General features: G+C 40.8%; 4 protein-coding genes across 8 annotated transcripts; 2 read left to right on the top strand and 2 right to left on the bottom strand.

Moving 5' to 3' along the window:
- Positions 1–21,177: 21,177 nt before the first annotated feature.
- On the bottom strand, positions 21,178–26,027 carry mzt2b (mitotic spindle organizing protein 2B). Of its 4 annotated transcripts, none has more exons than XM_034095291.1 (5): positions 25,928–26,027; positions 25,570–25,761; positions 24,596–24,759; positions 23,100–23,237; positions 21,178–21,989 (listed from the first exon to the last, which is right to left on the bottom strand). In XM_034095291.1, exons 2-5 carry the CDS (start codon positions 25,734–25,736, stop codon positions 21,841–21,843), a joined length of 618 nt encoding a protein of 205 aa, XP_033951182.1. In that variant the 5' UTR covers positions 25,737–25,761; positions 25,928–26,027; the 3' UTR covers positions 21,178–21,840. The 4 variants fall into 4 exon arrangements, with proteins under 4 accessions (XP_033951182.1, XP_033951183.1, XP_033951184.1 ...); XM_034095292.1 differs by having other exon boundaries at positions 21,178–21,986; XM_034095293.1 differs by lacking the exon at positions 23,100–23,237.
- A 564-nt stretch (positions 26,028–26,591) lies between these two features.
- Positions 26,592–32,378, top strand: trim23 (tripartite motif containing 23). 2 transcript variants are annotated; one of them, XM_034095467.2, is made up of 11 exons: positions 26,592–26,733; positions 27,621–27,783; positions 28,055–28,176; positions 28,257–28,535; positions 28,624–28,806; positions 29,051–29,266; positions 29,669–29,803; positions 29,928–30,057; positions 30,157–30,267; positions 30,423–30,547; positions 31,159–32,378. In XM_034095467.2, the coding sequence occupies exons 1-11, from the start codon at positions 26,635–26,637 to the stop codon at positions 31,336–31,338; spliced, it is 1,743 nt and encodes a 580-aa protein (XP_033951358.1). In that variant the 5' UTR covers positions 26,592–26,634; the 3' UTR covers positions 31,339–32,378. The 2 variants fall into 2 exon arrangements, with proteins under 2 accessions (XP_033951358.1, XP_033951357.1); XM_034095466.2 differs by having other exon boundaries at positions 31,144–32,378.
- Positions 32,379–32,696: 318 nt separating this feature from the next.
- Positions 32,697–40,258, bottom strand: ppwd1 (peptidylprolyl isomerase domain and WD repeat containing 1). The gene is made up of 11 exons (XM_034095465.2): positions 40,104–40,258; positions 39,875–39,977; positions 39,287–39,390; positions 39,035–39,155; positions 38,481–38,928; positions 38,209–38,399; positions 34,440–34,629; positions 34,169–34,350; positions 33,998–34,079; positions 33,736–33,918; positions 32,697–32,921 (listed from the first exon to the last, which is right to left on the bottom strand). The coding sequence occupies exons 1-11, from the start codon at positions 40,234–40,236 to the stop codon at positions 32,778–32,780; spliced, it is 1,881 nt and encodes a 626-aa protein (XP_033951356.1). The 5' UTR covers positions 40,237–40,258; the 3' UTR covers positions 32,697–32,777.
- A 604-nt stretch (positions 40,259–40,862) lies between these two features.
- cwc27 (CWC27 spliceosome associated cyclophilin) lies at positions 40,863–67,331 on the top strand. Its single transcript, XM_034096591.2, has 14 exons — positions 40,863–41,083; positions 41,256–41,352; positions 41,491–41,603; positions 41,779–41,922; positions 42,072–42,170; positions 42,268–42,371; positions 42,608–42,677; positions 43,213–43,292; positions 43,374–43,410; positions 43,497–43,666; positions 52,866–52,969; positions 60,419–60,528; positions 60,645–60,751; positions 66,828–67,331. Exons 1-14 carry the CDS (start codon positions 41,042–41,044, stop codon positions 66,988–66,990), a joined length of 1,440 nt encoding a protein of 479 aa, XP_033952482.1. The 5' UTR covers positions 40,863–41,041; the 3' UTR covers positions 66,991–67,331.
- Positions 67,332–71,056: the final 3,725 nt, after the last annotated feature.

Genomic DNA, 71,056 nt, shown 5'->3' with positions numbered 1-71,056 from the left:
AGTCTATTTATTTAGTACATTTTTTACAAATTACCTCAACACTGACGGATAAACGTCAGACAGATAGATAGACTCGGTGACAACCTGAAAATAGAAATAAAAATGAAGAGCCTCAGGCAAACATTTTGAAAAGGTTATCATATATTCATGTTATCCACAAAAAACCGCTTTCAACGTGTCACTCTTCAACATGCCTGTTTATGTGAAAAAAAGTATAAAATTAACAGATACCTGCTGCCTTCAGATGGCTGTAAGGGGACTCACTCGTGTTAAGGAAATGCATCATAATATTAGGCCTACCAATTGTCTTAGATGACGGACAGAGCGTTATTTATTATTAGTAATCAGAATTATCATGTTGTAGATTAGGGTTTTTCACAAAAAAAATACAACTGCACATATAACTTTCTAATTCATGTTTGTAAATGCATGCTCTGAGGATACATATAGAACAGCATTTGCCATTCCAGGAATCCATTTCATTAAATAGGCTATCTTTTTTTTTGAAAAGCATCACAACCCAGCACACAGAATCCAGCGATTTAACATACAGACACATCCGACTGGAAAAAAAGGAACTTTACTGATTGACAATTTTCTCCAGATGGCCATTTAGCGGCTGCAGAGGAGAGGGGCTCGGGTCGGGGGGTGAGTGATGGCTTCCTCGCCCCGTCTCTTCTCCCCGCTCACCACTGATGGATTAAAGCTCTGGACAGGTTTCAGCCCTATTGATCTCACCTGCCATAGCTGCTCACATCAGTGAGGGGGGAGAAGATGTGATAGAGAGCAGGAGAGAAGGTGGAGGGGGGGTTAAAGGATGTTTTCACACTTGGTCAGTTTCAACTTTTTAGGTGAATTTGGGCTGATTATTCAGCACAATTTTGTCAGGGCTAACTGTCCCACTCTGAACCCTAAACTTTTTAAACAATACAAATCTGAGAATTAAATGGAAAAAGGATAGCTTGATGAGAATTAGCACTGTAAAGTGAGTGGTTTTAGGCTATTTACAAATTAAATGAGCCAACCTGTTTACACTAAATGAAACACATCTTGATTGTTAGTTGTTTTTTTAACAAGCCTGGGAGGACTAAATGTAGTACTGTGTTTTACTTTGAATAAAAACTGCCAATGCAGCCATGCTCATTTAGGCTAGTCTCATTTGGGTCAAAGCTAACATCACCATGCTAATATGCTAACAAAGAAAATGCTAAAATGCTAACATGGCATAGGTACATTGTTCACCAAGATTATTATTTATTTATTTGTTAACCTTTTATTGTCATTACATAGCACAGGTACTAGTAACGAAACGGTTTCTCTGCATTTGACCCATCCTAGTGTTAGGAGCAGTGGGCAGCCATTATTATGTAGCACTTGGTCTTGCCGGGACGTGAACTGGTGACCTTCCAGATGCCAAGCCAAGTCCCTATGGACTTCGCCACCACCGCATCTGCATATTAGTATGCTAACATTTCCTAATTAACAATTTACTTTAACGATGCTGGAAATATATTTTGTTGTGCAGGCATTTGGTCAATTATTGGACAAATTAAACTTCTAAACTGAATAATTGAGGTACAACTAAAAGTGAAATTGAATTAATTAATTAATAAATATCGGATACATTTAAAGGCAATTCACTCAGTCTTTGTTAAGATATTGCCGTCCCAACCAAATTTCAAGACTGACAAAAAGACACACTTTTCCTTCAGCCAAGCTGCTGGAAATATTAAAGACAAATAGAGATACCTTTAGAGCCGAGTTGAACTGAGCCATTTTTTCCATCCTCCTTTAACAAAAACTCATTTTTTCTTGCTTCACTTAAAGATAACTGAATTTAGTGAGCATGTGTGAAAAGGCCCTGGGCCGTGTTTGTTGCTGTAGATTCACTATCGAGGCTCATTTACGTGAGGTAGACTATCACCATCCTGCATGCCGGCTTATCTAACTAACTGATAAATAACACAGCCTGTCACTATGATAACAAGGTCAATTCAATAGGCTGACCAACTGCAATGTTTTCCCTAAAGCGTTAAACAGTCCCATCTGATGCCTGCACTGACCTCCATGCTAATGAACAAAACACAGAGACAGGGCTAGAGAAAGAGAGAGAAAATGAATATGAATGAAAGGCAAATCTATCAGAAACACGCCTCTTTTAAATAACCCCCTCCCTCAATCCCCTCCTCCACTCCTTTCCTCATGCTCCCATACCCCTCCACCCTGTTATATTTTATTCTCCAACGCGTGGTGAATTTAATAAATATATGCAAATGTGTGCTGTGGAACATGACGAGTGTAAATCAGGCGAGGATGTTCTTTGAGCGCTGCCGAGATTGAGGCTGAGAGCTGACCCCGGGTTAATCATTTTTCACTTCCCTATCGCATTCAATTCTGCTGCCTCTGTGCGTGTGTGTGTGTGTGCGCGTGTGTGTGCAAGCTTGTGTGTGTGTACATATACTACAATGTCTCATGCATGTGTGTGCCTCGGTGCTGTGCTGGTAGAGGCAATACACAATTCATTACAAACTGTGTACACATGATTAGGAAAATATGTGCTTTTAAAATGTATGCAAAACGTGATGCCGGTTCTTTAAAAAAAGTTAAATCTTAATTTTGGTATTTCACAAGTTTGCTTGAGATTTAATTGCACGTTTTAATTCAAATGACAGCAGGTCTGCCTTTGCTGTTATTTAAATTTGATTTTAGGATTTCAATGCAGCGATCACAAGCTGAGAAGATCTGACAGTGTTATGTATGTTTCGTCTGGGAATATATCCCACCATATACCAGGTAGTCAGATTTGGTACTGGTGCAACAACGTCAATTGTCATGATGTTCATTTTAAGATTTAGTTGTGTCTTTCTTTTCTCCCCTGCTTTTAGATGGTTGATTGTGAAGTCAACAACACAATGCTAACACGCTACTGGTGCTGTAAATGGACCAGGTGTGTAATGATGGACTGGTGCATAATTACTTGTCTTACAAGCCTGCAAAATGTTCACACACAGTTTGACAGTTTGACAGTGCAGCATGCCTTTTCCATGTTGAGATGTATACAACACCACTGTTTGTTCCAACTGTATAGACTAGCATTTTAAAAGTGGCTTGCAGATCTTATTTTTCATTTGTATTTGTATTAATCTAGCAAAGCAGGATCTATGCAGAGCTACAGCTGGAATGACATCACTTTGAACTCTCAGGGGACATATCTAACTCTGACAGATGCTCTGAAGGTCAGATATGGCGTTTTAACACGGGTGCAGAACAGTGTGCTTTAGCTGCAGTATGTCACTGTGTCCCATACGGATCAGAGTTTAACACCCGCCTAAGGAGAGGGCCCTCAACCAGGAAACAAATGAGCTAGTTAGACTCTTTAAACCTGGCTTTTCCTTTAAGCTGCATTAACTGATTTTTTCATTACGTATCAATATTAACGTTCATATGGAGTCATGACCGTCACCTGACAAATGGGAGTCCTTTTAGCTCTGCTTTGTACTCAACCAAGAGACATATCCTAGCTTCTGAATGCTCCACTTTGTTCACCAGCTATTTGCAAACTTTGTCTGCCTCCATTTGGTGCAGATAGGAAATGCACAGTGGGTTTTTTAATTAGCCACAACAACACTATTAATGCAGAGAGTGAACCAGAACAGTAAAGATGTGGGTCAGAAAATATAATAGAAATAGGCTAAAAGATGCTTCAATGCTCGATAGCCGATAAACGCTCAGAGGGTTCATCACTATAAGACACTTTTCTCATATGCAAGGACATTTGATTAGCCTAATCATTCCAATATTGGTTATATGGAGTATTTATTCTGACCTCACTCAAACTTTCACTTCTCTCCTGCTATTGTGTGCAATCACTTTGCAGACTTCAGAGAAAATACATATACATCTTAACATGCATGCAATGAAGTTATCAGCGGACTAGCAAAAGGCAACTCCTAACATCTCTATACTGCATCTGCTTCCATCACTCCACTGTATTATTAAGGACGTTTACCTTAATAAGCTAACTGAACCTCTTTGACATTATCCTTAGCCACTGCATTCAAATGTGTAATAAAAGAAAATATTGGAACTGTTTTGCGGATCATTGCATACAGATTTTCTATTAACTTCTCACATCTGGTGTATTCAAAACCTTGTGGTCTGAACTGAATCATGCAAACATGACCCACATGTTTGTTATAACAAAAACTCAGCGGTGGACAAAGATTTCAGGTTGTGTTTAGTGTCAACTGTTCCGTTGCTCCTGAGAGCAGAGGTCAGTCATTTGGGATTTCATGCTAATACATTCCTTTTTCTAACTGTCTGGCTCAGATGAAAACATCATCTAATATGCGACAAATTGACACCTCAATGTTCTCTGATCTTTGTCATGTTTTTTTAAAGATATGAAAGTCCATTCAAAGGCAGGCTTCTCAGATTTTTGTTTGCAACTGAAAAGCTCCCATCTCCTGTGTCAAGCTCAAACCCAAAGTCACATTTAAACCAACTTCTCCATTATCTTCTGCGTGTGAAACACAAACCTTAGTGATGCAAAAGCTACGTTTGCAGTTTGCATTCTTGCAATTGTCTCCTGATCTGCATTGTAGACTTGATTTGAAATCTTGCTTTAAAGAAAGTGCATGGTTTGCTGCTATATGCAATCATATAATATCTTCGAAATGTTATTTTACAAAATAGTATGCAGTCCGGAAAATGTTCAACTGTAAATCCGTATTCTGCATTGAATGCAGTTAAGTAGACAGGACAGTAAAGAACACTAAGCTGTTTCTATTCATCTTTTATGAAAGATTAGAGAGCTAAATCGACTGGCTGCTCATTTCATTTCACTTGTGTTGCATAAAGCTGAAAAACGATGACAACAGCATCATTGTGGCGCTTCACGAGTACGTACTGTCGAAATTAAAAATGTGCCTCACTCATACCACATATCACATGTGCAGCATTGTGTGGCTGTTTAAAATGGACATATTTAACATTGTGTAATACCATTACTGGCTGCTGTGCTGACATGCAGGAATGAGTCTGGGGCCTCATAACAACCGCAGCACATTTCAGTTACATATCAAAGAGGTCCCTCATTGGTGTTTGCAAACTCAACTACAACTTTCCCCAGCATCTCATCACACCAGTGTGCCACAACTCTTACTGAAAGAGAAGAGAGGATATCATGCATTTTTCTTACGGTAAGAATTCAAAGGAAAAGTCCAAAACCAACAATAAATTCATCCAAAGCCTGATATGTTCTCTACCTCCGTGCCCTATTGATTCATTGTTGACCAAACATTATTAAAAACACATCAGTGAGCCACACAGTTGCACAACAGGACATCTTCTTTCATTACTATGAGCATTTTATTTAGAGTTAATCCCACGCACACCATCCTGCTGACAAAAACACTCACTCAGGCACTTAATCCGTGGAAGAAGTCAAAATAAATGTTGGGTAACATCTTTCCTTAAGCCCCTTATTGTCATATGAAAGTATATAAACATAAAATCATAAATGATGTATAACCCTCCTTAACAATAAGGTAAGTAGATGTGTATGTATTAATGTATTTGTCAACTATAACTCCTCATGTAGTAACCTATAAGTGTAGGCTGCAATATAAACAAAAATATTTATGACAATAAAGTAGAACAATCTATGAATGAACAACGTGTGTGTATACTCAAATATTTACTGGGTTCTTCCTCGGCCCTTTCCACCAAGATTCAAGAAAATCTGGCCAATATTTTTCCCATAATCCTGCTGATAAGTATTATCATCCTTGGCAGAGGCAATAGTATTGGTACATAATATAAAGTATTTATTCATAGGAGAAACTGTAATTGCTGTTAAATATTGAAAATGAATAAATATTTTTTTTTAAAAAGTCTAAGTAGCTGCTTTCCAATACATTAGTGGATTCCTATTTAGAAAAGCATAAACGCATATTTCATTCACATTTTTTGCATCCTATAAAAACAAAGTATGTCATCTGAGCTCTCTGTGAATAAAGTAAACAGTGAGGCCTTGCTGCTTACACAAAGCACACACTATTTGTTTTCCGTGGCCTGAATGAAGCTCTAGTGCTTCTTCAGGTAAACATCTGCAGTGAAAAACACCCTTAGCCCTGGAGAGGACCGCGTGTCCACGTGGAGCGCTTCCTACAGAGCATTCCTCACATACAGCACAGCACATTCCTGTCCTCTCACCACGGGCTCTTTTCAAATGATTGTGCTTCTAATCAAACGTAATTTAACTCACTATCTCGGCCCCTCTTTTGCAGCCCCTCTCACCCGCTCTCCCTCACCCTCACCCCTTCCCCGGTAGCCTCTAGCCCAGGGCCTGTTGCCAAGGTAACCGGCATCTCATTTCTAAAGTGTCAGTTTGCATTATTGTCTTCACGCTTTCCAGCAAACCTCCGTCTCTCTGTCTGTTTGTCTGTCCCTCCCTCACAAATACACACAATACTTATACACACACTCCCAAACCCTTTCTTCTCCCTGTTATTGTACACCCTGTCTCCCTTTTCCTTCTGCACTTTTATCTTGTATTCATACATTCAATGCTATCCACTTGAATTTCCCATCTCTCGCTCCCGCACATAATGCAAAGCAAACACAAATAATATCATGCATAGAGTGTGTAACTATGTGACATACATTTCCTGCAGAGAACATGTGCCGTGATTTATATGTAGCCTGTTATATAAGCAATAATAATAACAGAAATGTAAGCAGATTTGTTTGCAGAGGTGAAAGCAACATTACCACATTTGTTCTTATAGTGTCGATTGATTTAATCTAGTAGTAAAGTAAACAAATAAATAACACAATCAGAAAAAGACAATTGCATTACTTTATAAACATACTAGAAAAAAAGGGTCCATTCTTTTTGCATTAACTAGGATTTGTTGTGGTTCCCTATGAAAAAACATGGTACTTCACCAGAGCTTTATCCTATTCTAATACATTGGAAATATAAGAACATAGCCATGATATATTTGAAACTTTTCTCTCGATTCGAGTGGCCAGATTTCTTTATATTTCATAACTTGAAAGGACAAGAGGCCTTTAAAATGGTGCAGAGATATTTGGTGCTTTTCAATTAAATTCAACCAATTCTTAATTATGTATAGAAGTCAACTGTATTTTCTTAATTAGTTATTGGATGTATTATTGCATCCATATTTAAGGACATGAATATGATTGATTTACAAGGTGTGTTGATCTACTCAAGGACAGTAATAGTTAACAAAAGTACAAATATGGTAAAAGTGTTTGTGTAGAAGGAAAAAGCCTTACATTTAAATGCAAGGGGAACAAAAGAAATTGCAATGAATGTCAATGCACACAACCATCACACCACAGAGCACTGAGTCAACAATACATGATATTCTTTTGAGCCTGAGTCTACAACATATTATCAATTATAAATATACAACAGTCTTCCTCAGTTAAGCATCAGTGTGAGGGTAGGGCCTGCTGAAGTGGGTACAACAATGATAAAATAACCTGCCACAATCAAACAAAAGCAGCAACAACAACAACACAGAGATATGTTAACTTCACATTGACTGCAGCCACAAACACAGATTCAAGCAGAGTTTCTGCAAATCACCACAACAACGATTGAGTGTGGTATTGTTGTTATTGTTGTATTTACCTGTCTGAATGTTATTCTGGTGCACCGCAAAGTCCTCCAGATCTGCTCCATCTTCAACTTCTGTGCTCTTGTATTCCAAATGCAAAAATAAAACCAGTCGACATTAGCAGAAAGGCCTCACGCACACACTTGATGAAAGTTGTGAACGCAGAAGCTAACGCATAGTAGCACCTAGCATCTAAACCAGCAGACCCAAGGTACACCTCTATGGTGCACCTGTTTGTGAGTGACGCAACGTAATGGGTGTGTTTGATTTACCCAACCTGCTAGCCGAGGGGGGGGGGGTCATTAAGTCCCTGATTTATTAGATGCAACCCCTTTTTTATTTGTAAAGGTAAACTATAGCTTACCATAACCAAAGGCCTTCATAGTCACATTGTCCTGTGACCAACCCAATGCACAGCTGTGTACAAATGATACAAAGTTTAATTAGTATCAATTAGATGTTTAATAAGCATCTTGATATGCCAGACCTGTCAGGTGGCTGAATCATCTTGGCAAAGGAGAATGCTCACTATCCGGATTCTAACTATTTGTGACCAAATTCTAAGATTTATTTTGTATTAAAACATATAGATCTTGCATCATGCAGAATCATTTAATGCAGGTTTTGGTTTTAAGTCACAGAATCTCCTCAATGGAAAACATTTGTATTGCAAACATATATATGTTTATACAATTTAAAAGTAATTGTACTCTCAATAGAGACTCTGTAAACCTTTCCTGATTTCAAATTTCAGGATGAAATTCAAGGACATTGCACTGAGCATCTTTATCATCTATTGAGGATCCCTAGAAGTGTCTACACTAAGAGAAATGGTGTTGACTAGTTGATGCATTAGAAAGAGAGAGACACATATAAATAGTCTTGAGTTTAAATCAGATGTTGTACACGTTTCATATTGGTTGCAGATAATACATTTTAAATAGTTTCAGAAACTGTCGTAAAGTTGTGTATATTTTCTCACAAAGACCAGTTAATTCCTCCCATTAAATCTAGTGTGATTTTATCTCCCATATGATGGAGATATTAATCCTGCATTATTCATGGGGGTAATTATTTGCTGTAGGCTTATTACAGTAAGATTGGACCTTAAGCCACACATACACTTCAGTGAATATCACTCACACACATTTGCTTTATTTTAAGGACCCATATTACTCGATGCGGTTTCAAAATATTATTTTGTTGTATGATGTACTGATTGTAAAGCCACTTGAGGCACATTTGTGACTGTGAGTGTGACACCACCTTGGCCAATAGAATCTCTAAACAATATATAAAACACCTTTCATTTTTGTATGTAGCACTTAAAAAAGAATTGGCTTATGTTAAGCTAATGTACTTGCAGGATGCTTGCTGTTCTAACTTTGTATTGATGGTTAATTGCGTTTTTTGGAAGTCTCTTTGGATAAAAGCGTCAGCTAAATAAAATATGATGTAATGTGATTTGTGACATTTGGCTATATATAAAGTGACTAACTCATCCGTTCTGCTGAACTCCTATTGGCACATCCAATTCAAAACATTAAGTTGTTTGTCCAGGCACATCAAACAGAGTGTTAACCAATCAATTCCAAAATAAATGGATTTTCCCAAAACTCCTTAAGCACTTTAATATATTTACAATGGTTAAGGCTTTCCATGAATGGATGACTTCTTTCAATGACCCTTTTTCTGTGGTGTTAATTTGAAGCAGATAAATGCAGTAAAAAGACTCAAGGTATAAAAATGCCAAAAATGCAATTTCATGAAAAAAAAAAAAAAAAAAAGCATTGCTGGAATGTTGTGTATATCACCCAACATAATGATCAAGCACCGTCATGGTGAGTGCTTGAACACAGTAAGGTGCTTTCACAAAATGAGCACTGGTTCATAACACAGATGTGTAAAGTGGAGTGTTTTTTAAGGTCTTAAGTGACGATACCTGCAATCTCATTCTCATGAGGAACTGAGAACACTGTGAAGTGTTGATAGTTGCCGCAGTCTGAAGAAGTGTGTGTGAATATGTGAGAAGGTGTCTGATGTCAAAGAAGAAGAAGAAACCTCGTTCCTCCACTCGTCTTGATGTTAGCTCTGAACATCAGCTGAAGTGAGGCAGAAGCGAAGGATGCAGGAACAGAGGAACGCAGTTTGTGTTGGTTGTGTGAACCATGCAGTCATAAGTGAGATGTTCGATGAATACCGCACCGTGACATGTCACATCCTTATAAATGCCTGGGGAAGTTCCATATATTTACACCTTTGAGTGATCTTTCTATTGTTGAGTATTCACCAGACAATTCTTGTATATGACTGAAGACATACATATTGTATTTAATGTAATGTAAAACAAATATAACAGCATATGCAAAACTTTAATTGTAAGTGAGTACACTAATTAAAGTTCTTAAGTACTTAAATGTGTTGCTGCTCTGTACTTCTCTGCTACATTTCAGGAAGACGGTGTCAATTTGCTCCACTTTCTTGTGTAATAGAGGCAGTTACTAGTACTGAATTTCAATTTAGGGTTAAAGGTGTAATCCAAATATTTAAGTTAAAAAAGTCAGTTTACTGTGCAACTTGACTTAAAGTAAATACAATTACCTAAACTATTGAAATCGATTTATATGTTAACACATAAGAATAAATAATCTTATAATATCATTTGGAATAATTTAACCATTTTAAGAGGTTGTGCTCTGATGTATATAGGCCTACTTAAAGTTTAATTTCCCAATAATATGTTTTGCATGACGTAACATTTTGAATGCAGGACTTTAAACGAGTATTTTGTGGTACTGCTACTTGTACTTACTGTAATTAAATAACTAATCTGCTACACACAGAAACAATGAATGTTAAGGTAAAGAAGCAGCATAAGAAAATGTGTATTAAATGTCCTGATGGTAACAGCACTGTCTTTCCTCTCTCTGGGCTCGTCTGTTTGCCCTGTTCCAGCCGTCCAGCCCACAAAGCAGAGCCGTCCGAGGCCTCGCAGGACCTGGAAAGTTAATATTTGAAGGAAGGATGGCCCATAAATATGAGCAAAGGGACTTTTAATTAAATAAGCACTTCTTAAATATTCTCCTGGGCCTGCTGCTTTTGTTTAAAAATGATTGATTGACTACTATCTCTCCAGACAGGACCATTAGTTTTGCCACTCCCCGCCATACTCCATCCCTCCCCATCTTCACTCTATTTTTCCAGCTCTGCCAACATCTCTCCTCCCTTTCTCTCTCAATTACCCTCTTTTTCCTCCCTCCTTTTTTCTCATTCATCCCACCTCCTGCCTCCCTTTTTTCCCCTACGTTCTCCATGCTTCTGCTGTCACCTCCCCTTCCTTTTCTCTTTCCATCAGTCCACGTCCCTGAGCCTCTCTCAGGAGGGCCATATTTCTCCAAACTCATGACAAGGTAATGAGGCCATGCTAAATCCTACCACGCCCTGGAGCAACATCAGAAGGTGGAGGGGCAGGTCGGCCCCTGCCTGGACCCGGCTGCCTCCACGTGTGTTTCAGCCACTCTCAGAGGCGTCTGTCACCGCCTGTACTCTAAATAAAACGTTCTGATCTGCAGAACTTCACAAAGCAAAGACAAACAAAAAGAAGAATTCAACCATGCTTCTCATCTCTTTCTATTTGTCTTTATCTCCTTCAGCTCTTTCGCTCCCTCCCTTCCCTCCTTCCTCTGGAGCTGTGCTGTAGCAGCAGTCTGCCATGCTCTGCTGACTTCTAGCTGGAAGATGGGGATCGGCGGGGGAGCTCAGTCTAGCTGTGGGCAGCTGAGCCGTGGACAACACACACACACAGGAACAGGTAGAAGCTGGATGTGAGGCCCAGGTATGAAAGGAATTGTGTGTGGGCATTTGCCATGCTGCGATGTTTGCTGTCCGACGATAACACATATTGATGCTGGTGGGAGGAAATACAGTTCATCAAAAAAGACTGTATTATTGTTCCATAATTATTTACTATCTTTAACAAAGAGTCCATCAAGATGTCATGCGTTCAGTCTTTTTGTCACCTTGAATTCAAATAGTTTGCTTTGGCCTTCTCTGCATAATAATAATAATACAACATCGTTATAATAAGTAAATAAGAAATACAATAATTAGCATTACAAGCAGACATCCATTGTGCTCAAATAGAAACTAGAAAAACATTGTTTGAGATGTTTTGCATTGCACATCATACAAGTACAATTCACTAAATTAGAGCAAGCAATTCAATGTGATGAAGAATTCAAAAGGCAGGAAGTTAGAAATCTACAGATCTGGCTTCACGTAGCAGCCTCCAAACTGGCTTGCGATCATTAGCAAGTATTGATCGTGTGCACCGAACAACATGTTTACCAAACACTTTAATGACACTCCTGAAAACTGAAATGCAAACAGAGAGATTGACATGGATTTGTTGGTGTGTGGGATGGAGTGACACTCCACAGAGAGGAGCAGAGAGGTGATGGTGTGATAATGGAGGCGGTGGAGAGAAAACACTCGCGGTAGGATACAGAGACGATGGTCGCCCTCCAAGTGTTGGACAGAGAAGCAGGTAAAGTAGGCTGCAGGTGGAAGAGAGAGAGAGAGAGAGAGAGAGAGAGAGAGAGAGAGAGAGAGAGAGAGAGAGAGAGAAAAGGGGGTAGGCAGGCATATTAAAAATGCAGCAGTGGGGAGCAGGCCGGGGATTCACAGTAATTAGATGACAAAACGGCGGCGGGCTGGAGATGAGAGAGAGGGGTCACACACAATGCCACTGCCGCCGGGTAATTTGTAAGTGTCAATCACCAGCCTGCCAGGGGAAAAGCAAGAGGGAGAGAGGGAGGGGGAGGAGGAGGGATAGAGATAGGGAGTGAGACAGAATACGAGGGCTGCAGGAGACAGCAGGGAAGGAGGTTTATAAAAAAAAATTAAAAAAGAGAAAGTCAGAGGAAGCGAAAATTGAAGATAGATAGAACAGCGTGAGAGCCGAGGAGACAAAGAGAAGAAGTGACATGCATTTTTTTTATATTTAAGATTTGAAGAAGAAGAAGAAGAAGAAGAAGAAGAAGAAGAAGAAGAAGAAGAAGAAGAAGAAGAAGAAGAAGAAGAAGAAGAAGAAGAAGAAGAAGAAGAAGAAGAAAAGAAGAAGAGGGAGAGTCTTGAAACCTGTCAGTTCTGTCATTACAGACTACGTTCAAACATGCGCTCGTTCAACAGCAGTATCACACCGTGCATATCAATCTCAGCTACACATTATTTTCAACAATGTCTGATTACTTTACACACTGATACTCCACACACACGGCCAGACCAAGTGTGCACATCTTAAAGGGTCAGTTCACCTAAATTACACAAACATAATTACATGTTTGCTAGATGGTGAAATACCTGGCAGGTAGATCTGGTTTGATTTGTTTCAGTATTCAAGATTTCTGAATCTGGCCCAAAACAATGGAGATCATTTGATACAATTTGTGATGTTCACATCATTGAAATTAACATTTAACAACAACAACAACAACAACAACAACAACAACAACAACAACAACATGTTTTTCAGTCCCACTTAGTTGTAACAATCCCCCCTTCAACAACCTTTATATAGGGACTATTTGTTTTGGTTGAAAGTAGTTCCAGGCCCAGGATTCTTTCTTTTGCTTTTTTGGAATATGTAATAACAATGTTGTAACTTTGACCAGCAACAACTCAATACCTTGCTGCTATACTGTATCGGAGTAGAAGCAAACAATCACAAAGATAGATTTTGAGAGAAATTGGGTACATTAAATGATCCTGTTTAATGTTTTAATGAATGAAGAGCCGGTGGAAGGAAAGGCCAGGAAATAGGAAAGAGTGACTTGCATTAAGAGTCCTGCAGCCCACCATTCAAAACGACACCACTGCAGTTACGTTGTTCATCCAGCAGTGTTCCGAGAGACCAGGAAGGCCCTCCCTTCATTAATAAACTGTCAAGTCTGAAATTAATTGCAAACTTCCAAATTCAGGTGCAACGGTGTGGACACGTTCAAATCACTGAGGCACACAAGGACCAGGATCAGCAGTGTATGTAAATATTCATCATGTTATAGGGTAATTGTATGGCTTTTGCCATGCGGTTTGACAGACAGGTGAATGTGCGTGTGTGTGTGTGCGTGCGTGCGTGTGTGTGTCTGTGTGTGTCTGAGAGAGAGCTCTTTCAGCCTTTTCAGAGCGGGCACAATGGCGGTATTTGTTGGCATTATGCCAGCGAACCAGTGTGTGAGGAGCCAACACAATGGGCAAGCAGCACAGCAGTCTGTTGGGGTGCACGGCCAACACATGCACGGGACACTGTACACACACATGTACGCACGCTGAGATAACCCAAGGTAAAAGCATGTGGCAGAAAATGTACATAATCTGCCTTTACACGTGCACAGTATTCACACTATTGTGTCAGCAAGTCAAGGCAATGACATGACATGACATAACACCACTGACATTTAATGGATTCCTCAAGGGTATTCTGCCCTGCATGACCACTGCTTTCTATAACTGCACTGCATACAGAAGAATACACACAGAGCAAGCTAACACACTGCATGCAAGGTCGAAATAAAGTACCAGAAAAACATGAACAAATCTTCCAGCGATAGTTCTCAGTCTACAACAATGAACACAAAAGAATATAACATAGAAAAGAGTTACGGCTCATAATTAATGTTTGTTCCGTGATACGCGCGAACACACGTGCTACCAAAAAAGGAAAGCCAGAAAACGTTTGCAACTCAACAGGTTTGAACGTTTTTTAGCTGTAAACTGAAGGTGTATTAATTAAACATGCATAATTAAAAAGGCAATTAAAATCTTTGCAGTTTAAATGGAAAGAAAGGAAAATGCATGAAATATAAGTGAGACAAAGATAGACTAGTAACCTCTGTCTCTGTCTTATTAAAGGGAATGTGCAGCACTGTAACACACATGCACGCAAAACACCTCCGGAAGTGTCTTAATTGGGAAATGATTAAACTCCTCTCTCCTTCTCTGTTTATTCTTTAATCGACAATTAGCAGCTTAAAGTCCACAGCACAGTAACTGTTACTTCTCCTTCATTTAGCTCTTACACACTACCCTTTGAATATACTTTATTAGGGATGTAGAGAAATAAACAGCCAGGATTTTTGGACATATTAAGGTCATGGTACCACCAGCACACCCCTCAACACTCTCACAACATTTTGACAAGGATTTAAAACGATGTGTGTAATGTGTCCTTGTTTTCAGTGTCCTGCGTGGTAGCTACGCCTACAACTAATGTGACAATGACTTATTTAATTTTTTAACGGTTAGTCTAGAAAATGACAGAACATGAAAAACAAGTTCCTGGAGTCTACAGTGAGGAGAAGGTATTCAGATCCTTTACTGTATACCATACTGTAAAAGTCCTGCAGCAAATATGTTACAAAAGCACAAGTATGTACATATAATCGGCTAAAATGACTTTAAATATCATTGGAAAGTCCTGAATGCAACCGAATGGCAACCAATATCTGGTGTACTATCATGTTATCAGATTATAATTGCCAGTGCATGTCTACATTTAATTTTAATGTATGCTGTTAGGGATTCAAATCTTAAAAAATGTATCATTATTAAAGGTGGGGTAGGTACGTTTGAGAAACCGGCTCGAGATCGCTAGAATTTGAAAATACACAACCGGAGAAAATCTGCCACTTCCTTACAGAGCCCCTCCTCCAACACACACATGACCAATGAGGGCACGAGATAAGTTTGTGCCCCGATGGAAGGCTGACAGGCAGGTAGGCCATCCAATTGGTTGTACTTTTTACAGTATTACGGCTTCTACAGATGACATTTTTTTATGGATTTTTTGTCAAAGCACTTAAGATATTCATTGCTATCGGGATGTTAAGAGCATTCCATGGAATATAACAAAAAGTGTATCTCGAGCCGGTTTCTGAAACTTACCTACCCCACCTTTAAATGAGCTCATATATGTTTTGTATGTACAATATTTATTTGTTAAGCAACTAGTAAGTACAGATGTCAGTTAATGTCGTGGAATGAAAAAATGAAAATGTTGTCTAAAGTTGACATATTTAGTTAGGCATTCATTTGCTCCACTCAAGGTACATACATAACATAACATGTACACTTACTGCAGTTTATAGCCCATGATGAAATGGAGCAGGGAGAAGAAACTCATATTTTACGTGACCCTTGTTCAAAATGTCCTCAGCGCTGTCAGGTACTCAACACATTTCTACAGTGACATAAAAACAAACAAAAACAATCAGAGTCAAGGACAAGGACCTCAAATTGAAATACAGTGCAGCATCAGAGTAAGTGTTCTTCGTTAAATTCCATCAAATTGTTTTGTTTTTTATCCAAACAAAAGTCTATGTTATGTAAATTGTCATTTCCATTATTTCAACTATTACTTGGCTAATGCATGTCACCAACTATTCAGGAAATAGTGCAAACTGTATGATTTACAATAGATCATTCTAACAGACCATTTTCATTTCATTTCATTTCAAACCTTTATTTAACCAGATTGGTCCCATTGAGATCATAGATCTCTTTTTCAAGGGAGACCGGCAGCATATAGGTTCCACATGAAACATAAAACAATAAAGGACATTATACATTATATTTACAGGATACATAGTTATAGACATTTACAAGTGCCCATTGTATCAGCAAGCATTTCATTTAGCCGAGCTCTAAAGACATGCAGAGGAATGAGATTGCTCAGTTTCAATTCTTGCTGAAGATTGTTCCAAGCAAGTGGAGCTGCGCACATAAAAGCTGTCTTACCTCAGACAGTCCTTGCTCTTGGCACATCTAACAAGACTACATCATGTGACCTCAGACAATAGCTGCTTGCAACTCTCTGTGTTATCAGAGAGCAGATATAATACGGGAGTTTACCCAACAAAGCTTTATGAATAAACGTGTACCAATGACTGAGCCTCCGTACAGAGAGTGATGGTAAACCTGCCTTGTTTATCTACCATATTGTTAGAAAGAAAAAAAAAATATATAATTAAACAAGATCTCATTTACTGTGTGGCCTCAGGGACAGGTTATAGTTCCAGTACCAACTGCTGCTAGCTCTCACATCACATCACCTGCACACACAACATGTCATTCCCTTCCAGGATTCTGTGCGAGAGACAAATATCTCAAAATGTGGTCAAATATTTTATAATATTTCAGTGAATAAACACCATTTTTAACAATGTCCTTAAAGAAGAAGACGGGCAAGCCGACCTGCTCTAAAGGCTCCTTTTGGGGCAGGAATGGCAAAGATGACAGCCTCTGAAGACATAGGGAACATACAGCCCTGAAAGTGAATGTAGAGTCTCTGAGTTAAACAGCTGTGTCACACCTTCTGTATTCACAACAGCCAGAGCAGGCTAACAGCTGAGAGGCACCTTTCCAAACACAACCTCAACTACAGTCATTTCAGAAAACAATTCATCTAAGACGCACCTAGCAGGCAGCTGTGCAGAGTGTCTCGCCTTTTGTGCATGAGTGTGTGTGTGTGCATGAGTGTGTGAGTGTGTGTGTGTGTGTGCATGAGTGTGTGTGTGTGTGTGTGTGTGTGTGTGTGTGTGTGTGTGTGTGTGTGTGTGTGTGTGTGTGTGTGTGTGTGTGTGTGTGTGTGTAACCTGACAGCCTGCCACACAATGGGGGTCCAAGTGAGTGTGAACTCTATTCCTTCCCACAGCTGCCATTAACAGACGGAATGAACAGCCTCTTGCTAATAAAGTGAATAAATAAATAACGCTTAAAAGGCCATGTTTACCTCCTCAGTCTCTGTCTATTAGTGATACTTAAAAAAAAGCTGGAAGATCTTTTGGGTTCAGATGTGTGTGTGTGAATTACTGTTCGTCAGTTCATACATGTACAAACTTCTGTTGTCACTCTGAGGGCTTCAAGTCAGATTGTGGAGGTGACCATTCAACTCAATGCCACAGGTTAATGCTGGTGTTTTTATTATGATGTGGCTTCTGGATGTGTGTCCACCACTGTACATGCAGCTGTGCAAGTCCTTAAAGGGACAGTACAACCAAATTACAAATACAACTCGTCACTAATATTAATCACTGAGAATCCTCAATCAACCATATAGTTGAATATGTTTGTGATGTGTTACAGTGAGGTCACTAAGGACACTGGGTTATCAAGTCTACATCGTTCAATAAAAACCTACCCAATTTTGAGGCTGATTCAAGTTACATTATGGCCACAAAAAAGCAAACACATGATTTCAGAATATTCTTCAATTGAAACAGAAATGTACTTTATGTCGTGGGAAATACAAAGCTAACACGTGTTCCAAAGTCATCTAAATGTAAGGTCCAACTCCTTACTTTTTAGAGCTTTTAAATCTCTCAACTGCATGTACAATGTCCTTGATTAAGCATCTCGAGACTCATTTCCGAGGATGATTCCTTATAAGATTGAAGTTAAAGTGGCGGTCTGCTAATTACAGGAAAAGAAGACGAAGCTAGTTGTTTTTGTATTCAGTGTTAGGTTGAGTTCATAAGCAGTTGATGGTTTCTAGAGGAATTTCAGACATTTAAATAAAATCTGCAGAAATTAAAATGAACACCTCAATTATGTAAAATTCAATTCATCAAAACCGTTTAAGGAACTTATATGCCAGCTTTTTTACTCCTGACCTCAGTGGTTCTTAATTCTTGCCATAGCCCTGCTTCCAACGGGTTTATTTGTCAAATTAAACTGCAATATAAAATAAAAATTGTGTTACTTTGAACACTTTTATTGATTCATTAATACTTCTTTAGTTATACGTTCCTCCAACTGAAATTGTGCTTGTAAATTCTTCAAATGCCATTGGCCAATGCTTTGAGAAACAAAAATGCAGCTTCATGAATTCACAGAACTCACAAAGAAGGACATCTTAAAACCCTGGCAAATAAAACCCAACATATCTGCTTGGTTTGAGGCGGCTAACATTTAAGTGTGGACAAATGTGTCTTTTTGTATATTTTGGCAAACTGACCCTTATGGAATGCTTTTGGAAGGAAATAATTTGGCGTGTGTGGTGTTCAAGGTGCTGATCCAGCTCCAAGGAGGAATGATGGAAGAGGAGGATCAGCGAGAAAGTGTTTAGCTGGTGGTTGAAAGACTATAGTGCGTAGCAGAGAGTGAATGGAGATAGAGACAGAGGATGGAGGGAGGTGGTGATGGGGAAAGGGGGGGGGGCAACAAGATGGAGAGAGACTGCCTGCACATACTGTCAAGGCAGTTAATATAAGGTGTGGAGATAAGGCCCACAGACAAACATTGACCAAATCAGGCATTTCAGCAGCGCAGCCCGAACTGTCAGTCAGCCTGAGAGACAGACCAACAATCAGCACTTTACCTCTGATAAGGGCTCTACTGAGCGCGTGCAGGAAATAGCCAATCTGCAGCCAGCCTGGCAAGGAGGGTGGTGGCGGGGAGCGGAGGGGGGAGGGCGGTGCGATGATGGAGAGTGAAAGGGTTAGAGGAGGGAGGGATTGTGGAGAGACAACAAGTGAGGGAAAGTGGCCTATAAATTTAGAGAGAAATGTGGACCAAGAGTTCACTGGAAGGGATAATACCCAGGAGGAAAGATGGAGAGAAAAGGAAGGAAAACAGGGTGATATGATATCCACACCCCCGAGAAAGAGAAAGAGAATCTGTAGGGAATACAGGTGATGGGGATATAAAAAGAGAGATGTGATATTGGCTCCTAAAATAGTGTCTTTCCCCATTTTTTTGTCACCTGGGAACAGCTTGCGCACCGAGAGTGTGAGAACTTGGTTTAGACCAACACCTTACATTAATGATTTGCCAACAGCTTTGACTAGCTCATTATTCAACGTGCTGTTCGCCTAGCCTCGCACACAATAGCATCATTTCATCGTCTCTATTGATTAATGGTGCATATAGTGTGTACATGCGCGTGCACAGATTCACCACATGAGTGTGTGTGGTGTGTCTGAGTGAAGGATAACACTCCCTTTTTAATGGAGGAGTCTGCACTAGCCATGAAATTCCCTCATAACAAAATAAACACATCCAAAACGCTGGAGTGGATGCCTTTGGAAAATGCACAGTCGTGGAAGGCCACGTTGGTTAGCTCAGATCCACACTGGCCCCTTCAGGAACGACCAGGAACTACAGTCTGCGAGTTTGTAAATAAATTCCCAGCCGTTTACCTTTGTCAAACACATTTGGGTTCCTCCAAGCAAAACAGGGGAGAGCACCAACAGCTGGCCAGTATTTATTTTCAGAAGTGCAGTCAGAGGGGTGTCTGGGCTTCCTTGATCATGAGCTAAGCTGCCATTACCATGACCACTGATAACAGTAGGAATCGTAAACAAGCTAATCACCGAGGGCCCTATTTGTATTCTCATTTGTGTTTGCATGCACTGATGTGCGGGGGGGGGGGGGAGGCCAACACCACGAAAAACAGGCGTGGGTGGCGGGGGGAGACTGGGATGGAGGGTGGGGTGTGAGGGAAAGGGTTAAGTTCCCTCCCTGGTTGCATGCTGCTTTCTCTTGCTCTGTCAAGCCCCATTAAACCTGCGACACCACAGCAATAAGGTGCCATCAATTACAGGCACGCTGCCATCAATGCAGAGCCAGGAACACATAAACCGGACAAACGGCCACATAAAAGACCCGCAGCTGAAGCCCTGCAGCCTGCCACCTCCACAGCATCCACCCTCTGCATCACCTGTGAGGGAAACTCTCCGTCTGTGTGGGAACGAAAGGATGCTTTGTTTCAAATACACACAAAATGCATTCATTTCAGACCCACTTTCATTCATAATAGCAAGGAGAGAGGTTGGAGAAAAGATGTGGGTGCAACTGTGGGACAAAAGTGATGCAGTGTGCTTCTACTGCCCCCATGTGACGGAGCAGAAAACTATTCAGAACCAGAGAGGCAGCACATTTCAAACTGAAAAATATTAAATATATCAACCCCTCTTCACATTCATGACCATCGCAGTTAGAGTAAGATCAATAGCGGAGAGCATTCTTGAAAGTAATTCTTACAAATGTGCCTCGTCTCAGAATAGCTGATTCCCTCAAGGCTCTGACTGTATGTTCAAGCATTCAGGAAGAGAAAGACAGAACAGCTGTACTCATTCAGAGTCAGGAAGACAGAAGAAAGGCTAGCCACGAGAGAAAGAAGCCGCCTTTCTGTGCCTCTAGCGTTGTTATCGATCGATGCGTGTATCAAGATTCTCTGTGCAAATCACCAACAAATTGAAAAGCAGGATTTCAGTATTTAAAAAACTGAAAAGCAACAAGAAATACAAGATTACAAAGGCAATGGAAGAAGGACAAAATCAACACAATCCTTGAAAATAAAACAACAATGGTCATAAATACTGGATTTTTCAATGTGAAGTGTACTTAAAAATGAGGATAAGAGTGCTTGGAAACCAACTTGAGATATTAGATGAATAAGAGTTCAAGTTTGATTGATGAGTAACTCATTCAAAGTATGCAAGAGATTGGTCATATCAGGGAAGAATATTGTTATTGGATTTATTAAAGTCATTTTATAAAAAAGTTGCACATTGAATACAGACATTTCCATTTTGTGTAGAAAAAGTGAAATATTTCTTAGTTTTCATACTCTGAAAAGTTAAACGCAACAAAAAGCTTTCCTCACTTACAGTAACATCTGCCAGAACAACAAGTGAAGAGACATCCGGACCATCTTACATGATGTTTGAAATGTAAAGGATTGCTTTACCCAAAATACAAAAAGAACATTAGTGATACCTACTTAATTCAATTAGCTCCTGAACTTGCCTTGGAACAATGATAATATTTTTTTGTTTTTGTCAGTATCAAAGTCATCCAGAGATAGTCTTCTTTATGTCCATTACTACACTCGAAATAGCAACTGCAAATAAATAATTCAGCGTACTTTTAACCGTGCCAATTAGCCAAAATGTTAACAACCATAGGCTGAAATACTGTGAATACGTTACATGTTGATACTGTTATCTGCACTAACAAAAATAAATTCAACTCTCATGTACTGATGAAAAGAAAAAAAGGATCCAATGTGTTTTTTGTAATCTGGGAGAAACAACCCTTTAAAAACACATCACTCAGTTTTACATAGAGATAAGTTAGATGTAAAGAAAACTACATATTTACAAACGGTGTCATGTTGACCTGGGGCTCATGTGGAGTTTATCTGAGAGGAGGAACTGCTGCTGCCGGAGCTCTTGGTCTTCGGCCCCCTGGTGGCGCTGGGCTGCCGCTGCACCCGCTGGCTGGAGGCCTCTCTGCTCCTCTCACTGTGGCCCGCTGCTGCCTTACTGCGCACTGCTGAGAAGAGGAGGAAACACAGCAAGTTAAAGGGCAGACCATAGGCTGGGGCAGACGGACGTTTAGCTGGGATGATTGTAGCTACACATGCTCCGAGAACATGACAAATGGAGAAGGGCGATGATGACATGGAAAAGATACACACACATTACACATACAGAAAATGACATTTTTTACAGACACAATTTCTTAACTTATTTTAAATGCAGTTTATAGCACTGCACATCAACACTGCACACTTGACTAAAGCTGGGAGAAGAGGCGATAGGCTTTTGGCAACAACAGCTGTGATCATTCAGGTTGTCTCAAGAGATGTAGGCAAGGCCATGTTACATTTAAATAGGGAGACCAAGAACATTATTTCCCTTACAAATAAGGTCAAATAAAAAATAAATAATAAAACACACCCTTGCTCAACTCTACCACAACCACACCTATACTTAAACATACTTAGTCAATTCATGAACCCCTGCTACGAACGTTATGTTAAGTCAAGAAGTCCTGGTATATTATCCCCTTCGAGAAAATGCTTTCATATGTGAATTAAAGCTGCAGGTAAAGTGTCAAGATAAGATAAGATGTCATTTTTTAATCCCAATTTCGGAATTTTTTTCGTTGAAGCATCAAGCGGTAAAACAATAATAATCATATTTAAATAGGAGATTGGGAAAGCATTGCTGGAGAAACTTTACATTCTAGCCACTAAAACTCCAATTAACAATATATTGTGCAGTGGAAATGTCCACATGAAATGACCCACTGTAAATTACTCTGCATGCATGTATACACACACACACACACACACACACACACACACACACACACACACACACACACACACACACACACACACACACACACACACACACACACACACACACACACACACACACACACACACACACACACACACACACACACACACACACACACACACACACACACACACACACACACACACACACACACACACACACACACACGAGGAGAGCAGAGCATGTTATGTTGATGCCGGTCCATGGAGTGAGGAAACATGCAGTACACTAATGACAGTAATATAGGCAGGCAAGCGGACAGATGGGGGTGTGGACAGAGTGCAGCAGAGGGGACCTTGAGAGTGAGGAGGGTTAGCGTCTTGGGGGCCGTAGACCACAATCTTAGTGCTGACCCTTGTGGCTCTGGGGCCAGACGCTGAGGGGGGGGCTGCAGGACGCTTAGGGCTCTTTCCAGAGACCAAAGAGTCCTCTTCTTCAGTGAACAACAGGCACAGGAAAAACAGAATTCAAAAGTGATAGAAAATAAACCAGAGAGTCCCGTGACTGACATGCACACAGTGAAGATTTATTTTTGAAGACTATCTACTTTATATCCTCGTTCTTCAGTTCACCTTTAAGTGACTGGAGAGGGAGTTTAGTGAGTGAGGGGATTAGGTGATGCAGAGTGCAGGAATGAGCCTCTACTACAGTGTGAACAGTACATGAGGCAGTGGTTCTCAAACTTGTTCTGTCATCCCCACTTTGAACAGGTGGGCCTTTTCAAGCCCCACCTGTCCCTCATCGCTACAACACAATGGCAGGCCAAGCTTAAAATGGTCAAATGTATCGTTCTATAACAGGGGTCTCCAGCCTTTTTTAGGATGAGAGCTACGTTCAAAAAATAAAACAAGTCGTGAGCTACTTTTACTCCTCTTTTTTTATGTGTGTTGCAGTGTATATAATTAGCACATTTTAACATTATTATATGCTTACCTTAACCTTTGTTTAACCTTTGTGTGCTGTTTGGGGCTGTGGGACCCGTTTCCAGTGTTTACTAAAATAAAATGTATTCAATTTCATTATTTTAATGTGCGTTATTTGGGGGTGGACCTCACATCCTCTAGGGGGGTCCGGGGGCATGCAGCCCCCGGAAGATATTTTTTTAAATGTCGAAGTGAAATGCATCAATCTGGTGCACTTTGAGCACAACATGATTTCATGGATACAGCTCTCAACACTCAGATGAAAGGGAACAAAGGTTATTGTATACTTTTCAATAATCCAAACATCTTGTTTATTCTTATCTTACCTAGTTAGTATTCTTTCTTTTTATTTATGCATATTTTCTCTCTCTCTCTCTCTCAATTTTGGTTGACTTGTGAAGCAGGAATTACAACTCCTAAATCACACTATATACTTAACTTAACAATAATTAACCTTATGAATAGTTTACACTCTCACAAAATGATAGTTGTGGTGTTTAATGTCACGCAATCAGTTCTTTGTTGGTGTGTTCCGTTAACTGTTTTGAACCCTCTTCATTATTATTCTTTATTTTCCTGCAGATATGCAGCTGAATTACGCTGCCATGGCTGACTGTGACACCTGAATAGAAAGTAACCAATGTTATTGCTATATATTATATTATATGCCTTAAATATGATATCAAATATGCTGTGAAAAAGGCCCCCGCTCCAGTGTGTATGTGCATGTACAGATCTTGCTCACCCTCATGTTGGTTGCAGCTCATTCAGTGGAGATAACTGACATCTGCACAACTTGTGTGATGAGCCCTTAAACTAGGCTTTCCATATAAATATAGTAGTGATTGTGTGTGTTGCAGACATTCACCTCTGGCTTCGGTTGGTGCCGTGGTGATGCTGGTGGTGTGGGGCACCGTTGAAGACTCCCCGATGCCGCAGCTCTCAGCGACCCTCTGACCTGCCAACATCGCCTTCAGAGTCTGGAAGACCGCTTGAGGAGCCACGTTCATCTTCAACAGGTCCACTATGATCCTGGGGTGGGGGAGGAAGATGTGAAGTCAGAGTTCCTGTTTATGAGTCCATATGCACTACAGTCACGTTTCTGCTGATTATATTCAGTGGCGGAAGAAGTATTCAGACGCTTTACTTGAGTAAAAGTACCAATTGATTATTGTCAAAATACATCATTACAAGTAAAAGTCCTGCATTCATATTCTAGCTTACAAAGTATTAAATGTACTTAAAGTGTAACAAGTCAAAGTAATCTTTGTGCAGTGCGTAAATAATTTATAATTATATTTATAAATGTGACATTTCTAGATAGTATTGTTGCATCAAAGTAGGATTGTATTGCTCATTGGTCACTTGCAACATTCCCTTGCATTATTTTATTTCTTTGTTTCTTTTTGCACCATTTTTTTATTGTTTTATGTCTAATATATATGTATGTTGCATTGTTGAAGGAGCCTGGGATTTCAGGTATTAATTCCATACTGTTCCAACTGTGCATATGACAATAACATCTTTGAATCTTTAAAAAACAGTATACATCAATTGTTGTAGCCAAACAAAATTTTGATTGAATTTTTGTAAAATATTTAAATCATCACAAAACTCTTTTGTGACTTAAAAAGTGAGTCCACTAGTTAAGAGATGCCATTTGTTAAAGGTAGGTACAGCTGTTAAATAGATGTAGTGGAGTAGAATTACATGAATTCCTTGTAAATGTAGTGGAGTAGAAGTATATAGCATTAAATGGAAATACTCAGGTAACAAGTAACTCAACATTGTACTTAAGTACAGTACAAGTACTTAGTTACTTCCCCCTGTGACTGCACCTACTTGAAGACCTCCTGGTCCATGGTGACCCCCGCAGCCTGGGTCAGCTCGAACAGCTCCGCCTCCTCCGTGCTCAGGACCTTCTTCTTCTTGATGGCATATTTCTGCACGTTGCTGGTGACCAGCAGCGCGGGGGAGTCCGGGGCAGGGGGGGCCGTCTGCTGAGACATCACTGAGGCAGGTGGATCTGAAAGACTGAAGAGGATACAGATGGGGAAGTTATTAAAGACACTGGGTCAATAGTGCTGTATTGTTTCCAGTTGCCCGCCCTGAATGAACACATGGAGGAACTACTTTATTTCCTCTTCAAATATTACACACGTAACAACAAACGACTATTGTAATACATTGAAACACCTACCGTTAAAATAACAGTTATTAGTTGACGGTAAGAGTAGAGTTCCGTTAGCTAAAAACTGTCCCTCTTGCTAGGGCTAGATCCAGGAGAGTCGCGTCAACAATACGTCATCAAAACAAGACAAACAGTGTGACTTCTTCGCCGTAATTGATGTTCATAAAAATAACTTGATTCCCTCAGATATGATATGATTATACTGTTTTCATTCCCATTTTTCTGTATTAATCAGGTATCAGTCAAGTCAATGCGTAAACAATACTTTAAAGTAATGCACATGCGCTTCAAAGAAGAAAGACGATAACTGTATACGTTATTTTGTAATGCAAATGTTTTATTGTCATATGTACAGTAGCAACACTGCGGAATGAAAAAGTCCCAGACTTCTTCAACAATGCAGTATAAGACATAAAACATAAAAGATAGTGCAAAGAAAGAAAGAAATAAAATAGTGCAAGAGAATGTTGCAAGTGAACAATAAAGTAATTCAGGAGCAGTGAATGTACATGTGGAATAGAATACAATTAGCTAAAAACGGAATGCAGACAGTTGTGGACACCTCAAATGTTGTTCCACTTTTTTTGCTGTTTAAACATGAATAACAAATAAATAAATGAATGAATACACAACACAGAAGACGAAAGAACGAAACCGGAAGTAGTTGGGGGATTCTCCTCTCGCACCTGCTCAGTCATCTGCGCTGTCGTCCAAGAATGGCCGCTGCTGCAGCAGGAATACACAAGCAGGGAGCCCTAGCGACGATGGAGCCCTGCATCAGACACGGGAGGGGGGCTCACGGAGGCAACGTCAAGGTTGGTGTAATGTCATTAAAATACACTGCCGTGTTATGTTCGATGTGATCGTGTTGTTTCGTTAGTTTGCTCAATGGATCGACAGTCATTTCGTCTTCGTGGATTCTGATTTGGCTGCTGCGTTGGTGTCAGTGGATGCCAAACAGTCGGCCAGATTTGGCAGGAAAATAATAGTAAGAATGTTATTGCTTGTGTGTTTTTTGTACTCGTCTTTGCTATATTCGTGCAAAATCCCAGCCTGGTGTTTGTGTTTGCAGTATGCTAGCAGTCTACTAGCTGGCGTCATAGCTGAGAGTTGGACTGCAGCTCCTCTGTGTGGCAGCCTCAGTAACGTGATCGATTTTAAAAGTATCTGCACAGTGTTCATGAAAGCAGGGCACAAAATAAGCCCCTGCCAAATCCTGAAAGAGTATGCAAGTGGTTGTTACATTTGCCCAATTAACAAGATGTAAAAAAGTCAGAAGTCAAAAGGCCGGTTGTCAAAAAAGTTGTTTGATCCCTGCATGCAAGTTAAAACCTGCCACTCACAAAATTGCTCTTAGCAGATGTCATGTCAAAATAGCATTTATCAAAGATCACAGTTATAAATCAGGAGGGTTAACCATCTTACATGCTATGAGTGGAGCAGACTGAATCTCACACACATTCAGAGACTCTTAATCTATACGACTCCTGTATTCTCTTTAAGTCCTTGTTGTGCATCAATCTGCATGCACATAATAATAATACATTACATTTATAAAGCGCTTTTCCTGGTGCTCAAAGCGCTACATTGTAAAATCAGTGCCAACTTCCCGATATATCTTTCCTCTGATTTTATCTGCAGCAGTGACTGTCAAAGACAAGGTTGTCTGTTAGTTAATCAATACATGTTTTCTCACCTACAGGTGCTGGAGTGTGGTGTGTGTGAGGACGTCTTCTCTCTGCAGGGGGACAAGGTCCCTCGCCTGCTGCTCTGTGGGCACACAGTGTGCCATGATTGCCTCACCCGGCTGCCTCTCCATGGAAGAGCGGTCCGCTGCCCCTTCGACAGACAGGTCACTGAGCTGGGTGAGTAAGGGTGCATAATAAAAGATTCAACTCCTGTTGTGGATTTTTAGGCATTTTCTATTTCGAAATATCTTGGCCAGTCTTTGCTCAGTATAAACCAGAGAAGCCATGAACATTTACACACCAAAAAGCATGAACATCAAGCCATAAAAGTCCATATCTATTTCTGTAAGTATTATTAAGACAGTTTTCTCTGTTTGGAAGTAAAACTATTAACCTTTTGATGTCCTTTTGTCTTCAAGTTTATCCTTTTTACCCCACATCTGTTTAGGTGACTCTGGAGTTTGGGGTCTGAAGAAGAACTTTGCTTTGCTTGAGCTCTTGGAGCGTCTCCAGAATGGAGCCAGCAACCAGTCAGGAATGGCAGAGGATGTTCTGAAAGGCATGGGAGAAGTAAGGAAACCCATACATCAGATCAAATATCACCATCACAACTACAGCACCTTCCACTCACAGTTCTTCTTTTCCACTAGTGTATAATCCGGTGTGATGAGGATGAGAGCCACACGGCCTCCATGTACTGCACCGTGTGTGCCACCCACCTGTGTGCCGAGTGCTCCCAGCACACCCACTCCACCCGGACGCTGGCCAAACACCGCCGGGTGCCGCTGGCGGACAAACCTCACGAGAAGACCCTCTGCCCGCAGCATCAGGTCCACGCCATCGAGTTTGTCTGCCTGGAGGAGGCCTGCCAGTCCGGGCCCCTCATGTGCTGTGTGTGCAAGGAGTACGGCAAGCACCAGGGACACAAGGTAGGATAACATAAACTACAGTTGAACTCCTGTTAGATATCCTCATCTAGAGAGGCATGCTCATGTGTTCACCGTTTCTCTTTTTCAGCACACTGTTCTTGAGACTGAAGCGAATCAGATCCGGGCGTCCATTTTGGACATGGCCCACTGCATCCGCTCCTTCACAGATGAAGTGTCCGAGTACTCCAGGAAGCTGGTGGGCATCGTGCAGCAAATAGAGGGTGGAGAGCAGATAGTAGAGGACGGAATAGGCATGGCGCACACTGAACATGTAAGGATTTGACTGAAAAATCACAATCTTTAGATTTAAAGTAGGTGGTTAACCGGTAAAACTTTAATTAAGAATCTGAACTATTATTCTCTATTTTAAATGAATATTAATACATTGTTAGCTTCGTTTTTATTGTCATGTATCATCTGAGCCTTTTTTCTGTTATTTTGAAACATTGAGTCTACCTCTGTTCTAAAAAATGCGCTTTATAAATACATTTGACTTGACTTCCTGCCTCCGCCAGGTCCCCGGCACAGCGGAGAGTGCGCGGTCCTGTGTGCGGGCGTACTTTGCAGACCTCCACGAGACCCTGTGCCGGCAGGAGGAGATGGCGCTGAGCGTGGTGGACGCTCACGTCAGGGAGAGGCTGATCTGGCTGAGGCAGCAGCAGGAGGACATGACCATCCTGCTGTCCCAGGTCTCCACCGCCTGCCTGCACTGCGAGAAGACTCTGCAGCAGGTAGGAGACGACACACACACACACCCAAATAAATACCTTGATCTTTTTAAGAAAGAAGAAAAGTTTCAATCAGTACCTCAGTATTTTTCATCCTGCACCCTAAACACGTCTAATTAACTAAAAGAAACCATTTTTAAATATGGCGCAGTCAGGAAAGGCGCTGCATACATCAGATTCTAAACTTACTGCATTTTAATAGTGCAATAAACGTCCACTAATGTGGCAGTTTTTGCGCTGACAGGATTAGATTATTATATATATGACATAATATGGAAAGGACCCTACAGATAGATCATATTTTCTTTATTTTTTGTTTTATCCAGTTACCTTTTTCATTGGGGCCTCTATATCTGATACGATATAGTGATATCTCTGACATATGTTGCTTCTCTCCTGCTGCAGGATGACTGCAGGGTGGTGCTGTCCAAGCAGGAGATCAACTGTTTGCTGGAGACGCTTCAGAAGCAGCAGCATCAGTTCACAGAGCTGGCAGATCACATTCAGCTGGACGCTGGCATCCCTGTCACCTTCACCAAGGTGGTACACACTATCCACCATGATTGTGTCTCCTGCTGGTCTGCTCGGAGCAGCAAAGAATTGCTTCACTAATAGTTCAGATGTTGACTTTGTTTTAATATGTCGCAATATGTTGTTGTTTCAGGACAACCGGGTCCACATCGGCCCCAAGATGGAGATCCGTGTTGTAACTCTCGGGCTAGACGGAGCTGGTAAAACCACCATCCTCTTCAAGCTCAAACAAGATGAGTTCATGCAACCCATCCCCACTATTGGTAAATGCATCTCTAGTATAATCAGATTGTAATTATTCGACATAAATACAAAGATTTTGCTCTTAAAAAAAAGAAGCTTGTTCTCTGTTTTTGTCAAAGGTTTCAATGTGGAGACGGTTGAATATAAGAACTTGAAATTCACCATCTGGGACGTGGGTGGCAAACATAAGCTCAGACCGCTGTGGAAACACTATTATCTGAACACCCAAGGTACTGTTGGCGCTCTATATACTTTGAATATCTTTGTGTTTAATGTTATTCTAAATGTCACGTACAGCTTTTATAGCGCAGGGTAAACACATTTCAATATAGTTTTCCATTTTGTTTTTCACTTAATCCCTTTTGTACTCTGCTTCTCCGTGCAGCGGTGGTGTTTGTGATTGACAGCTGCCACAGGGACAGACTGATGGAGGCTCACAGCGAGCTGGCCAAACTACTGACGGAGAAGGAGCTGAGAGATGCCTTGTTGCTCATCTTTGCAAACAAACAGGTAAAGGGAATAATGATAATGCTTGTTTTTACACCATACAGCTGTCCCATATTTTTCTCATATATCTGTTTGCAGATATTTGCATTACTTATATAGTTTACAACATACAGAACTCGTTATTTACTTATTATGTGCATTGTTAGTCCATGGCGGCTTTTTGTATATATCCTTTTTCTTCCAAAAACCTCTGTGTCCTTAAATGCTATTTATTCCTAACATTTATTTGTCCAGCATTGTTTTCCTTATTCTAATCTGTTATATATATATTATGAGTTGCTGCTCATGCTCTTTCTGCATGTCATGTATTTATTGTTGCTATGTATATAAATGTCATGTTGTTGTATGTGAGGGGACTGCGGATGGAAATGTGCTTAAAGCTAAAATCCGGCTCATTTACGCTTGTAAGCATTGTTTTGTTTTAAAGTGCTCATCGATGTGCACTGTCCCGGTTCAAATAAACGATTAAATGAAACGAAAAAATATCGATTTCTGTTCATGTACATGAAGGAATGGAATTCCTCTTGTGTGCACTCTGCAAATACATCTGATTCTGCTGTGAATAACCTTGTCTTAGCTCAGACAGAGTTGATGATCAGTTTGCATGTCTGCAGGACGTCCCCGGGGTGGTGTCGGTGGAGGAGATGACGGAGCTGCTGAGCCTCCACAAGCTGTGCTGTGGGCGGAGCTGGCACATCCAGGGCTGCGACGCCCGCAGTGGGATGGGTCTCCACGAGGGGCTGGACTGGCTCTCCAGACAGCTGGTGGCTGCCGGGGTCCTGGACGTCGCCTAAATGTAACATCTATTCTGGCCCAAACTGACTCTCCCCTAACAACCGAACCCCCCCGGCCTTTGCTCATTTCCAAATATGAACTCCTCAGCCTGCGGCTTTAAGCCTCCTCATCTTCCCCTCTTTGTGCCCCAATGTGGGCAAAGGAAATCTTTCTTTCTCTCGCTTCACTGAATCAGAACGGAAACTACAAAACCCTCCCAGCCTGAGAAATAAACTCACTTTCCCCAAAACCTGAATTAAAACTCCCATCATGCTTCTTCTCGAAGGCAGCTTACACGGTCCAGCACATTGCTTACTGTTCTCTTTGTTCTATTAACCAGCTGTTTATCGGGCACCTATAGCTAGCTGATGTTAGTCCAGTGTTAATAATGCTCCTTGTGCCCTGACAGTGAACTCTTATCTATCTCACGCTATTCATCATAACAACCATGTGACAGTAATCCCGACTAAATGCAAGTAGTCTGTATTTGTAGTGATCGTATACCTTCTGTTGATTCCGTATACTCCTGAGAAATAACTTTAGCTACATTCAGCATATTTGCAGGTGAGATGGGACAGACACGGTCAGTACGACTCCCAGTGGCTTCAAACCGGTGGAATGTTCAGAGTGGCTCTTTCCTCACTTGGCCTCGACACATTCTGTGAGCAATAGTGGTTGATGTTTCATGGGGTCTTTGTAAGTCTGCTGTTTGAACCTATTTAATGCACAGCTGTTCTTGTTTTCTGTTACAGAACGAACTGTTTACTGAAATTATTTGAGCGGGAATGTTACTTTGACATGAGGCACTAGGAGAAAAGTTTTATGCACCGATTCTGCCTCAGTTTTGTGGAGTCTCGCACCCAGAATGCGTTGAATACACTCGTTTGCTGCATCACTACAATTTTGTATTTGGAAGCAAATTAACCATCTGCCGTTTCGTAGTAGACTTGAGTTTTAACCTCACTGATAATATCTATTCAAACATCTCATAAGTCCTGTTTATTAGTGTGGAGTGCTTCAGAGATGGTACATATTTTAATCAGCAGCCTTCAGTAATAAATGTAATGTGAAGCCTAACACTCTCGGTATTAGGGACCCATCATTGGACTTTGATTTCATCTTTATTCATTGCTATGTAATGTTAACATGTACCTATATTAATAAAGAAAAAAAATGCACGTGTTAAAGCCTTTCTGCAGTTTGTGAAAACATTTGTTTTTGAACATAGAAGCACAAGGCACATCAAACCTTTGTTACAGTGGACTTGATAATGGATTCTGTAAATTATTCATAATGTGTTGCTGTTAAATAAACTAAATGACCTTATGTGTGGTTTGAGGCTTCTTTGAGCGATTACCAACTAAAAAAAAACTGTCACTTGTCTCTTTCAAAGCATTCTTTAATAACTCTTTCTGGTAAAAAACGAAACATCACTGTACAGGACGCGATGAAGACACGATCACTTTACAGTGATGTTGATGATGCTGATGTCTTCATACGGTTTGTCGGTCTTGGGGTTGATTTTGACATTGGAGATCCTCTGGACGGCCTCCATGCCCTTCACGCATCTTCCAAACACCGTGTGCTTGTTGTCGAGCCAAGGCTGAAGGCAAAAACAAAGAGCACATGAAACATTTATTATTAAGATATTCAAGCCGTTTTCAGGGATGAAATCTGAAATTGGAACCTGTTTGTCAACAGCTGTGCGTCACTTTGGGACGCTATTTTAATCAATTTACCCCACTGTGGTTTGTCAAAGTTTTACTGTTGCTTAGTCAATTATATTCTTGATACAAAACCGTAAAACTAAAGATTTGTAATAGTATTATGTTTATGTTAAATAGTAAGATAGATATCAATATCGTGAGAATTTGAAATGCAGCAGGGTTTCTCTTTTGCACATTTTTTACAATATAACCTATTCTCTGACTAATCTAACATGAACATATGTTTTGTCTGCTCACAATGTTTCATAGTATATTAAACTGATTTAATTTTCTTTAGGCATTAGAGACAGAAATAGTTTAAGATGAGAGGGGCTGGTGGGCTGATTTAGTCAGGCGAACTTAGCCTAACCTTCTGCAGCTTCATATTAACAGTAAAAGAGGGTATCTTTATCTTCTCATCTCATGGTGTTGTTGAAAAGGCAGAATAAGACACGCACTCAACCTCTGTGCACATCATATGTAATGTTGGGCTGCTGTAGCCTCAATGGGAATCTGATGGCATTCACTTCAGACTGAAGCCAGGCTGGAAATGTGAAACCACTGCATGTCCAACTTGGTGAAAATGTCTAAGCCTCTTTTAAAGACAACTGGCTTGAGGCTCCGATCTAAACTCAAACAACTTCCAGAACATTAAAGGAATGTGTGTGAAATGGGTCTAAGATGGTTTGCCATTGTGAAGTGTAAACTTACAGTTGGAACAACAGTGATGAAGAACTGTGCACCGTTGGTGCCTGGGCCTCCGTTTGCCATACTGAGTGTGTACGGGCGGTCGTGTCTCAGCGTGGAGTGGAACTCGTCCTCAAACTCCCCCCCCCAGATGCTCTCTCCTCCCATGCCCGTGCCTGTGGGGTCTCCTGTCTGGATCATGAAACCCTGAGCACAAAGACACAGATTTAGACGCAGCTCAGTCAGATAAATGATTAGATCTGACTTACCACAGAGGAAAACTCACCTTGATTACTCTGTGGAATATATGTCCGTTGAAGTAGCTGTTCCTGCTGTGAACACAGAAGTTCTCCACCGTTTTGGGGCATCTAGGGAAAAAAATTAAAATACTACTGTTAATATATGTTGAGTTGTAAAGAGGTTTCTGAACAAAGACCTGAAAGAAGTAGAAACGTACTCCACGGGGAACAGCTTGATGTGGATGTCTCCCATGGTGGTGTGGATGATGGCGCTGTCGGACACTCTCTTGGGGCCCTCGGCCTGAGTGGCAGCCATCACTTCCTCCTTTGAGGGCTTCTCGTTGAAGATGTCTCTGTCCGAGTCAGCACTCTTTGTATCCTCTGGTTCTCTCTTTGAGAACTGAAGGAATGGAACAAACGTATTTAGACATATAGTATAACTAAATATGTAGCTGTATCATTTTAGATTTGAATGTCAAGTTCTCTCACCATGTAGAAGCGGTTCTTCTTAAACGCGGTGCAGAATATGGTGGGGTCCGGCATGGCGTTGTCTAAGGCGGGGTTGTCACATGCTTTCATCTCAACAGTGGGAGCCACATGCGTGGCTTTAGCGATCCCCTGGAACAGACTCAGCTGCACCACACGGACGTTCTCCAGCTTCCCGAAGATCCGCACACATCTGAGGAGCAAAATCATCATTAATCTCAATATATACTTGACTTCAAGGTTTAATTAACCAACCATCTCCAAAATCATTTGTTAACTCTTTCCACCCAACAAAAGGAGTAGATGCAGGTTATTTTTAACAACGGAAGTTTTCATTGGTCTTTAATGTTGTTTCAGTGGAGTCTAAAGGAAGTGTGTTTTATGATGAACGTAGAATTATTGTTGTAGCTTTGAATAGAAAAGCTTAGAGCCAAAAATGAAGCAAAAATATGCAGGACCACCATGGTCACTTTTCCCATAACTTCTCATCTGGCTGAAGCAAATCAATACTTGTGACTATTGCAAAAAACAACAACAAATGCCTCCTAAATTCCAGGTAAATACAAAAGCCAGATTTTTGTGTGTGGGTTTGTGTCCAGCAGGAAAGTGGCTTTAAAGACAGTTTCCCCTTAGACCCCATTTACACGCAAACGCATACGAAACGAAATCAAAAAAGTCTTCCCTTCCGCACGAGACCGCTGGAGACACTGTAGTATATAATAATACACCAAAAGCAGCGAAGAAGACCCCCGAGCATGGTTGCCCTTCTGTTCATGCCCCGTGGTGGATTTAGCAACATGTAGTTCATGTAATTCTTCATGTCCACTTGTTGCTGATGGTTGTGGTAGAGGAGCTGTAGATTTTGCACTGACATCTGTAGCATGGTCAGTAGCTACTGACCATGCTACAGCAGCGAGCAGCAGAGGTGGGGAGAGGCGGGGCTATGGCTTCATCGTTATCAGGAAATGATCGTATAGGGCAGGGGTGGCCAACCAGTCAGAGATTAAGAGCCACATTCTTTCTCTGTTACTGCAAAGAGCCACATCAAACACACCGTCACTGATACCGCTTGTTTCAGCATTTTGTTTTCTGGAGACAAGATTTCAACCACGTCACTGATGCATTTTTGTGGCATTGGGATATATTCTTTAAATCCTCTGGAGCAGAGAGAGGAGCTGTGGATTATTGTTATTGATTAATGCATCAGTGTTTCTTAGGGTCAAAAACACTAAACCCACAACTTAAGATGAAAGCGTTTAGTTTATTTAATAAAAGAACACATTATTGTGCGGGGCTCCGTTGGTGGGGCGCAGCGCCCCTCCAAGACAATGGTAGGGGAAATCAACAATCGGTTTTCCCCCCCTCAAAGGTGATTGGTTCACTGCATCGCAGGTATTATTGTGATTGGCTCTTGGGCCACATCAAAATTAGACGCGCTGTCATCCTTTCATACTGACACCACACATACACACCAGGGTTTCCGTTAGCCGGTAATTACCGGTTTTTAGCTGGTAACATTTATTAAAAACCGGTAAATTCAAAACCTGCCGGGCAAAATGTCTGGTAATAATTAGGGAGGCTCCGATCGATCGGCCGCCGGTCATTATCGGCCGATATTCACTCTTAATAGTTTGATCGGTGCTCTCTATAAAGGCCGATCAGGAGAGCTGGGTCTGATCGATATGGACATAAACGCGAGTGAAGTGTAACCGGAGCGAGAGAGCGATCAGATCAGCTGCTGAGTCTGACCGAGACACGCAGCTCTGTATAATCACCTGAAGCCCCGCCCTCTGTTTAGCGAGCTGCAGGAGCTGCATGAGAAACTGACGGGCTGTCAGGAGAGAGAGGGAGGGAGAGGGGAAAAGAGAGGCTCCGTTTCTCCCGTGTTATTATTCAAATGTAATGTAAACTTTTGAATAATGTACGTTATCTACTACAAGTATTTTTGTTTGAATGTAATAATTATGTTGTTTGTTGTATCATTTATTGAAAAATGAATCTGAATTTTTCGATCTGTTACGATTATAAACTGAAGCAATATAAAAATGAGCTTTAAACATCAGCATATCTGCTCATAGTCCAGTGATTACCTGCTAACGGAAACTCTGCTACACAACTCTTATTATTATTATTGAAATATGACCGGTAAGTTTGAAATTTGTCCGGTAAAATAAATTCTGCCCGGACATTTGACCGGCGAGAAAAAATCCTAGCGGAAACCCTGATACACACGTAGGGAGAGCCGGGACCAAAGTAACACGGGACCAAAGTAACGGAGCGATTTTATCCGAGCCCAAACAACTTTGAACGGCCAAATTACGTCAGAATTATCAGCATTCAATACTTAACAGACCTACTAAATATCAGATTTAACTGTCAGGAGTAGCTAGTGTTGTCACGATACCAACATTTTGGTTTTGATACCAAGTCAAGAATTGCGATTCCGATTCTTTTTCTTAAAAAAAGAGAAACAGTCTTAAATGTAATTATTGTGATTTATTTCACACCGAACCATAACACAAACTTTTAAACAATGACAACAATAAATAAAATAAATGACAAGAATTCGTATTAAATCAAATGAATACATTTCTTACAGACAGGCCTCGTGGTGTCCGTAGGCTTGCCCTCACTGTCAGAGATATCGCTCAAATACTTCCAAATTTCGCTTCTGGCGTCTTTTTTGTCAACAAGCCGAGGCGCAGCGGCAGTTGCACTCCCACTCGCAGCCATGCTTCTCGTTTTCTCACATGCTCTGGCAGCTAGCGTGTGCACGAGAGAGGGGAGGCACTTGAGCGTGCTTGAGAGGGAGGGACTGCAGGCACAGCTGCAGTGCAGGGAGTGGAAGCAGAGCGCTGAACACACACGGCTCTTATTAAAACGGCGCTTTCTCACCGGAGTACTTTCCCCCGTCATTCTTAAAGTACCGATACTAATGAAACGGAGGAATCGTAATGTTTTTAACGCCAGGGTATCGCGGTACCTTTCAAGTATCGGTACACCGTGCAACCATACTTGCCAACCTTGAGACCTCAGAAATCAGGAGCATTTCCAAAACCACTGCTTATTGTAGTTGTAAGTGCACTGTAAGTTGTAAGTGCACTGCCTTGCGGCCTGTAGCACCATCCTTGATGGAGCATATTTGTGGGCTAGACCTGTATTTTACAGGAAAGGAGTGAGCAGAGGGTCGAGTTGTCGATTCTTGTTCTGTTTTCTGTGACTCCTCTCCCTCTCAGACTTTCAGTTGCGCGCGCTACTAAAGAGACGTGCTACCATGGAAACCAAACAATGGTGTAGCTGTATTAAAGTCCGAGTGGAAACAGTCCTGAGTAAATCTGATTTTGTCAGAAATCGGGAGAAATATGACCCCGGGAGGGCAATGAAATCGGGAGTCTCCCGCGAAAATCGGGAGGGTTGGCAAGTATGCATGCAACACTAGTCAGGAGTCAGTGTCTCTCCCCCAAACTCACACATATACAATTCGATATGAACTGAAGAGCCGCATGAAACTAGGCAAAGAGCCGCATGCGGCCCGAGAGCCGTGGGTTGGCCACCCCTGGTATACACGGCTCCGTGGTACACACGGAGCCGTTTGCCCCCCCCAGAGCGTTCCGTTTGCAGATCTATCCACCTTGGGACCCGTTATCGTTTGCGGGGTCCGTTCCCGCGTTTCCGTTACGGCCACGTGTGAACGAACGGGCTATACGAAGGAGAAAGGTAGCGGATACAACCATTTGCGTTCTCGTGTAAACAGCACATTATATGAACGCACCTGTTGGTTTCCACATTGATGACTTTGATGCCCAGCATGGTGCCGTAGAGCACAAAGTGACCGGTCTCATCAAAGATTATGTTTGTCAGCCGGATCCCGTCCACCTTCTCCAGTTCTCTCTCCACGGCCATCCGCCTCCCGAACTCCATGTCAGGGAGCTGCTGCCTCATCTGCTGCAGCTCTGTGAACATCTAACATATGAAGCAGCAGTGATAAGCATGTGAATTAGACACTCATTAAAAGCTGAGGTTGAGTGACATGTGAGTACTTACAGATAATGATTCATCAAACACTCTCATCAGTTTTCCTGTCAGGAAGCGGAAGATCCGGACTTTCCTGTCAGAAGCAATGGTGGCCATTTTCTTCCCGTCAGGAGAAAATGTAAGGCTGGTGGGATAGGTTTTGTGTTTTGCAAATTCATACAAGTCTGTGTCTGTTTTGTATTCCCAATGCACATATTTGGGGAACTTGAACTCATTTCGGAGGCCAGTCCAATACTCCAACATTCCTGCTTTGTCAGCAGAGACGATGACCCTAAATTTGGGATTCAGGCGGATTTGGGACAGCGGGGAGGCGTGCATCTTGTCGAAGATGTGAAGGGGCTCGTTGCTTCCCCTTCCGTCATAGACGAAGATCTTCCCTGTCGATTTTTCCGAGCAGGCTATCGTGGAAATGGCATCTCCAGGATTGTACACCCACTCTGACTGGCCTGGGTGAAAGCTTCACAGAGGAAGGATAAATGTCATGTTACAGTGGGAAAAAAGTGTCCAGAATCTTAGTAAACATTTCATTCCTAAACATGCACAAATACAGTACATTAACCTACCCCAACTTCAGCATATTGATCATGTCAAAGTTGACCACATCAAATACTTTCATGGCCTGATCATCACCAACAGTACAGAGAAGAGCCCCTTCCGAACTGACTGCAATGCTTTCAATCACACCTGCAAAAACACATACAAAAACAAAGTTTACAATACGAAGTGCAAACACTAAAATATATTTAAGGGAAATAATCACGTTTCCTTTTTCCATCAATAAACAATCAGTGAGAAGTGGTCAATTCAAATCATACCGAGATGGCTTCGAAAGTGCTTGACAAACTCTATTCCCTCATCTTCCCTCTTCTTCCAAAACTTGACATGGCCATCCTGGCTGGCGGTGATAATGAAGTCTGTCCTGAAAATGAAATATGTTGTTTCATTAGAAGCAAACCCTGGGGCAGAAGAAGAAATAAAGTAATGCTCACCTGCATACATATTTATAAATAAGATGTGGTCATAATTGTGTTGGAAAAGCTTTTATATGATTTAATAAGAGTGATTTGAGAGACATTCACATCAAATAACACACTAAATTAAAGTTTGAAGTATATTGACCATGGCACAGTCTTTTCTCACCAGTTTATTGCGTTATTTTGCGATGAATCATGAATGTTTGCACTTGATTAGCACAAAATACATGCTATTAATACTGTACTGATAATTGAGCCACACCATTTTAACTGTAACTGAAAAATAGACATCAGTATAATCCCTGTTACTTTGCAAATCTCCTTTATCAGTTTTGCATGATAATTAGTCTTGGAAATATTGTAAGTGGACATAAGGGTGAAGTATGTTGTGTCTAATGTAATAGTTAAGTTTGTTGGGCATGCACTTACTTGGAACACACTATGTGTGTGATAACGTCTCTGTGCATGTAGCTCCGTTCATACATTGCAGCTGAGGGCAGGTTGTCCAGGTAAACACGCTCATATTCCAGTACTGAGGATATAAACAAAACAAACACACAAGAGTTAGCGGGAGTTTTGTTAGCATGGTTAGCATTGTTTAGCAGAAGCTACAAATGAATACAAAATGTGGCGATGGCTCTAACTGTCATAAACAAACCTTTTCTTTTCTTGGGCTGGGAGGCTTCGTTTGGCATGGGTCCGACCCACTCCTCTTCTTCTGCATCCCCTTTTTCATCCTGAACGTCTTCTGCTTTTCGCTTGAGCTCCACATTGTTTTCTGCCTCCGCCATTGCTGACAAATCTTCCGCGTCGTGCTTTCGTTGTTACGGCACTTCCGGTCGGCGCGTAGATTTATGAATTTTTCTATTACTAGTTCATATCATGCGGGATGTAATTAAACAAATAATAATACACGTTTTTAAAAAGTTTATTTTTTTCTGAAGAATGTAATTTACGTAGTTTTTTATTGTAGGCACTTTATACACAGATATTAGGGCAACAATGTATGCTGCTAAAATAACTCGTTTTACAGGTACAAACTAAAATTACATTAGTATTATGGTTCCTTCTTGTTTTCTGCGTTTTTGGAAACAATGTCTGTATAATGCTAATTTCTCAAGTTGAAATATTCAACAATTTAGTAAGGTACTACTGGAACTAATAGTCCTATTTGTTTCCGAGGGTGCATATTCATGGACACTTGGGTTAAACCAAACGTACTTTTTCTCGGGGTTGGTTGAAGAATTCTCTGGGATTGTTTGGTGTCTAGCGCATTTCTGATCGAAATTCCGGTCAATGCATTATTCACTGAAAGTAATATAAATGTAAAGTCACTGATTTTTAAGGTAATATTTAAAAACATAACAAAAATACTTTATAGAGGACTTTATAGAGGCCCCCCACATACTCCGACGTAAACAACCAGGACAATAAGTGTGGAAAACATGGCTGTAGTCACTGAAGTATAATATTTGTCAGTAAGTAGGACATTTTAGCAAACATAATTTATCGGGTTATACAACAGTTAGCTATACATAATCAGAAGGTCTAAAATAAGACAATTTTCATCTTCTGACTGCAAAGCTCGGCGGCAGAATGAGCAATATTTACATCCAAGAACCACCATCAAATGGAAAGGTGAGCGCAATTGTAACTTCAATTCCTCTTTGTGCAAACACGATATATCACTATATCATTTACTTTTAAACGGTATAACATTGATTATGTTTACCTACGTTGCACGATTCAGCGACAACAACATGTTTATAATATCTTGTTTTTAATGCTTCCACTTGTGATGCTTTCTTAGGTCCTGTTGAAGACCACAGCAGGCGACATTGACATTGAGTTGTGGTCCAAGGAGGCTCCTAAGGCATGCAGGAACTTTGTGCAACTGTGCATGGAAGGTAAGAATTCAAAGCTAGCTAAAACACTCTTAAGATAATGCAGAATACAAAAACAACAAGACCAGTCATTGCAGCAACACTAGTCACCCACACCTGTAAAATAAAGGGTTATCTAATTGTCTTGTATGTCTCCTCTAGGTTACTATGATGGCACAATGTTTCACAGAGTGGTGCGTGAGTTCATTGTTCAGGGGGGAGATCCCACTGGAACAGGGACAGGTGGAGAGTCCGTCTATGGACGACCATTCAAGGCAAGATTTCTGCACTGTGTATAGATGTTAAATCCAAAATGATTAATAAGTACAAATCATTCCAAGGTCATGTTAACCTACAGTACTAACCCCTATGCAAAGTCAACCATTAAAGGATTGAGCTGAGATTGAAATAAAATAACCTTTGAATACATATGTCTTTTTACATTTTTAGGATGAATTTCACTCCAGGATGCGCTTCAATCGGAGAGGTTTGGTGGCCATGGCAAATGCTGGCCCACATGATAATGGCAGTCAGTTTTTCTTCACCTTGGGACGAGCAGATGAACTCAACAATAAACACACCATATTCGGCAAGGTGAATCTGAGAAACTGTAGGAATTTATATAAATATTTCCTGTGGATCTATGGAAATCCTGTGCCTGCCACATGCATGGATCCAGATCAGCAACAGATCAGTTAATGAGTACTCAACGTCATGCTTTTTCCCAACAATACCCACTGCAGGTCACCGGAGACACGGTCTACAATATGCTCAGATTGGCAGAAGTTGAATGTGACGCTGACGAAAGACCCTTGAATCCCCACAAGATAAAAATTACTGAGGTATTTTTCTTTCTTCAACTACTTTTTTATTTGCTTGACAGCTTTATGGTGTCTTTGATTTAAGTATTGATGTTAAAAAACGTGTTGTGTCTTCCAGGTGCTTCACTCTCCTTTTGATGACATTATACCTCGGGAAACAAGGAAATCCAAAAAGGATAAAGATAAAGAGGACTCAAAGAAATCACAGTCGAAAGCCACAAAGTGAGTGCTTGAATTTCCTCTGTCTCACTGAGTGTATCTGCAGCATAAACATTACATCAGATCAGACCTAAACAAATATAATAATATATGTCAATAGTTCCTCTCCTCTTTGCTCCTGGCTCTTATTATTTCCATCTTTTGCCATTTGGTTGCAATGTTTACCCTCAATTGTGGCTGCATGTGTTGTTGTTGTTGTTATCGATGCATTTATGCTGACTGTGTGGTTTCTTTCGTAGGAACTTCAGTCTGTTATCATTTGGAGAGGAAGCTGAAGAGGAAGAGGAGATGGCGAATCAAGTGAGCCAGGTACTGAAGCCCAAAACTAGTCGCCCGATTTTCTGCCAATGAAATGGCTGTGAAATAATTTTCCTATTTTTTTTTTTTAAGGGTTCCCAGACATAGAGACAGACAGACACATTCAATGTATTTATCCCAAACGGGGAAATTATTAAATATTCATATCTATTAACTGTTTGACAGACCATTCAAACTGACCACATCTGCCATTGACTCTGACAGTCAGACACACTCAACATCTATAGGGATTACCAAAGCATGTTCTATGTCATAAAATTGCCAGAATAAACCCTGTAATCTTGTCTTCAAATATGATTTAATTGTTAGAACCTGACTACATCTGTAATCCATGTCTATCGTATTTAAGTAGTTTAAATCGTATACATTTAAGTATAACAAGTTAGTGTGTGTGTGTGCGCCATTACATTTATTTTTGGTTTCAAATTATTTTCTATTAAAATGAAATGGAAGATTCAGAAGTCGAGACTGTTGCAAAATGGGAGAAAACTAAATCATTATCCTACTGTTGTTTGTGTTTCTTCAGACACTTAAGGGAAAAAGCAAGAGCAGCCATGACCTTCTGAAAGATGATCCCAGACTGAGCTCTGTTCCTGCTGTTGATAAGTATGTGTAATGAATAATACGAATAGTTGTACATTAAGCACCTTCTCCTACATTTGTAATCCTTCTCCTTTTACCTTGAAGGAAAAAAAAGAAGCGTATACCAGGAGAGACAGCTGAGGTAAGTCCAACACTGTACAATCTCCTTTGCCCCAAAGCAAAGTTTATTTTCTCTCTGATTCTAAATGTCTTTGTTCTGCCTCTCAGACCGACGATAAGGCCGATGGTGATGTTGAAGATGACATGGATTCAGACGAAGAGTATGACTCAGATGAGAGGCAGAAGACGAGAGAAATCATCAGCAACAAGCTAAAGAAATTAAAAAGCGAAGAGAAAGCGACGGATGACGAAGAGCGAGGGAAAAAGCCCAGCCGCAGGTATGACGACATGATTCTGACCCGAGTGAGTTAACGTGTCATCTGTATCCAACAGAGGGCAGGTTTGTTTAATAAATAGTCTGCAAGCTTTTCCATTGTGTAATTGTTCAACTTGTAATGATGCGTAACAACATGATGGGGGAGCTGTTGAACTGCGTTATACAGAGCAAAAGGAATCACAAGCAACCCTCCTGTTTCATGAGTACAATAAGATGAGAAGAGACCATCCAAACTTGATTTTACAGAGCTGAATTTAGTAAATCCACAAAAGGAGGGAGGGCTTCATTTTCTAAAATGTACAAACACTGAGTTAAGGTTGCAGCTTATGGTGGTATAGAGTATATGGTTATTAATTCAATCTTCAGTCTGTTAAAAGTAAGAACAATCGTGAAATCGTGTCTGCTTAAGACTTAGCTAAACTTTAAGTATCATTACCAAATGAACAAATCCAATCCTACAAATTAGGATTATTTACTACTTTTTCTGCAACAGCAAATAATTCTGTTTCTCTGATTAGGCCGTGGTTGGATTTCCAAAGCACTATACTGTTTAAAAATGGGTGTTTTTCAACACATGTGCTTCACTCAAATCTTGCCCATTTCAAACCTTCAGGTTAAAAAATCTTCAAAAATCCTAGATATCAAATGTACAACATTTGGACATGGAGAACTACATGAACTACATGTTGCTAAATCCACCGCGGAGAATAAACAGAAGGGCAACCAGGTCACCATGCTCGGGGGTCTTCTTCGCTGCTTTTGGTGTATTTTGTGGCGGAAGTACAGCGCCACTTACAGGCCCGGCATATGTACTACAGCGTCTCCAGCGGGTCGAGCGGTCTCGTGTGAAGGGACACGTTTTATTGAGCCGTATCCGTGTAGACGGAATACCTTTTTGATATCGAATTTGGTTCGTTTCGTTTGCGTTTGTGTTCCCGTGTAAATGGGGCCTTAAATGCATCTTTAATAAGACGTCTAATTGACCACTTCTTTCAAACCTCCAGTTTTTATAGCTGGCTGATAATGTTATACATCATTCTTGCTTGATGAGTAAACTCGCCCATGAGTAGAGTGGGTGGAGTCTCCCTTTTTTAAGAAGGTTTAAAAGATATCAGACTCCAAATAAGTCCTGTTTCTCCTTCTTGGTACTTATATAATTTTCTGCAGCACTTTCATTTGATCAGCATTTAATAATCGAATTATTGAGATGACATAAATATGGTGCTCTTGAACGTAGCTCCAGTATCTCCCCTTTTCTCTCGTATCCTGGTGTCATTACCGTGCTCGTATCTACCAGCTCTGTTTCTACACACTTACATTAACGCACACACACACACACACACTCACTGGACCAACATCAGTGGACCTGCGATTTGAAACAGGAATGTTGGCACTCAAACCAAATTACTTACTGTGCTGAAGTAGAAGCAAACAGTGCGTCTGTGTGAGCCAACAGTGTGAGTGAAGTGAAGGTGAGAGTGGAAGGTGATGGTGTGTGAGACAACATTAGTCTGAAAATGACCTGAGGAGAAAGTGATTTGTCTTTCATCTCTCTTTGATGCTGGCCAGTTATCTCTGCTCCATATCCTCTTAACAGGTAGCGCTCAACACGCATAATCAACATACCCTTCTCTCATTAGTGTGTGTGTGTGTGTGTGTGTGTGTGTGTGTGTGTGTGTGTGTGTGTGTGTGTGTGTGTGTGTGTGTGTGTGTGTGTGTGTGTGTGTGTGTGTGTGTGTGTGTGTGTGTGTGTGTGTGTGTGTGTGTGTGTGTGTGTGTGTGTGTGTGTGTGTGTGTGTGTGTGTGTGTGTGTGTGTGTGTGTGTGTGTGTGTGTGTGTGTGTGTGTGTGTGTGTGTGTGTGTGTGTGTGTGTGTGTGTGTGTGTGTCCTGACTGACAGTCAGCCCAATGCAGGCAGACTGTAGTATATTAAACGCAAGCGCAGATTGTTTTGCTACAAGAACTGTAACCGAACACAGTAGTTTGTCTTGGCAGGGAATCAAAGGGCAGGCTGGTAGGTACAGTGTTAGCCCGGGACAAAGGGGGCATTGTTGCAGCCTCGCTCTCCCACAGTTGCTTTGCTTTGAGCTGTGAGCCGCTCTGTGCGCAACGAGGAACACCAACTAGTATCTAGTCACCTGGGAAAAAGAAGAGAGGATGTTAAAATCAGCCGCTTTTTCAATTCTGTCTGATTGAGTTTACTTTGCATTTAGCACTCAGATAAACAGTATTTGAAGGAATTGTGTCTGCAGTGTATTCGGCCTCAGTAAGGGGGAACATTTACAACAATGATTGTGTATTTTGTCTTCAATTCAAGGCTGGTGAGACAACCTTGAAATAAGGAGTCCCAGAAACCAAAATATTTTTTCAAAACTATCCTACGTTGCTTTATTCCACTGCTGAGTTCAATGGTTGCAAAATGCTTGGACTTGTTCACACTCATGAGCAGTCTGCCACGCTGTACGTGGACCAAGACATGTTAAAACTTTAAAGATGAGTCACAATAGATCCACATAGATCCTTTTTGTTTAAGTTTGTCTCAACCTGCTGTGAAGTGTGGTGTTGTTGGTATTGAGCTTTTTCACAGTTTGACACTTCTTGTATAGAACTATTGATCAAGTCTGGTTTTACTGTGTTTGAAGTAGGCCTCTTTAGGGGGTTGCTTTATAAAAGACACTACTGAATGAAGTCCCAAAAGCAGTGTATGTGGTAGTCGCCACTTTTGTTAAACCCGACGGGGCATGACTGGGGAAGCAAAACGCTTCCATATGGCTGTGGACGCAGGGTGAGCTGCTCTGCCAGCAGGCCTGGCTCCCTCTGCTGTCTCCGGTAATCGCTTCTCAGTTACTCCAGGCTGCAGATAACACAACTGCACTTCCTGTTATTTATATCACTTGTTATCACATACTTATATATGGTGCACTGTGTACAGTGTGTGGCAGCAGGCTTTAATAATATGGACTTTAATAGAGACTAAAGTATTGAATTACAATTTAAATTAGACTGTGCAACTGTGTGGGCATTCTTTTTTTTCTTTTTCTTTTTTTTTCTTGAAAATAATTGCACTGAATTCCAAACGTACATACTGTCATTTCACTTTGACATACAAAAATACAATTTTAATTCGTATCCACATGTTAAGGCGCAACGGGCAACTCAAAAATGAAATAAAATAAAAAAACGACTGTCCAAAAAAGCCCTTGTCGGGAGTTAAATCTCAATTTCCTGGATTATCTTGTCCAATGTGTTTGTCTTCTTCTCTATATAATGTCCATCCTTTCCACTGGTCTTCCATTTTTGGTAGACTTAGTTGTGTGGGCATTCTTAAAGTCAAGCTTGGGTCTTAACCCCGTTAATTCCAGTTCTTAAATTGATGATTCTACCACTTTTTTATCACTGTAATCGGTCAGAAACTAGTGAAATATGACGTGTTTTTGTCCAAACAAAACAAAGAGATTTTCTTTACAATGACTTAAAACTCAGAAAAGAACATCAAAACTCCATATTGGAGCTTCTACCAAAGAATGTTTGGAGATTTACCAAAGAAATGACGGAAAATATATTTCTTATCATCAAAATAGTTGCAAATTAATCATTTGTCAATGGACTAATTCATTGATTGACTAATCGTTTATCTTACTGTTTCTGGTTTGGGTCTCCTGCCACAGTGGTCCTTAAGAAAGTATTATTCTAGCCTTGTGGACAGTGTAAGTGAAATGCGACAGCAGACACTAATTATCCTGCCCGAGTGGCCGTTCCCCGGACGCTGCGTCACTCTCTATTAATTGGCTGCACCTGTCTCTTGTCATTGGTCATAACCCAACGCGCTCCCAGTGAAAGGTTGGCGAGATCAAGAAAGCATTCGCCGCTGCTGTTGTGCAGAAAGCTGCTTGAGATAATCCAGTTCTTGGCAGTGAGATTGTGTATGTTTTGGAGCTGCCAGGTTACACATCTCTGGGCCACTGTAGCATGTCTGCTGCATAAGGGGCACTTGCTCGCTGGAAACCGTTCCAGACAGCGATGCGTGTTTAGGACGGTGGGGTCGAAAACGTTTTGAAAATTAATAAAAAACAGCTTGGATTGTGGTCAATGTCAACGTTTGACAATGTGCCTATTTTCTTTGTCTGAAAAGCAAGAAAAATGTTAAAGAGAAATGGAAAATTCTGAAAGATACATGCAGATATTACGCAAAACTCATAAAGCATTCATCATAACTAACTTACAGTAATTGTGAGTGTGCGGCTCAGAGGAACCTAGGTCCACTGCAATGTGTTGGTCTCGATCACTCTGCAAAGTCATGCAAATTCCTGTGTTGAGGTTGGATTCCTCCACTCCAGCTCACAGTTCTCCTTGGCTGTTGACCAAGCCATGGAGTGCCCCCTGAGGGGAGTTCAACCAGCCATCTTGTTATTCTAGCACATTCATCCACATCACTTGCTCAGTCGTTAGAGTCCACCACCATAGCAGGGAGAAGCTGCCATCCTTTGGTGTTGAATGTGACTTGTTGCATTCGCACTGCGGCTATAATTGAAGTTGAAACTGTTTGACTTTATCACAAATGAAATGTCTCCAAAGTCACTTGAGATCTGGGAAATGAGAATGCCGAGAAATCCAAAAAAGGCATTGCTTGTACATTTTGGAAAACGATTGCATTCTTGATGAACCATACAGTCATCACTGCACTATTTTAAGGTTGTCGAATTCCTGTGTCAGCCTCAGACTGCTGCCAGACACTGGAGTATTAAACGCAGGGCTCTGAATCGTGAGCGAGTTCTTGGTCTCCTGCCAATCACTTCATATGCTTTCTTTATGAAAAGTTAATCATCCACAGCTCTCTGGGTTTCACTTCTTTTGAATTGTTCTGAAAGAGTGACAGTCGCTGGCAGCCGAGGGATGCTGCTGGGAATAAAAGGGATTTACAAAAAGGATACATAATGTATGTAGCTTTGTCCATTTAGGTCTGTTTATTATTTGACGACAACAACCGAGTGGATTTTCTATCTCTGCCTGGCCTTGTGTTTTTTAAATGACTCGCTGTCAGATGGAGACTCCTCTTGGATGAACTACAACAAACTAAATTCCTCCTTTTTGTATCCTTCCTTTTATTCTATTAGGTGTTATTACTGGCCTGGCCTTAAATAAATTTTGTTCAACGTTGATCCTTCGTTTTGATATTTACTGCATTGTGACTGATTTGCACCATCTGCCCTTAAATCTGTGAATGTATTTATTTATTCATGTGAATATAGTGCGTCTTAAATCCTTGCTAGGTATTAAGTAGCTACTTAGTCTAAATCAGGCTACATCATAGAAGCTTGAGGAATGTCATAGCCAGTCAAATACTTAGTAATATGTCATTGATTAATTGATTTACCGACATTATCAATCAAGCCTTTTAACTGAAGGGAGGCAATACTATTTGAATGAGCCATATCTTAGTTTACCACATGTATATCATTATTCTGTTCTGTATATATTGTCGAATAATTACCTATTAAAGATATATTGGAAGTCATTTAGAAACCTTATTGCATAGTATGTCTCTAAAAGCCCTTTTTTATCTGATTTAAAAAATGTATGTCATGGTCAAAGAATGTAAATCACCCATATGTAAAGAATCTTAAAAGTATATTTTATTTCTTTATGTTACGCAATTATTAGCCTATATGTGGTAACCAGGATTTGTATATAAAAATGTTTTATATAGATAAGTGTATTAGCTTCAATTACCTTTAAAAAATACTTTGCCGTTAATACTCAAATTTTGATTTACCCAGTGTATTCCAAAGGGTTGTTCTCACATTATTCATGAGTGTGTACAAAGTAATTTGTGGTGTTGGGATGCGAGGGTCTTGGAGGAATTTGCTGAGCCCCAAGGTGTGTCTTGTTGTTGTCGGGGCTTTTCCTGTCCTCTCTGGCCTCCTTCTCTTTATTGGCAGTGCGGCTCTGGAGCCGATTGTTTGGCTGTTACCTGGGAAACATCTCTTGTTTTCCGAGTGGCGGCATGTCAAGGCAGGCAGAAAATGATCACTCAGCCTAAGTCCAAAGTGTTCCTCTCTGCAGGGTATATGAAGCCTCACCTCCGAGTACAGGAGAAGAGGCTGCTCTGTTTTAGAGTAAGAGCCTTGCGTCATACTTTTGACTCATAGATAATGAGTTAAAACACAAAGGAGTCATGTCAAGAGGAACTGGACAAGCACCAAACACGTGTATATACTGTACATTTTAAAGGGGGGGATCAAACACAACATATTCAGGTTAGTTTTGAGGTCATAGTCTGTGAGCAATAGTCCGATTTGTAACCACTGCCCTTCTTTGCTAATGCAGTTTTTGGCCTGACTTTGTTAGCATGACTTTCAAGAATGTTTTCCTTTTTTACATTACATATATATCGCACCATTTGCCTGATACAGTGAGCAGTTATCTGGCATTGAAAGTTGCTTTATGTTTATCTAAATTGGAACTCCAATGATTTATACCCTTAAAGATCAGTTTAGTAGTAGTACGTTTTAATGTGAAAACGGTTGTATATCGTGCCTGTCATTCTGCAAAAGCTTTGTGAACTTAATTAATTTAATAAAAAAAACGGAGACTATGAGCTTTGAGACCTGAAATCTTCTCCAGAAAGTTGCATTATGGGAAGTGTTAGTAACTAAAACTAGAAAAGGATCAAAAGTATTCGGCATCTGCTGTCTTTGTGAGCGCGTGAGTAACCCCACTGAATGGAGTGAAATACTGAATCGTGTAGCCCTTTTGATAAATGGCAATTTCTACAACCTTTCTTCATCTCACAAATACAACCAATTGATATTCAATTAATGACTCATTCAGTATGTGTAGTTTCCTTTGTAGTAGTCAAAGGTTTTTCCAAGAACCTGACAACCCAGTAACAAAGTGATAAGTCTTTAAAAAGTCTCAACAACTATGATGACATATTGCAATGAAAGTTAAACTACTTTAAATCGTAGACCGCTGACTTCATGTTATTTCGTCCTCTTTCTGCAATATCTTGGTTTACTTTTGATGGATGTCAATATGTTGTCATAAATGGAGGGATACTAGCCCAAAAATAATACATTTGACCATATTTGACTAGGCTTTCACTTCTTGTGTGAATTGTATAATTGTGAATGGCAGCTATAGTCTTTGAATGCTTATATTATTCTGCCCTCCTGTGGTTTGTCACATCTGAGTGTGTCTCAGAAAAGAGGTTGTTGTCATTGCTCCTAGACAGAGCTGAGCGGCCACTTCCTCACACAGACTCCCTCTGCCAACCAGCGCTGCTCTTGGCAGTCTGGATTCAGCTGCAAACATTTTGACTTTGGGAAAACAGACGACTTACAGCAGCATGTCTGACTGGTTCCTCATGTGTACTCTCGGGAACTGCAGGGAAGCTAACAAGGAAGAGACATGACATCAAGGCTAAGACACTTGCAGTTAAAATATCACTCAGTTTGATGCCTCGATGCTTTGTCACAGACAATGCGATAGATTTAAACAAAGGTAACGTGAGTGTTTGGAACGCTAGAAACAGAAGAATGAAATAAAAGGTTGAAAAAAAGGATGCAAATGAATGTCAGCCCAGAGAAGCAGATGTAAGAAACAAAGGCAGCCATTGTTTGGTCTGGAGATGCCTCACATGTTTCTAGGCCAGGGGCCCAGACTGAGACTTACCTGTGCTCTGTGGCTCCGCGAGAGAATGGGACAAAAACAGAGCTGTCAGGCAGTACGAAAATATTATCATTTCTTAACAAAACATATCTGCTCTGCAACTGGCAGTAGTCTCAATCATATGGAAGGGAACAATAGTCAGCATTTGCCAGCTCTGGTTCAGACCTCTTGCATTTGGCCTTCCATGAGCTGGGCTTTGGGCCAAAGGGGACGCTACCGAGGAAGCAAGGAGGTGCCTTGGCCTGCCTCTGTCATCTAGTTAAAGGTTTTATTAGGGTGGCTGGACAGGAGTAGTGCCTGTAATGTTGTGCCACTTGAGGAAAGGAAGTATAAAGTATTTCATTCCTTCTGCCAACAGCATTGGGTGGTTGTTTTATCTCATGTATCACAGGAAGTGTATGTAGTTTATTGCACACAACGTACAATAATATTATATAGCTTCCGTCCAAAGTGTTGTGCTCTGCTTCACATGCGTATATCTCCATGCGTATACTTAGAGCTGTTGACTCAAGTCTTGGACTTGAGTTGAACTCAAGTAATGAAACTGGTGACTTGACCTGACAAATGTAAAAAGATTAGCAACATCGCTTTGACTTTTAAATGAAAGATCTTGTGTGAAGCCACAACTTGAAACACAACGTTTTGGAACTGAACCAGGAGTTATTGGACTTCACTTTGGACTTGATTTTGAGAGTTTTTGGTCTCTAATTGCCACTTTCCTGTCGTTGAGCTTGGGCTTGTTAGACATTACTTTTGCCTTGATTTAGGAGTTGGGGCTTGCCTCTCTTGACTTGGGACAACCTTGGATTTAGTACTTTGTCTTGATTCTGGGCTTCATGGTCTGTACTTTGGACTTGTATCTTTTGGTCTTTACTTTGGCCTGGTTGTCCTCACTGGAGACTTGGATTGGCCCTAGGCTTAGGGTCTGTTGGTCTATACTTAAACTTGACGGGAGACATAATGGGTTTTGAATTGGGACTTCATTTCTAAGGTTATAGACATTCTTGTGACCTGTAAAACAATTATATTTTCCCACGTCTTCTACTTATGTACAGCTAATCAAAATGATTCATGCTTAGAAAGGTTGGACTAAATAAAATCCTCAAACAGAAGCATATGTTTTTTTTGTTGAGTTTGGAGGCGCGAACAATAATTGATCAAGGCTCCATCAAATGTATTGATGTAACATAAGCTTTTAATGTACATTCTTCCCCCTGACACTCACACGCAGCGTTTTATGTTTGTTTTATATACCCACATAATTAGCCATGAACGCTATATTCAGACAGAGAGACTGAACAGTTGATGTTTGTTTGTGAAGACTAGTAACATAAGAGTGTTGATTTAATTTGTTTATTATGAAAACGCTTGTTCAACAGCCGGAGCCAGTCTGCTTTAACTATTTACTACATTAGTCATGACTGATTTGTGTGTATGAACCTGTTATTTTGTCATTGTCTTTTACAGGTGTAATACTTTATATTTGTTGATTTGTATAACTTAATACATTTTTTATTTCTCCCCTCACAGTGATGAATTTCGCAAAGAGGCGCGGCAGTTGAAGAAGGATCTACAGGCCATAAAGCAAAGGAAAGAAGACAGTTTAAAACCTGCAGTGGAGGAAGTTGCAGAAGGTATGTACGCATGTATTCCCCCCCCATGTACTGATGCATGTGTATTACTGGAACTCATTATGCTGTGAATGTATTGGTGGTTGATAATACACTCTACATGTATCTCACCACAACTAGGTGCTTGAGAAAGGACACTCAGCACAAAGGTCTGAGAGGGTGGTCCGCGCTGCATTCTCTGCTAATGGACACTAAGACAGGCAACCCTCTGATTTGGTCAATTAGTTGCAGACGTCTATTTCTTCCCCCCCTCCGAGGGTCTGCATTTTTGAGTTTGAGCTCACAGAAAAATGCGTGGGTGAACATTGTTGAGTGGCCGCCATAGTTGCACATCAAACTCGTTGTGTGTTTGTTAGTTTGCAGCTTTGGCCAGTGTGAGTCTGTAAGAGATCTGCCCTCAAAACCCCCTCCGGGCTCCACCACACTGCAGTCTGTCATAATGCTGTCAATCTTTGGATTCTTTTACATTTTTGGAAAATTACAAATGCTGCTCAGACCAAGAGGTTAGTTTGAGGTTGTGTGTATATTGTGAAACCAAATGATATAGTTCGTGTGGGGTTCTGGGAGGAACATCAGCCAACATTTACTGAAAACCTTGATGGGCTTTTGTTGCTCAAACATTGTTTTTGTCTCCACAAACACTGTGGCTTTTCCCCCCAAACACAGACACTGAGCCCACTCTTGACTTCCAACTTATTGGTTCAAGATTTTAAGTAAAAGAGCACAACACACATTGTACTTTCAAAGCAACATTAGCTAGGATTCTGTTGGTCAGTCTGACACAATGTGTTGCTCTTAGTGATATCTACATAGCTGTTTCTATAAACACCCCGAAGCAGAAAGAGGCCTTTTCTTAATAGATCCAGTTATAAACTCTAATGTTGAGTCTGTAAACAGCCCTGCATTGTTATACCAAGTGGCAGCTAGCCTAAGCTGCTCCATTATCTTACAAGGTATTTCTGCTCTGCCAGGGGACCTTTGTGTTGTGCTTCTCTGGCAGCTTAGCCACAGGCAGGAGTTTATTTTGAGAGTTCCTCATTACATTTCTGTGTTGGAAGCAACGGTTAATTCCAATAGATGTCATGGGCCAATGGCTAGTGCAGGGGAGACGGATGTCTGCTGAAATGCTGTATATCTTGAATTTGAGCTCAGCCACAGAAACACACTGCGGCGAGGGCTCGTTTCATCTGATCCCACTGGAGAAGCTGTGCAGCATTTAGAGCTGCACACACACATGTAGGGTATTGACACTGTCGTCCCTTAAAGCTTAATTTATTTTCCTGGTTCTGCTCTGACATCTCTGTGAAGGTCGACCTCTTTCTAATTTATTTGCATGCTTCTCAAACTGGTCAGTGTAGGGGCTGCCACTAGCACGTATTTCTATGGTTGTTTAATTTCTCAATCATTCAGCTAAGCCTATAAAACATTTCAGAGATGTAGGCGACGTCTCAAAACTTTAGATTTCTTTTAACCGTCCAAAACCCAAAGAAATTCAGTCACCCATCTCAGAAAACAACATACATCTCTAAATATAAACACGTACAAGGCTGTAACCAGAGAATATTTAACTTTAGTAACTAACAAATGTAGTTATTTTATTGTTTGCCTTTCAAGTAATTAATTATTCATTAAATAGAGTCATCTGTAAAAAATGCAATAGAAGATCTTAAAACTAATTCACACTTCTACTCATTTAATTACAGGAAAATGTGTATTCTTATGCATCAAATATCAAGTGGCTGACGGAACCAGTAGGACCTGTGTAATGTGTGTGCGTTAACTGCAGACAGCTTGTGCAAACTGCGGCGATCAAAGCCAAAGGTGGCGCCTCGCTTCGGCCATAAATCCACCACAATGGTCCTGCGGGAACAAACTTCACTTCATTTGAAGTGACCCACAAGTCAACGACCGCTTTTCCACAAAAGTAAATATGGTACTAAAATAAATTTAAATGAAGAACCACCAACCCAGTATGCTGTGTCCCTTCTTTAGTTACTTGAGTAAAGCGAGAAAAAGAGACAAACCTAAGCGTTTGATGTCTCTTGTGTTTTATTCATTATTTTCTTGTTGAAGGGCACTGTGATTCTTATTAAAGACTTAGCGGAAGGGCATGTCCCAGGTATGAAAGCATTACATTTTAGAGCCAATACAAATCAAGGGAAGGAACACAAATTATGTTTTGCTTTCATTGGCATTTATGCTGCATTCAGGAGGTATAGAAACAATCGGGGGGGAAAAATTCTAACGCCAAAAATGTACATGAATTTCCATTTTGGTCAGAACTACAACCTCAAAATCAATATTTATGTCTTCTGCAATAAAATACAACACATATTCTTTTAAGCTTCCACAATACGACTTAAAGCTCCATCACACCAAAGGTGGAACAAAGACTTCCTGAGAAGGGAAATGGGAGTCATGATGATGCTTTTTTGGCCTTGGCCGAGGTCTGCGCTCTCCAAGTGCCATTCTAGTCTTTACTTGTTTCCGGTGCTTCCAACAGACTATAGGAGAGTGTGAGATTGCTGGTTCAAACTGTGCTATTTCGTCCAGTAACTTGTGTCTACAAACTCAGCTGCCAAATGTAGCAATAAACCTACAAAAGAGTACGTTTTGGAAAAAAGTACAGATTTGGTGTCTTACTGCGCAGACACATTTGCCAACATTTGACAAGAGCTGAACAACTATTGCTATCGTCATAATAGTTGCCATAAGGATTTTGTAGTTTTCAATCTTTTGTTTGATTTTGGTTTTACGCGTCCTAAAACCAGGAAGTAAACTCCTTCCTGTTCCTTCGTCAAACACCAATGCAATTTCTCCATAGGATTTTGGAAAATAGCTGGAAATAAGGTCTGTGGTTGAAACACATTTAAGAGACGGATCACGTTTTGTTCAGCCGGATAATCTCCACATGTCTATCCTACTTTTATCATTTTCGAAGCATAAATCTAGTCGCAAAATGCTAACGTTATGCTATAAAGGAACTACAGCAGGGTCGCTGCTTCAACGTCACGCCAACTTCAGATCCATATTCAAACATTCAGATTGTAAATGGTACGAGTTGAAGTGTTTGTTTGAACACTTTGCAGGAGGCAGGGACTTGCTTTCAAGCAGAACAGGGCAAGCAAACTTAGAGGAGTGTTTACGTGTTCGGTGTAATGACGTAAAACGGCCCGGACAACTTCTGTAGTCCTATTCAGCCACTCGGTAACAACCATCGTTTTTCAGACACGTAAACTCTTCAGAAATCACCAGCGGGGTCCCTGCTGATGGATTTAATGTCGTAGAACAAAACGTGATCCGTCTCTTCAGCGTGTCTCAACCACAGACCTTATTTAGAGATATTTTCCAAAACCCGATGGAGAAATTGCACTGCTTTTTGGCGAAGGAACCGGACGTGGTAAAATACTTGGATCCGGGTTTTAGGACGCGTCACTGTGGCACTCAATATGATATGAATATGATTTTTAAAATAAGTGTCAGGAAAAAGTGGATGTTGTTTTTTTTTTTAGCTCTATTCATTCCCACCGTTTTGCTATTTATCAAGCCAAGGCACCATCGCACTTACAAATGCTAATCTGTGACATTAGCCTAAACTAATAGTGAAAGGCAGTAACCGTCCTGTTATTCCTGTCTTTTACCCAGCCCATGAATTCAAATTATAAAAACATAGAAGACACTTAAGGACTTTCACTGCAGTGGTCTAAAGCGCTTCCTGTAATACTGCTATAAATGGTGATGTGATTTCTCCACCATCCCATCACGGTTCTGCATTAAAGACCGTTCCTCATCCTGCTCCACCAGCAGCAGCCGCCCACATGTGCATGACGTTGATTGGAGTGAGACTTAAATTGTCTCTTCATAATTCACCTTTTTCCCTTCACTTTTCATCACATAAATTATAGCATGTTCCTTTAGTCTGGTTTTCTCTTTCTTGGCATGGAGGCTTGGTACCGCAGCCAAAAATAAGAGAGCCATTCTGAAACCACTGTCCATTCAATACCCACCTTAAATGATGTGGCAGCAGTCTGTATCCCACTTAGATATTATACAGGTTATGCCTGTGTGCCCTTGGTGTTTCATTACGCTGCTGCCTCTTGCAAGTTGTTGACTTTGAAATGAATGAAAGTAATGCTGCAGCAGAGGGATATTTGAAACGCCAATTACCTGTGATCGAGATTATTTTTGTCTCCTCAATATACAGATTTTCAACAAGTTACTTTTTTTCACAGGACTTCTTTGTTATATGTTCTTATGTAAACGGTTGTTCCTTAGCGTCGAAGATGGATAGTTGCTGTTGACCTCAAAGGTGTAACTGACAGCATATGAATGGCTTTTTGATTGATTATGAGCAGTCATGTCACTTCACAGCTCGGGATCTTTTTCTTTTAAAAACGGTTGATTGTTTAACAGAGAATGGGAGCCTTTTATCCCACAACAGCTTTTGGTTGCTACAACATCAGCGGCTTGATTTGTAGCGCTTATGAGCCCAGGTGACAGCAGAGGGGAGGAATGTAGTTAGAAAGGCCATCAAACTCAAGGATGGTAGTTAGCGACAACAGCTGGAGAAGGTGATGTGTGTATGGAGGACCTCGGGGCGTCATCAGTCAGCATCTAGCATGACACAGGCTGCAGTGGGGGGGGAGCAGGAGAGGTGACTGGGGGAGAGATGGAGGGAGAACACTTGTTGGTCCCATAAATCAAGAGAAAAAAGGTGTGCCCCTCGAGCAGCAAAGCAAACTTCCATGTTGACACCCGGGGAAATGTTGCACTTGGATTTCCAGAGCTGCGTTTTGGAAATTCCACTAATTGCTCAGTATTTTCAGGATTCAAAGCGCAGAGAAACACGAATAATTGCACAGTTTTCATAAGTGATAGTCAACACAAGCTCCCTGTGGGATTGGAAACTTGGTTGCCGCGTGTCTCCTGAGGTGAACTTTTTGGGGAACAAAACTCCTTACAGGGTTCCACCTTACATCTGAAAACATGTTATCATAAAAAGTCAACTTCAAGTAATAAAGTGAGTCAAATGTTTCGTAATTTAAAGATACAGTTCCACATTTTGGGCAATCATTTTAGTTTCTGTCCGGTAAATGTAAGGCTGGCTTAGCATGAAGAATACAAATAGGGAACCATCGAGCCTTACACTGTCCAGGTGAAGAAAACCCATATTTCAACCCCTCTAAATCTTAGAGGGCTGCTTAGTGCACAGAGACTTGCCTTCATTTTGCCAGCTAAGACCGAACTCTGACTATAATTTATTTTATGCAGCATAAACTTTTGTCATCAACTAAGTTTGTTTTTAATAGTCATTTCTGTGTCATGAGTTAAAATCCCCCCCCCCCCCTGTGTTTTATGCTGTTGCATTTATTCTGTAATTTAGCATTTATTAGTGTATCTTGGTAAGCACTTTACTGCTCATAATAAAGAGCTTTTTGAATAAATGCACATTTACAGAAACTCATAACATTGCATCTCTTATGCTCTGAATGACAGGCAGTGTTCTTCACTGTTTTCTCTGTTACATCATTTATTTGGTGCAGCTGAATGTGTCCCAGCATGCAGGCCAGGAGTGTGTGTGTGTGTGTGTGTGTGTGTGTGTGTGTGTGTGTGTGTGTGTGTGTGTGTGTGTGTGTGTGTGTGTGTGTGTGTGTGTGTGTGTGTGTGTGTGTGTGTGTGTGTGTGTGTGTGTGTGTGTGTGTGTGTGTGTGTGTGTGTGTGTGTGTGTGTGTGTGTGTGTGTGTGTGTGTGTGTGTGTGTGTGTGTGTGTGTGTGTGTGTGTGTGTGTGTGTGTGTGTGTGTGTGTGTGTGTGTGTGTGTGTGTGTGTGTGTGTGTGTGTGTGTGTGTGTGTGTGTGTGTGGTGGAAAGACTGCTGCAGCAGACTGTGCTCACTGTCTGCCACTCTGTGACTTCACAGCCTGTGTGTCTAAGCTGGGAGATTTACAGGAGCACATTAACTGCATGAGGCACCAATGCCAGCACGCTGATTGTCTCTCCTTTCATCCATGATGAGGCACTGCTTCGCACATACTGCAGAGGACAGTTTTGTGGAAAGTGATTCCCAGAATCCAAGTCTGCACTGGGACCGATGCATGCCTGCATGTGATACGACGCGTATATATCCTACCTTTTATTCAGAGCACCAGTGTGCTGGAGTGTCCCCTTTTACATTAAAGCTAAGCCTAGCAATCTTTTCATTATAGATTGTTGTCTCGATAAATAATATCATCCATAGCATTTTGAAAATTCGTAAAAACAGCATCACCATTTTATTGTTATGTCTTCAGATGTCATGTTTGGTTTAACCCCAAAGTTTATTACAGAAAACCAGAAAATGTAACATTTGAGAAGTTTTAAGTGCCATTTACAAGTGTGATTTTGTTCAACCAATGTTCACGTTAAATAATGGTTTGTGTGTTGAAATAAATAAACATTTAAAGAAGATTGAATCAGTGAATGTTAAGAGCTCACATTTTTATAAAAAGGCGATAAAATCTATTAAAAATGTGATTTTATCAAACTAGCTGTCGATTGATTTTTCAAAAGAGTTGCTAGTTTTTTATTAACCCTAGTTTAATCTGTTTTTCCTTCTCCAGTGGATGGAGTGCACATACTGCTCACGTGTCTCCGCTGAGGAGTTGAGAGCTCTTTCCTTGCCTTTTAGACACCAGACACATGAAGCTTGTTTGTTCCAGATAGCAGCGAGATTTTAGGTATTCTCTAAGAACGATAAATTGAAGGGTTACTAGGTCGGGGCTTCGGTCAACTACATCTTTGTGAAGGTTGTCAGCGGGATGGATCAGGTGTCGCAGCTTGACAAGCTGAATTTCCTTTTATCTTTTCTCCAATCATGTTGGGCGTGTTATCTTGGCTCCTCATCTGTCTCCTGCAGGAGATCATGTGAAGCAGAGGTATTTCTTCTCCTCAAATGTTGTCAACTTGTTGCATCAGGGGCAAATCAATCACTTTCTCACCTCAACAGTATGGTTTCTGATCAAACAAACAAGGTTATCCACCATTTGTAACACTTTGGTTGATATGAAAGTATTTGTAAATAAGGTGATTATTTGTCCTTCAATCTTATGATGTCCTTTCGTTGTTCTATTTATGTTTTTATGTTTCATGTGGAACTACTTGAGCAGGTCTCCCTTGGAAAAGAGATCAATGATCTCAATGGGATTTTATCTGTGTAAATAAAGGTTTGAAATGAAATGAAATTAACTGGCAAAAAAATGCATAAACTCACTTTTTTCCCTTTCTGGTCTGCTGTATGTGATGTTCGTGAAATGTGTGTCACAATTGAAACCTTGTCTTTCTTCACACTGCACTACTAGCTTCCTGTTGTATTTTGTTAAGTTTATGATTTAAAGATAGCCATAGCCCTATTTTATTTAAGTGAAGTAAAACAGAGTTAATAGTTATGAGAAGTAACGCCTCGCTTGTCTCTCCAGAGGAAGAAAAGCCAAGCAATGAGGCGGTGGCTGAGTATATGGAGGGACGGAAGAAGTACGAAGACCAGAGGAAACAAAAACTGAAGAAAGGCTCAGTCAGAGAACAACAGGTGATATTACTCAGTGTGCTCTCAATAATGACTGCATATAAAACACAGAGTGGGATCTGTGTCCTCGTCAGCCGCCTGTACTGTATATCTGAAGTTATGTCTGATGTTTTTGGCAGACACTGGAACTCCTCAATCGTTTCAAGTCCAAGTTGTCTTCGGCCATCACTACTGATGCTCCAGAGGAGGACGTGGAAGAGCTGGCAGAGGACGATGACAAAGGATGGTGAGCCTGATACCTTTTAAGATTTATAAGTGGAGATTATATTTCATTGATTTTGTGGATGTTTTTTAAATGTGAAATTACACACTTTTTATTTATTTGCCAGTTGACAACAAAAAAGGTCAACTGTGAGGCAAGGAGCTGAGAGAAGTACGCATTCAACATTTAGGATTTTAACAAAGCTAAATCAAGAACGCTTGATAAAGATAGGAAGAACAATATAACAGCGTCTTTATAATGCTGGCTGTCCTTATGACCAACATTATTACTGTGTTTTGTATTTAAATGTAAGGCGCTTGTAAGTTGAGGAAATAATACTACACCAGCACACACTTTTCAGTCGCTTCGCTGTCATTGGTCCACATTTCTAGAAATATCTGAGCAAAACAAAAATGTTACGTGCTACATTAACAAAAACTAAGAAGAGGTCGGGCTTGTATATATATATTTCTTCAAACTATAAAAAAAATTCTATTTTTTTATATATCGTGAAAACCAGTGGCCAAACTGAGTGATGACAATATTTACGTCATTTAAACAACGGTCTGCAATCCTTGCAGGTGGGAGTGTAGCTTGAGCAAACTGCTGTTTTGCTTCAAAAAGGTACACATTCGGAATATTTGTCAGACAACACGTTTGAGTCAAACCAAAACGAGAAGCGCTTGTATGAAAGTCAGACACAGACCAAAAACATCTGCTAATTTCTCCCCATCAGTCCCCACTACAGGCATATTTGCACAGTATATTCAATTAATGTAAGATTTTAAAACTTTGAATCAATGCTATTTTTCTTTCATTTTTCTTTATCTGGTTTGATATATGGTCCCATTTGTCTGTTAATGTTTTTTTTACTTAGGTATTTGTCACTTTATTAATGTCATTTCATACCGACTTAAGTTAGTAGGACATTTTTCTCAGTATTTCATGATAAACTGTATAAATGATTATGCCTCTGGAAAAGGAATACAGGATAAGAGAGAATGAAATAGCCGCCGCGTTAGTATTTATTACTCGAATTTAAATCACTGACACTATTTAGCGTCACAAATATCGGGAGCAGCATGAAAGCACACCAGAGTCCTCAGTAGTGCCTCCTGGAGAGTTCAAGAAGAAGTTTGGCAAACACTCTGTTTTGTGGACGGTGAAGTTGGAGCATGAAAAGTTGGCACTGAGAAGTCTGTTTCATTATCCCCTGCTGCTTTTGTTATTCCAATTGACACCCTCGTAATGAACACTGGATTGCAAGAGGTCGCGAAAAGAAAGTCTGAATGAGACGCTAAAATACCTCAGAAAATCCTTCTTTTCACCAGCAATGATGAAACTGACCAGATCCAAAGCTGTGTGTGTGTGTGTGTGTGTGTGTGTGTGTGTGTGTGTGTGTGTGTGTGTGTGTGTGTGTGTGTGTGTGTGTGTGTGTGTGTGTGTGTGTGTGTGTGTGTGTGTGTGTGTGTGTGTGTGTGTGTGTGTGTGTGTGTGTGTGTGTGTGTGTGTGTGTGTGTGTGTGTGTGTGTGTGTGTGTGTGTGTGTGTGTGTGTGTGTGTGTGTGTGTGTGTGTGTGTGTGTGTGTGATTTCAACCCATAGCCACCAGATTGGCCATCAGGAAATCAGCCTTGACGCTGTGTTTTCCTCTCATATTCTGTTTTTCACCAAAGATCTCAAAGTCTTACTACACAGAGTAGGGGTTTTAAATGAATACCATGTGTTTGAATTTGAGCAAAGTGTCTGTGTGTGAGAGATTTAGAATAACAAAATCTGTAGTTGCTATTAGTCTCGAGAAGCCCCCTTGAAGTGCAGCATGTCTCTGTGAGTGTGTGTGTGTGTGTGTGTGTGTGTGTGTGGGGGGGGGGGGGGGGGGGGTCCCTAATGAATTTGAGAGGAGCCTTGGCTGGCGTTTGGAGCCTCTCCCGGGCTGCAGACACCTCACTGTGTCGCCCCCGCCAGGTATGGAGGGAGGGAGGGAGGGACAGGGGCAGTAGCATAGTACCCCTAGAAAAACACCAGTCTGTGCCACTCTAGGAGCGCTGCGAACAGAATGTGGGTTACAACAGGTCAGACATTGGAAGTCAAGTCTGGGCCAGAGGAGGTAAACTATTCCATCTGTGTCTGTGTCTACAAATTCTGACTCTCCCTCCTCCTCCTCCTCCTCCTCCTCCTCCTCCTCCTGCTCTTAGTCGCCCCTCACACACACACACACACACACACACACACACACACACACACACACACACACACACACACACACACACACACACACACACACACTGAGAGTCCACACTCTCAATGCAAAGAGTTTCTCTCTCACTATCCCTCCTGTACTCCTTAATTTTGCACAGGATATATTTGACTTTTTAATTCAAAGCTGCTGTGCACATTTTTTTGTATGTATAGTACATTATGTTTAGATAGATAGATAGATAGATAGATAGATAGATAGATCTTGAGAAAAAATATTTAATAATTGAATGACCTACAATATACAATCTCACAAATATATAGAAATATACTACAGACACATATTGTCATTTGATTATATGCACCTATGCTTCTGCCGCTTCAGTAGTTTGATATATTAGAGAATATTCTTCTTTATTCTGTATATTTTATATTGTGTACTGAATATGTCTTTTCTACTGAGCATACGTAGTTGTTTTAAAAAAAAAAAAAAAATTGTATTCTATTTCTAAGAAATGTTATTATTATTCTACATTGACTGTAAAAATGCTGCTGTGATAAACAATTTTCCATCTTGGGATGAACCAAGTATCTATCTAATTCCCACCCCCTACTTGAGCGGAATGTTTTTTAGGGAAGCTTCTGTAGCATCCTGGCAGCGCAGAGTGCTTTTGATAAGCCTGTGTTTCCACCTCTGGTCTCGGAGCTGTGTGACTCGGCTGTCATCACTGAGACTGCTAGACAAATTATCAGAGGCGGCCCGCGCTCACAGCGGGAGTCCTGAGGGTCTGCCAGAGTCTAGCCATGACATCCTAGATGAGCTGTCACAACTCCTACCGATTTCAAATGAACACTGGGGAGAGCACACACACACACACACACACACACACACACACACACACACACACACACACACACACACACACACACGAGAACTGTAAGCGCTCAGCCAGGGAACGGAGCAGACGCATACCACATGCCAAAAACAGACGAGGCATCAGAACATTCTAAAATACACAGTAGAGAATACACAGTTATTGTATTTAATTCAGTCGGTTTGCACTACACTTTAGAGTACATACTGCCAGACATATACAGCACAAGGTCATGTAAATATTTGTATTCTAGCAGATAATAAAGACATGTTGATCATCAGCTTAAAAGAGGAGGTTCAAAGATTCTGACACAAGGCGGGATGATTGGAGCCTTAACCCCTAGTTTCCACCGGGTCCGTCTGCGGCGCGTTGCAGCTGCGTTGCGGCTGCGCCGCGGCGTCTGCAAGGATCGCGGCCACTCTAGTCAATGGGTGCTATTCCACCAGACGCGCCGCGTTACGGCTCAGAAGCGTCCCAGAAGCGTCTCGCCGCTGGGCTCCGCTCGAAATAGGATTGAAGTCTATTTTTCGACGCGACGCCGCCGTAAGGTAATGTCAAGCAGGAAGTGGAACAGTGACAGCATCCGGCCCACCCCCCAAATAAACTAATTTGTAGACCCCCCTTCACATCACTACATCGTCTCCACAACGACACGCACAATGGACGACGAAGTTTTTATATTGAAAGTGGAAAAACAACGCATCTTTTTTACAAGGACAACACCAGCGCTCTCCTTCGGTTTACAGGCACTGTGTGTAAATTATATAGAATAATTATGATGATGAATGCATTTTTTTTACCACTAAAATACAGCAACCCATCTTTGATTCATGTTTTAACTGGACTATTACAATTATTATTAATTATGTTTGTAGTCTACAACACAACAAAATAGGAAATAACAACAATAAACACGATTTAAACAGACACAAAAATAAACCATTAACTACGTAGCCTACTTACTTTCTTGTAGAAGTACAAATGTCCAGGAAATATGCCCAAATCAACAAGCGAGCCGGCATGCACGACGCTCCACTTCCGTAATGCTTCTGAAACGCGCCCGGTAGCGTATGACGCCGGAGGAGGCCGGACCAAAACCGCGGCGCAGCCGTAACGCACCGCAGACGGACCCAGTGGAAACTAGGGGTTACTGTGTCATTGTTAACAGCAGTCAGTGTACTGGTGGCTTAGAAATCAAAGACCTTTGCTCCATGTCGTCATCCCCCCCCCCCCCCCCCCCCCCGCTTCCCTTATTATCTCTGGCACCTCTTCTGTCTAGATAAAATGCCCTGAAAATATTTAAAAAGCATTCTAACATCTCTTTATTTCACACCTGAACCTTAAGTATTCAAACACGACTAAGGGTTGGGTGCTAGGAAAGATTGATATGTTCGAATAGCTGTCCGGGTAGAAAAGCCGGCTATCTTGGAGATGGTGCACCTAATCACCAGATGTAAATTGATGTCAAAGGCAGATTGACACTTTTGATAAAATTGCAGGTATCGTGTTGCATTCATGTTGTCTCTGAGTAATCAGAACATTTAGTTCCCGGATTGGAAAATGTTCACGAACGTCCTCTCAAGTCCAAACCAGAACTTTGTAACAGCTGTCAACGTTTTGTTTCAACTCTTAGCTAAAAAATATAACACATCATCTTTTTAGTGTCATTGTCATTTCCATATTGCGAATTGAAGCTCAGGAACAGCCAAAGTCAAAAGAACGATGTCTTTACTCGTTGATATTAGCAAATGCTCTCTCCGATTAGCTTTTCTAGTTTCGCAAGTATTTGGTCATAAGCCAAAGTATTGGAGACAAATAAAAAAAAATGTTTATAAAAATAGTGCTAAATGAAAGTCCAAGCCATCTGTCCAGTTGTAGTTGAGATATTTCAGTCTGTTAAAATAGTGGAAGAATGACACTGATTCAGGGGTATATCTGACACAGGATTTTCCACTCAGACATGAATGTTTGCGGATGTAGCTGCGTGGCTAAAAATGGGTCCTTACAATCGATTAGTCAGTCCTGCTTTGTTGTTTAGATTTACAGATAGCATTCATACAGCAGCTGAAGAAATCATGTCAGTGGGAGAAAATGTGTTTTATCTGAGAAGTGCCTGACACTGATATCTCCTGTGAGGAATGTCCTGATTCTTTAATCTGTCTTTGGAGGGAAGAGAAACTGGCCAGGGAAATGAAAGACACATGAGCGTCTTTTCTCCGGAGACCAGGGATTTCTTTCTGGATTTCTGAACTGCTAAGATGTCTCAAAAGTTTGAGCCCTCTTACTGTATCTCTCACTGTGTATAGAGAAGCTATTCAGATACCTGCTTAAAAGCTCCTCTGTCAAAGAAAGTGGTCTTTAAGAGGTTTTCGCTATAACTTGAATACCAGAGTATATCTATGGTTGTATATATTCGAGCCAGACTCCAATCATGCTTTAACATTTTTCCAGGCATCTTCTGGGTTTTTCAATCCTAACAAGGCTTTAAAGCTGTGCTCAAAACACCTTGTGTGACCTTTGATAAACATTACTGTATATTAGCTTCCCACAGACAGCAATACAGAATATTTTTGGGTTTTGACTAAATGAAGTTCATCCAAACACTTGGAGAAGGTTGTTTACCGTACATCACTTTGATTCAATTTGATGTCACTTTGTTGCGGAAGTGAACAAAGGAGTCAAATCGAGGCGTTTCAGGCATGGGGGAGGGTGTGGGAGAGAAATGTGGGGACTTTAGCCTTTGCAGACCATTTACATGCACTAAAACCTATATTGCACACAACAGGAAACCCCCATAAGGCCCCTTTAAGTTAATGATATTATATTATATTCGGATAATCATATCCAGGATTAATCGCCTTAAACAAATATCAGCAATTTCAACTGTATCCCTTTTTTGTTGTTGATAATAATATTATATTCCAACTGGCTCGAAGCTTGAAGAGATAGTACAAGTTCTACAGAGCAGTGATTTAGTGGATCCTCTGCTGCAGTTCTTTAAACTCTTTCCACCTCTTTTCATCTGATTTAGGATGGGCCACGTTCTGCAGTTTGATGAGCAAAGCAGAAAAGTCAAAGATGCCACCATTCAAGACGCGGACACTTTCGAGATCCACGACCCACGAAACCCGGTCAACAAGCGAAGGAGAGAGGAGAGCAAGAAGATCATGAAGGAGAAGAAGGCCAAGTGGTGAGGTCCAAGACGACGAAAAAGTGTTCATACAGCATCCTCTCGTCCACATTTCTACCACTTCAAACCCTACATCTCCTGACTGGAACATCTGGATTGAGAATGCTGACCTGAGTGCATACGATCCCTCTAATCTGTGATGGAAAGGCTTCTTCGCTTAATACAGCTGCACCCGGACTGCGCTCAGTAAGAAATAAGACTCTAGTCAAAGTAATGATTAAGGTGACTTGATTTACGTGTGGTGGTGTTCGCTTGTTCATGCCATTTTTCTGCAGTTTATGTTGTCTGTAGCTTTAATGTAAGGAGTAACCTTTTCTGAAAAAATAAATAAATATCATTTGTAAACAGTCTGTGATTATTTGACTTTAAATAAATGTACCAGTGAGAAGCCACTTTATTAGATTTCCAAAACCAATAATGTTCAGATTTCGGTGACATTGCCTCAAATGCCAATTATATGTTTCTTATTCAGGTCAAAGTGGTGTTTTATTGGACCACATTATAATTATAGGTCTTCCCCCTTTTTTTGGAGTAGAATATTAGAAATACCTCTTAATATAATGCAGTCCTGTATAACATTACCACAATCTGTGTCCTCAATGCTAAAACATATCAGTAAATTCATGAATTGAGTAAAAAAACACTTAAAACATTAAAATGTGTCAAGCGTAGCAGTGCCAGATTTAGATTTGAGCTAATCCGCAGTCCCTCACATAAAACATTTAAGAAGATTACATTTTACAAACATAGCAAAAACAAAATACATATGCAAAAGAGCAAGAGCAGCATATACAAGTATTTATGACATGGTAATACAATATAGCAGCAACGACATATAAAGTGCAAGAGAAGATACAAGAGCTACATAAAGTGCAAGAGGAGATACCAGCTGTATTAAAGTGCATTTAGCGGTGATTGCACGGATGTTTGTTTCTCAACCATTCTTTGAGTTGACCTTTGAAGCTATTGAGAGTGGGACAATCCCGTATCTCAGTTGAGAGGCTGTTCCACAATGAGCTGCTTTTAATGGAGAGGACATTTTGTCCAAAAGTGGTCGGTCTACGGTGGACTTCACAGTCTCCTCTGGTTTCTGACCTAGTGCAGCGTCCAGTGTGTGCTTTGTGGATGAATTCCCCTAAGGGAGAGGGGGCCAGTCCATGTAAACATTTATAAATAAAGCACATACTCTTAAAAGACTTAAAATTGTCAATGCTCAAGAAATTGTGTTTTTCTAGGATGGTACAGTGGTGGTATGAATATGGCTTTCTGTCAAACACCTTGATATCTCTTGTACAGCTGTTCTATCGGTTTCAGGTTTGTGGCACAAGCAAACGACCAGTCTGTGAAACAGTATTCAATGTGGGAGAATCATACAGTGGAGGTAAGACTTTGCAGCATTGACAGTTAAGAAGCGTCTAATTTGTTAAGTTGAATTTAATAGTATTGGATACTTTATTGATATGTTTCTTAAAAGTCAAGTTCGAGTCCAGTATGACTCCAAGATACTTGAAGTTGGATCCTTCGACTTTGACCGGTCGTTTACTGAACATCATGCATACTGTTTTTTTTACGTTTAACTGTAAGCAAATGTTGTTCAGCCAGTATTGAACCTTGCCCAAAGCATTAGAGACAAGATGCGATCATTTCAGTGTTTTTCCCGTGTATAAAGATGACCGAATCATCGGCATACATTTGCACATTCAACTCAGGACATACATTAGGCAAGTCATTAATGTACAGTGAAAAAAGTAACGGTCCAAGAATGGAACCTTGTGGAACCCCAACAGGGTTGACAAGGTAGGGGGATTTGGCACCGTTGACCAAAACACGCTGTTTTCTGTTCGATAAGTAAGACTTAAACCAATAGGCGCGTTCACATCGCAGTACTTTTCCCACTTTAGTTACGATATAGTTACGAAATGCTGCGTTCACACCAAAAAAATCCGGAACAAAAATTAGTTCATATGAGAACCTTTTTACCCCCTTTTCCGTCCCTGCTAGAGAGCAGGGACTTTCGTGGGAGAAAAAGGTTCCTATTTCTGATTGGCTGGGCGGATTGCAAACCATGCCCCTAAAAAGTTCTCATGAACTAAGTTCTGATGAACCTTTATGGGAAAAATACTGCGGTGTGAAACTGCCTAAAGTATTGAAACTGCCGAATAATTGAAATGAGTCAGCTTTGTAAAGAGCACTTGGTGGTCAACAGTGTCAAATGCCTTCCTGAGATCAAGGAAGACAGCACCTACATATCGGCTTGTGTCCAACATACATTTAACCTTTTCCACAAAGACACAGTTAGCTGTCTCAGTGGAGTGGTGAGCACGAAAACCAAACTGCCTTGGGTGGAGTGGAGCGAAACCTTTGTCTAAATGTTTGGTGATTGGTTTTGACACCGATTTCTCAGCTACCTTAGAGATACAGAGGAGGATGCTGATAGGTCTATAATTGGACATCATTGCCTTATCCCCAGATGTATACCGGTACCGGCGCTGTTGTTATTAGAATCTGGTGCTAGCTGCGCTAACGGATATAAGAAGTAAATGTTTCTACAACCAGGGTGGAGGAGAGCTCTCCTGTCAGACTGAGAGGCTCAGTGAGGACTCTGCGTGTTTAGATAGTTAACTTTAGTCTAATCTCAGTGGGTCTCAAACGTTTTGACCACAAATGATGTAAACACATATTTCCAAGGCACTCCTTTATAATTATTAGGATAAATAAAAACAGGTTTGAAATCATTCCAATGTATACTATAGGACAGTAAACCAAAAATATTGTTTAAAGTTGGAGAGATACAAAAATATGCATGAATAATTAGATAAATGTTAACTAGGTAAAATAAGAAAATAAACAAACACAAATAAAATAAGTTTTATTATTATTTATTTGTTATTGGCTATGGTAGGTTATTGGTTATGTTCATATACTTATTTGATTATTAAAATGTAAACCGATCTTTTTCATATGGGTGTTTAGAGTTGTACCCCCTAGATCAGGTCTCTAGTAATTGTGTGCTCAAAGTGCACCAAATTGAAGCATTTTACTTTAAAATGTTAAAAAAAATCTTCCCGGGGGGCATACCCCCGGACCCCCCTAGAGGATGTGACGTTCACCCCCCAATTAAAACATGTTCATATAATATTGAATACATTTGAAGCCATTTTGACGTATATTACCTATGTCAATAAGTTTCTGTTTTTGTAGTGTATTTGTCTTTTGTAGAGAACTTTCATGTATTCTTTATAAAGTCTCGCCTAGGGCAGCAAATTGGCTAGGTACTAGGCCTCAAGAGCCTTTCTTGTGCTGGCAGACACATAGAAACAAATTGGCGGGGCGCACACACTAAAAAATTCCACGCGCTCCGCGCTCACATTATGCTGGGCCCACGTGCCTTAGCACCGCTGCTATGACTCCATCCTAGGGGAAACACTGGGCAGAGCTAGCTGTTTTGCTAGCCGGCCTCGTCTGAAGCCAGCCGGTGATGCATGGTTCTCCGCTGCTGTGTTTTAAATAAGAAGATCAATAACACCATTGTGTCTGGTTTGTCTTAGCATAAAGACTGAATATGGGAGCAAACGGCTAGCCTGGCTGTCATCAAAAGTAAAGAAAAGCATCTCATAAGTTTACTAATGAACACATTAGTAATTACAATAATCCGTACAAAAACTGAAGTGTTAAAATAACAAGTTGTGATTTTATAGGGGGTTACATGTGGAACTATTTTGGGTTTATTACTGAGCTTTAGCGGTAAAGATCTTTTTTCCCTTTGTAACAAGTTTCCCTTCTGTTCACAGTCTTCATGCTAAGCTAAGCTAACCATCTCTTTGTTGTTGTTGTTGTTGTTGCATATTTAAAGGAAAAGAAAGTAGTACCAACTTTCCACTCTCAACTCTCGAAAAGAAAGCTTATTTCTTAAAATGGTGAACTATTCCTTGAGCGCTAAGGTGGAAACCACCAGTGATGGCCTAACCACCCTGCTGCATGTTATATGTATCTGCCACACTGTCCTGCTCAGGTCACCAGAGGAGCAGCCGGAGCTTGTAAAAAGGAACTGTTTAAACCAAGGACTTTAC

Source organism: Pseudochaenichthys georgianus, chromosome 12, assembly GCF_902827115.2.
Source record: "Pseudochaenichthys georgianus chromosome 12, fPseGeo1.2, whole genome shotgun sequence".
Lineage (NCBI taxonomy): Eukaryota > Metazoa > Chordata > Actinopteri > Perciformes > Channichthyidae > Pseudochaenichthys > Pseudochaenichthys georgianus.
This window is presented reverse-complemented; position numbering and strand designations above follow the sequence as displayed.

What these genes read in the sequence shown, in the direction of transcription:
- mzt2b (XM_034095291.1), bottom strand. Translation starts at nt 25,736, where the DNA reads ATGTCTCAGCAGACGGCCCCCCCTGCCCCGGACTCCCCCGCGCTGCTG. An exon ending in ATGGACCAGGAGGTCTTCAA is followed by an intron (nt 24,760 to 25,569) that starts GTAGGTGCAGTC and finishes CCCCCACCCCAG; the next exon opens with GATCATAGTGGACCTGTTGA. An exon ending in TAACCCTCCTCACTCTCAAG is followed by an intron (nt 21,990 to 23,099) that starts GTCCCCTCTGCT and finishes TCCTCTTCTCAG; the next exon opens with CAGTGCGCAGTAAGGCAGCA.
- cwc27 (XM_034096591.2), top strand. Translation starts at nt 41,042, where the DNA reads ATGAGCAATATTTACATCCAAGAACCACCATCAAATGGAAAG. An exon ending in TCTGTTCCTGCTGTTGATAA is followed by an intron (nt 43,293 to 43,373) that starts GTATGTGTAATG and finishes TTTACCTTGAAG; the next exon opens with GAAAAAAAAGAAGCGTATAC. An exon ending in AGTGGAGGAAGTTGCAGAAG is followed by an intron (nt 52,970 to 60,418) that starts GTATGTACGCAT and finishes TTGTCTCTCCAG; the next exon opens with AGGAAGAAAAGCCAAGCAAT.
- trim23 (XM_034095466.2), top strand. Translation starts at nt 26,635, where the DNA reads ATGGCCGCTGCTGCAGCAGGAATACACAAGCAGGGAGCCCTAGCGACG. An exon ending in CTCACGGAGGCAACGTCAAG is followed by an intron (nt 26,734 to 27,620) that starts GTTGGTGTAATG and finishes TCTCACCTACAG; the next exon opens with GTGCTGGAGTGTGGTGTGTG. An exon ending in GCAACCCATCCCCACTATTG is followed by an intron (nt 30,058 to 30,156) that starts GTAAATGCATCT and finishes TTTTTGTCAAAG; the next exon opens with GTTTCAATGTGGAGACGGTT.
- ppwd1 (XM_034095465.2), bottom strand. Translation starts at nt 40,236, where the DNA reads ATGGCGGAGGCAGAAAACAATGTGGAGCTCAAGCGAAAAGCAGAAGAC. An exon ending in TGTTTGATGAATCATTATCT is followed by an intron (nt 38,400 to 38,480) that starts GTAAGTACTCAC and finishes TTCATATGTTAG; the next exon opens with ATGTTCACAGAGCTGCAGCA. An exon ending in ATCAATGTGGAAACCAACAG is followed by an intron (nt 34,630 to 38,208) that starts GTGCGTTCATAT and finishes TTTGCTCCTCAG; the next exon opens with ATGTGTGCGGATCTTCGGGA.